Source organism: Cornus florida, unplaced genomic scaffold (assembly GCF_030987335.1).
Source record: "Cornus florida cultivar Cherokee Brave unplaced genomic scaffold, ASM3098733v1 CherokeeBrave_3.0.0_Hap2_Chr10, whole genome shotgun sequence".
In the NCBI taxonomy this organism is placed as follows: Eukaryota; Viridiplantae; Streptophyta; class Magnoliopsida; order Cornales; family Cornaceae; genus Cornus; species Cornus florida.
The window spans coordinates 76691284-76763372 of record NW_026775580.1 but is presented as its reverse complement, the minus strand read 5'-3'; the positions used below and the strand labels follow the sequence as shown (position 1 = coordinate 76763372).

General features: G+C 33.9%; 4 protein-coding genes across 7 annotated transcripts; all 4 read left to right on the top strand.

Moving 5' to 3' along the window:
• The first annotated feature begins 18536 nt into the window (after nt 1-18536).
• Nucleotides 18537-32681, top strand: LOC132276557 (WD repeat-containing protein DWA2). 3 transcript variants are annotated; one of them, XM_059778023.1, is made up of 14 exons: nt 18537-18755; nt 18862-18945; nt 19049-19181; nt 19682-19793; nt 22583-22682; nt 24139-24266; nt 27773-27842; nt 29795-29883; nt 30090-30135; nt 30235-30308; nt 30398-30471; nt 30544-30602; nt 31361-31422; nt 31497-32681. In XM_059778023.1, the coding sequence occupies exons 1-13, from the start codon at nt 18711-18713 to the stop codon at nt 31400-31402; spliced, it is 1056 nt and encodes a 351-aa protein (XP_059634006.1). In that variant the 5' UTR covers nt 18537-18710; the 3' UTR covers nt 31403-31422; nt 31497-32681. The 3 variants fall into 3 exon arrangements, with proteins under 3 accessions (XP_059634006.1, XP_059634005.1, XP_059634004.1); XM_059778022.1 differs by having other exon boundaries at nt 30395-30471; nt 31550-32681; XM_059778021.1 differs by having other exon boundaries at nt 30395-30471.
• A 4382-nt stretch (nt 32682-37063) lies between these two features.
• Nucleotides 37064-44652, top strand: LOC132276556 (protein EARLY STARVATION 1, chloroplastic). Of its 2 annotated transcripts, none has more exons than XM_059778019.1 (11): nt 37064-37695; nt 38324-38415; nt 38588-38781; nt 39855-39894; nt 41455-41536; nt 41690-41767; nt 41875-42000; nt 42257-42378; nt 43794-43851; nt 44058-44132; nt 44249-44652. In XM_059778019.1, exons 1-11 carry the CDS (start codon nt 37421-37423, stop codon nt 44424-44426), a joined length of 1320 nt encoding a protein of 439 aa, XP_059634002.1. In that variant the 5' UTR covers nt 37064-37420; the 3' UTR covers nt 44427-44652. The 2 variants fall into 2 exon arrangements, with proteins under 2 accessions (XP_059634002.1, XP_059634003.1); XM_059778020.1 differs by having other exon boundaries at nt 37065-37695; nt 43794-43833.
• Nucleotides 44653-51202: 6550 nt separating this feature from the next.
• LOC132279348 (uncharacterized) lies at nt 51203-53331 on the top strand. The gene is made up of 2 exons (XM_059781309.1): nt 51203-52120; nt 52353-53331. The coding sequence occupies exons 1-2, from the start codon at nt 51476-51478 to the stop codon at nt 53124-53126; spliced, it is 1419 nt and encodes a 472-aa protein (XP_059637292.1). The 5' UTR covers nt 51203-51475; the 3' UTR covers nt 53127-53331.
• Nucleotides 53332-67361: 14030 nt separating this feature from the next.
• LOC132280097 (uncharacterized) lies at nt 67362-68291 on the top strand. Its single transcript, XM_059782222.1, has one exon. It carries the CDS (start codon nt 67368-67370, stop codon nt 68256-68258), a length of 891 nt encoding a protein of 296 aa, XP_059638205.1. The 5' UTR covers nt 67362-67367; the 3' UTR covers nt 68259-68291.
• Nucleotides 68292-72089: the final 3798 nt, after the last annotated feature.

Below are 72089 nucleotides of genomic sequence, written 5' to 3'. Positions count from 1 at the left end.
CTGAGAACGAAAAAAAAAAAAAAATTTAGCAAGGAGCCGGCTCCCTAATCAAGGGAGCCATCTCCTAAAGCCTTGGAGCCGGCTCCCACTCCTTGGGAGCCGCCTCCCACTTTATAGGAGCTGGCTCTCTTCAAGGGAGAGCCGGTTCTCTCCCTCCTCTACCTCATTTTCCCTTTTTCCCGGCGTCTTCCAAACCTTCGGTACTTTATTGCTAAGGTTTTTAGCAATCGTAACTAAGTCCTAGTATGTTCCAACCGGTGTTTAAGTCCTTATTGCATTACTAACATTGATTTAAACAGAGAACCATGCAAGAAATTTCAAGTTCAAACAGTTTAAAAAAATATAAACCACATACTGTTACGATTAAATTTTAAACATGAAAACAGATAACATTTTAACATTCAATTCATCCTAAACTATTTAGTTATGTAATAAACATGAAGCCTAAAGGGGAGAGTTAAGGATAGAACTTGCCTGTGAGATTTCGGTTCAAAATCTCAGCGTCGTTTTCCTAAGTGTTTCCGACGAATTCCAATTACAGTAAACCTTCCTCTGTTCTCTCTTTGCCTCCACTGTCGTAAATAGGGTTCTCAAACCCTAGGCAGAACCTAATACATATATTTATAGGCTACCCTAAACCTAAGTCGAATTATATTAAAAGATGGAGAACTAAGTCGGCTAACCATAAATTTCATAAAAAGCAAACCTAATCTATACGACATATAATTTATAAACAAAATAAGTCCACCTAAGCATATATAAAATTAAAACAAATAAATCAAACACTTAAATAAAACTAAATAAACAATTAACACTTAAATAAAATAAGTTAACAATTAACAATTAATAATTAAATAAAATAAATAACTTAAAACAAATATTTTAAGTTTAAAACCAATAAGCACATAAACAAATAATCAACTAAAATGAACTAAAATAATAATTAAAAATGCCGAGACTATCCTTTTAAAATTAGGGGTATTATAGGGCTCATGCTCAAAGCGGACAATGTCATACCATATGGTGGAGTGGGTCATTACAAATGGTATCAGACCTTAACCCAGCCGGAAGTGTGCCGATGGGGACGTCGAGCCTCCAAGGGGAGTGGATTGTGATGACCCTATGGGCGGGTGTGTTGTGGGTGGGTGCAAGACACTGGCAGGCTACCACACTGGTAAGCTACGGGTGCACAATCCCGCATCACCTTGGAAAGGGAAAGGTGAAGTGCTTATATGTAGGTGTGTCACTCCAATTGGTATGAGGTTTTTTGGGGTAAAGCCCAAGAGCAAAATTGTGCGAGCTCAGGCCCAAAGCGGACAATGTCATACCATATGGTGGAGTGGGTCGTTACAGATGTAACTTTTAGTTTTACAATATCTAATTTCCCATGTTATTAAACAGCAATCATAATCCTTCACCTCACAGTTACAAAGCCTCTTAGCTCTATCAAATGGTCATGATCAGAATGATTGGTCACCAAATGCCTCAAAAGACTTTTCACACAGCCTCACAATGAAATATTTTACGCCTTCATCCATCCTATTTCCTTGGACGCACCTCATTTGGTTCAAATACCACATTCCAAAGCATAACTATATTGTTTGGCTTACACTTGAGGAAAGACTCTCCACTTTGGATTCCAAACCAATGCTTGCCAAGCATTACACTAATGCATGTTACCTCTATCACACTGATTGGGAGTCTCTCGATCACTTGTTCTTCAAATGCAAATTCGGTGGTGTCATTTGGGAGTTTGATTAGCACTCTGTAGGTTTTTACATCTTACTAAACAATTGAAGGAACCTTATCAATTGGTGTTCAACCATTTGGAATAATGGCAGCTTCATAACACACAAACTCATTCTCTTAGCAATTATTTACTTCATATGGTAGGTGAGGAATTTAAGGGCGTTTAGGAACAAATCCTCTTCAGTACGACACATTATTCACCTCATTAAGAATTGTATCAAAGCAAGGTTTGACTCACTAAAACTAAAGCATGGTGCAGACTTAAGGTTGCTGAGTTCTGTTGAGGACATGCGTCAGCTCTAGCTTATTGCAAGGTTGTTCAATTGCTAATGGACAATCCTGGTTCCTACTTTAATTTAAGTGGAAATTCTTTCACTGGACGCATTTTGGTTGAGCAAGATAAACTTATCCACTCTTGGTTGAAGTAAGTAATTTGGTGGTCACACTCTTCTAGAGCTTTGAAGTAAGTCTGGTTTACCTTCTGTCATGGTAATTGCATTGTATAGAGTTGTTCTCCATTGGGGTATGCCCCTTTGGCTTTGGTGGTACACTTTGTTTAGTACTCTGCATGCTTGCCTTTGGAGTATGTTCCTTGGGCTTGTTGTGTTCAATTGCAATTTATATTAAATAAATACTATTGTTTATAATTGCAATTGTGATTTTAATTGGTCATTTATTATGGCATGCCAAATATTAATTTGCAAGGTTTTGGTGCACTAAACATAGTCTTAGATAAATCCTCGTCGAGGACTGCTAATTGCAGTTGCGGCTGGACTGTTCTTTGACAATTGCAGTTGTGATTTGTTAAAAAAACAACTATAATTAATACATTGATCTTATTTTTATGGAGTATTAAAATCTAATTTTGTAAGACGAAATTTCTCTCTTCTCCTTCCATCGCGTGTCTATTTATGTAATATATATATATATATATATATATATATATATATATATATATATAGCTAACTTCTGTCAATGCATTATTTCCTTCTTCTTTTTTTTCTTTTTTTTTTAATTAATTTTTTTATTATTTTTTATTTTTTATTTTTTTACCATTGATGGATTCTGTACATATTAAATATTATTTATTTATACTTTAGATGTGAATTTTTAAGATTGTAAATTTTAATTGAAGTAAATTATAGAATTGAATTTTCGTTGAAGTAAAATTGTATAATTGAGTTAATTTATTTATAAAAGATAGAAGTAAATGATTTAGTAAAGACGGAGGGAGAGAGAAGTATAATGGTGATGGGATAATCGCACTTATTGAATTTTAGTTGAAGTAAAATTGTATAATTGAGTTTTTATTAGTTGTAAATGATAAAAGTGAATGATTTAGTAAAGACCAAGAGAAAAGTAAAGAATAAATTATTGATGATAGTTAGACTTTAGAGATAAGATGGCTTGATGATAACATAAAATAAATGATTGATTTTGACCAAAAAAAAGAAAAAGAAAAAAAAAGAAAAAAGAAAAAGAATGAATTAGTTTAAAAACAAAATTTTTTTAAAAAAAAAAAGTAAAAAAAAAAAGAAAGATATATTTATATATATATACACACACACAAACACACTGGGAGAACGAGAGAATAAAATTCAAGAAAGGGCGTAATGTTATCTTAGAAAATTATATTTTAACTTTTCATAAAAATAAGAAAAGTGTATTAATTATAAGGGTTAAGTGCAAAAAAACCCCCTGATATATAGGGTTTGTGCAGAACTAGTCCCTATTTTTTAAAATGTGTATGTTAGTCCATAAAATTCAAAAAAGGTGCAAATAAGCCCCTCTGACAACTTTTTGACAAAAACTAAATATGAAAACCCTATTTTACCCTTTTGATTCCCATTTTGCCCTTCACCCATATGTACATCTAAGCCCTCCATACCCATTTCCTCCACACCATTTGGGCATACCCATATCTAATGGGTTAACCCGTTTTTATTTGGTATTCCTTCACTCAGCTTCATTCCATTTAGGAACCTTAAAATCTCTGTGTCAACTACCATTCAAACAAAATAAAAACCTAATTCCAATACAAAAAAATAAAAAATCCAATCCTAAAAATTTTGTGAAATAAGAACCTTGGATTGTGATGGGGGATTTCAATGTTCTACTGCATGTTAATGATTCTTTTGGTGGGGTATTAAGATGGACAGCAGGAATGTATGAATTCAGAGATTGTTTGGAAAGAAATGGTTTGGAGGACTTGAGGTATACAGGGGTTTTTCATACTTGGTCCAATGGGAGCTATGGCTGTGCTAACATATCAAGGAAATTGGATAAGGTTCTGGTGAATTACTCATGGATGACACTATTTCCATAGGCTGAATGTGAATTCATGCCACATGGCATATCGGATCACTCTCCAATGGTTATTAGGTTTGGTAATCTCACCCCAAAGAGAAACATTCCCTTTAGATTTTTCAATTCTGGACTCTTGACCCTGTATTCCTCCACATTGTCTCTTATGAATGGCTGAGAAATTTCCATGGTTCTAGGATATTTATTCTTGTTCAGAAGTTGAGATCAATTAAGAAACGTCTCAAACAGCTCAACAAAACAACCTATAGTAATATTTCAGCAAGAGTTGCTGCTTGTAGAGTTGAGCTTTCTCTCTGTTAAAAAACCCTTGACCTGAATCCAATGGATGATTCCTTAAGATTAAATAAGAAAGAGTTGGCTTCCAAGTTCTCACAACTCTCACTTGCTGAAGAGATGTTCTTTAAACAAAAGGTACAGGTTCATTGACTCAAGAAGGGGGATCAAAATAATGCATTCTTCATGAGGAGTTTTAGCTCCAAAACTAATAGAAGAAAAGGTTTGTCCATCACTGATCCAAATGGTCTTTAACTGAATGGTGAAGATATAAAGCATGAATTTCTAAATCATTTCAAACCCATACTTGGCCAAAGCTACCAACAATACACAGGTATGACATCTTTTGCACCTCATCTCCAAGCATGTTCCAAACCACTGTATACCATCACTTACCTCAATCCCCACTGACTTGGAAATCCAGTCTGCCATCCTCTCTTTTCAGCCCTTTAAAAGTCTTGGACCAAATGGATTTAATTCATCTTTCTTCTCTCATTCTTGGCCTATCATTCGTCAGGATGTTATTGCTGCAATTAGAGATTTCTTTATCTCTGGAAAAATGCTCACTGTGATTAATTGTCCATTTATAGTATTGGTACCAAAGGTCCTTAAACCCTTAGTTGTCAGTGATTTTCGACCTATTTCTTGCTGTAATTTGATTTATAAAGCCATTTTCAAGCTTCTAGCACTGAAATTGGGCCCTATTCTCTCACTCCTTATAAGCCCTTATCAAAATGCTTTTGTTAAAGGAAGACACATCTCAGATAATGTCATTTTAGCCCATGAACTCTTGAATGGTTACAATAAATCAAACCACCCTCCAAATTGTGCTCTCAAGATTGATTTAATGAAGGTATTCGATTCAATTCATTGGCAGTTCATTATAGATGCCCTTCACTTATTTGGTTTTCCTGCAACATTTGTTAATTGGATATCTCAGTGTATTACCACACCAACATACTCTATTTCCCTCAAAGGAGAACTCTTTGATTTTTTTAAGGGTAAAAGAGGGATTAGGCAGGGGGATCCTATTTCACCAATGCTTTTTGTTCTTGCAATGGAGGTCCTTACTCTTTCAATTAACCACAAATTCAGGTCTAACCCTTGTTTTAAGTTCCATTGGAGGTGCAAGAAGCTATCTATTACACACCTCACATTTGCTAATGATATACTTGTCTTCTCCCATGCTAACCTTAATTCTGTCCAAACCATATTGGAAGCTTTCAATTTGTTTTGCTCATTCTCTGGACTACAAATGAATCCTTCAAAATGCAAGGCATTTTTCTCAAGGGTTGATTCACAGACCAAAGCCAACATTCTTGCACTCTTGCAATTTGAAGTTGGGACTCTTCCAACCACATTCTTGGGCTTACCACTGTCTGCCACAGCAATTAAAGTAAGGGACTGTCAAACTTTGGTTGAAAAAATTACTAGAAGAGTTGGGAGTTGGACATCTAAGTTCTTATCTTATGCTGGGAGAGTTGTCCTCATTAAATATGTGCTGCATGCAATCCAATCTTACTGGTCTCAAGTCTTTCACTTCCAAATTAAGAAGGTGTTGGATGATATCAACCAAATCCTAAGGAGGTTTTTTTAGTCTGGAACAGATTTGAAAAAAAGTGGAGCTAAGGTTGCTTGGGTTGCAGTTTGTAGGCCTAAAATTTATGGAGGTTTGGGATTTCCAGACCTTGAAATGTCAAATAGAGTTGCATTATTGAAGCATATTTGGAAGTTGTGCCAGAGGAAGGAGAGCTTGTGGGTGGCTTGGACCAATTGTTATCTCATCAAAGGAAGAAGCTTTTGGAGCATTAAACCCACTACTTTGTGTTCTAGTTTTTGGAGAGGCATCCTTAAGATGAGGGAGATAGCAAGAGGCATCATAAAGTACAGAGTGGGGTGTGGGAAGGATACAAGACTTAGGTTTGATTATTAGCTCCCAAATGGCCCCATTATTAAACAATTGGGTCTCAATGAATTGAAAATTCTTCAACTGGACACTAGGGGAACAGTTGATAACCTAATTTCCAATAATCATTAGGTGGTTCCTATTTCATTAGCATACTCTTAATATTTTCAGTCAATCTACTTCATATCCCAGTATACTCCCTCCCTTCTTCCTCGGATCAGCAAGCCAACACCGTGTGGATGCCTAGTCCTTTAGGTATCTTCTCATTTTCACACACCACAACATATTTTTCACCTCCTTCTCCAATCTTCAACTGAAACAATCTAATTTGGTTCAAGCATCACATTCTGAAACACAGCTGTATTGCTTGGCTAGCAGTCAGAAGTAAGCTTTTTACATTAGACTCCAAACCATTGCTTCATAAGCACTATGTAAATAGGTGCTACTTATATCATTCTAAGAGTGAGTCTATGGATAAATGTAGCTTCAGCTCACAGATATGGAGGTTCATACAAGATATTGCAGGTTTACACATCTTACCTTGTGGTTGGAATGACTTGATTTAGTGATGTACAATTCATTGGACTGCACCAGAAAGCTTAATACATAAGCTTTTACTGTCAGCAGCCATCTACTATATATGGATAGAGAGAAATGGCAGAGCCTTCAGAAATTTTTCTACTCCACCTCACCATATTGTTTCTCAGATCAAGACTTGCATCAGGTTAAGACTTGCAACAATCAAACTTAAGAAGAATACTGATTTGAAGCTAATCACAACTGAAAAGGATCTTCTTGAAATGTTTATGCAAACCTATTCTATTTCATGTATCCATTCTTGGTTAGTCTGATATGATTTAATTGTTCTAGTACAATGTTGGGTTAGCATTGATGCACCAGTGTTGTAGTTGTTTACTTTGGGATTTCATTTTATTATTTTGATATTGGGTTACTTTTTGGTGCAGTTTGTATGTTGTTTCCCTTTTTTGGGCCCCATGTACATTCTCCTTTCTTATATACAAGCTTACCATTAACCAAAAAAAAAAAAAAAAAAAAAAAAACCATTTTCTTGTTTAATCAAATGGCAGTTTGTTGTTTAAAAAAAAAAATTTATTCTATTAGATGGTCTAAGAACTTAAATATGCTTGTTTTGTGCCTAATATTCGTTATTTGTTGACAGATGCTTGACTGATCATCAGTGTTAATGGCAAGTTCCGCTTAGATGCTTAACTGAAAAAAAAAAAAAAAAAAGGTTGGATTTAACTGTCGTCGTCATCTTCGACATATGCATCGTTCTTGTTCACTTTGTGTTGAATGATTTGTGGTTCTTTTTTCATAGATTTTTCACCTCTTTGCCTTGTTCATTTATCTTCTTCTTCAAGTCCTGTCATTGCCAGAGTTGGAGGTAGACCATGGAGAGGGAAAAAGAGAGAGGAAGCCGGATTGGAGAGGTCGTCGTAAGTGGCAGAAGTGGTTTAGGGGGAGAAGAATCTTTGAAGAGGGGGTGATGCATTGATGGTGACTGCCATGGATGAATATTAGGGTGGTTAGTGAAGGTGGCGGCCATGGTGGGGTGGACGCAACATAGTGATGTTGGGAATTTTTATTTATTTTTTGGATAAATAGTGTTACAGTGTGTTAGTAGGGGACTGTTTGGTTTCAGATTTTATTATATCCAGTTTTAGGTTTCTCTGATTTAGCTTATCCCAATTTTATACAAATTGAAGTTTATTTTATTCTAATCCCAAACAAACACAATTTTACACAAATTGAACAAAAGTGTCATTTTACATGACTTGTATTTATAGTTATTAATTTATTCAACTGAAGTAAGGGTATTATCGTCATTTTATACCACACAGGGACCTATTTGCACCAAATTGATAGTATAAGGGGGTTTTATACCACACAGAGACCTTTTTGCACTATATCGATAGTAGAGAGGTTTTTTTTTACACTTAACCCTAATTATAATTATTTTTGTAACCAATCACAGATGCAACAACTGCAATTAGCAGTCCTCATAATCAAATGTGCACAAAGTTGGCCACTTATTATGGGTAGGCCAAGATCCTTGTCTTTAGTTAAAATTAGTATTTATGCTTATCTAGAAAAGACTGAAATATTCTACATATATTTACTTTGTAATTTGCATATCAATCGAATTATAAAATTAGCATATATGCTTGTATTTTTTTATCTATAAAAATTACCTTTACCAAAAGTTAAAAAAAGTTATTTGCATGATTAATGAGTCCATTAATAGTTGTGAATGGATATTTATATTATGAAAAATGATATTATTGACGATTTTAATATTCAACATAAAAAAAAAAAAAATAGGGCAATAATTCTTGCACCGAATAGTTACAGTAAATTGTTAAATCAACTTTTTTAATTGATCAATTATGCAACAAATAAAGAAGTGGAGTCCTCCACTTATTTGTATTAGGTATAAATAACCAATTAAAAATTATTCGGTTAAACAGTTCACTGTAAGTGTTCGGTGTGAGTGTCAGTACTACTTAAATAATATGACGTGGTTATTTTAAAATTTCAACTTTAATACGCAACATTACTACTCTTGTTTGTTTCCATAAAATACTTCCTTTTTTTTTTTCTTTTTTTTTTTCAATAGCCATAGCATTTTCTTTTTCGTTTTTACAGCAAGTTTTATGGTATTCAAATTTAATAATTTGATTTGTACAAAATCTAGCGCAAAAACGACACAATTTGAAGTATCTTAATAGATAATAGTCCTTACAGATATGCAATTTGAAATATAAAACAAAGAACAAATAGACATATAGATAGTGGTTTAATCGCCAACAAAGATACTAGATTAATATAAATCTAGAAAAAATTATTACAACTTTTCAAATAACCGATTACGTTATATTTTAAAATGGGTCACATTATATTTGATATATGAATAACTCGGTGAAATATTAGGTTTTTATTTGTGGGGTCAAATAACACTACTCTTATAAAAGAGAAAGTACTATGATCCAAACTCCCACTGGATTCGTCATTCTCAATAAATTTTGCATGACTTGTCTCAACAATCTCCATAGGTCTAGAGGGACAATAAAATCTGTAACCAAATGATCTCTCAAGATACCGAATGAAATGACAAGTAACCGTGCTAGGATCAAGCTTCTTAATATCAAGATTGTACAACTTTGCCTCTGCAAGACATCCCCACACATGCAAATGTCAAAGACTAGGTATACGACCTGTCCAAAGCTTGAAGGGTATTTTAGGAGCTGCTTTACATGGCACCCTATTAAGAATATAAATTGCCGTTTTAAGAGCTTTTCCCCAAAAGTTCTCAGGTAGTGAAGAATGACTCATCATACTGCGAACAGCATCTTGATAGGTGCGGTTTCTCCTCTCTGCAACTCCATTTTGTTCAGAAGAACCAAGTGTGGTATACTATGGCATTATACCTTGCTCCTTGAAGTACTTGACGAATGGACCATATTTCACACCCTCCTGGTCCATTCTCCCATAATACTCACCACCTCGGTCCAATCTTACAATTTTAATCCTTTTGCCTAACTGTTTTTCAACTTCAATCTGATAGATCTTAAACATGTTAAATGCATCGAACTTTTGGTGTATTAGGTATAAATAAGCATACCTTTAGAAATCATCAATAAAGGTAATAAAATACCTTTGTCCTCCTCGAGAAACGGTAGGAAACGAACCACAAATATCTGTGTGAATAAGGTCCAAAAGGCTAGATGACCGACTAGCCTCAAAATTGCGTTTCTTCTGTATCTTCCCTGGTGTGTGCCGTACCGATTCACCAAAAGTTTGCAAAATGATATGAACTAAGAGTGTGAGTGTGCAATGTGGCCATGTTTTAAATTTGTAAAAGCCGCTACTACCTCTAACTAAAAATATAGCTAGGGTGAGTAGGGATCGTCCCAAGGGATTGTGGGTGCTTTTATAATGGAAACAATATATAGGGTTAGTAGGTCGAGTGATCAAAGATTGGTTGGATTGATTAATTAAGCTATTATGCAAATGAAATTAAAGTAAACAAAATTCAATGATTAATAAAGTAGAGAAAGATATAGAGGTGAGGACTTGGGGTTCTAGAGCTCACCACTAAGCTTGATTTCACTAGACACTAGCAATTGTATATTAATGGAGAAATTGACTTGTAACTTCTGTGTGTGTGTGTGTGTGTGTGTGTGTGACATTAATTGAAACTAGGCATGGATGGCAAATAAACATATATTGTCAAGCCAAATCAAATGGAAAGCACAACCTATCAAATGAGACCAAAATTTATTCAATGAAATCGCAATTTATGCACACACAACTATCTAAAAACATACACCTAATGCATTCATAAGTATGAAACACCAAGGAACAAGAATAGATTGTCCACCTATCTATGAATTTAAAGCAACTACACTACATCTACACTAAAGACATGAAATTAAACTAAGTAAGCTAAGGGTGTGGTACAATCTATCAAGAAACAAGTGTGAACCATCAAATAAATTGCAAGAGAGTTCAATTAAGCTCTATGTTTTGACAATTTCTAGATTAACTTCATCCATACACATAGACATGCATAAATTCCACTAAATCTAGAGAAAAACACATGAATCATCCATTCTAGTATACATAGACATATGGTTAGAAGAAGATAATCAATTGAAAGCATTAATCCATACACATCAAGTAGAAACCACAAGATATATATATATAAATCCAAGATCAAAATATTGTTACAAAGAAATCCCCAAAAATATACAAAGAACTAAGTCTGGGAAGCAAACTTAGGGGCTACTCTAGCCCCAAGTAGATGTTTAGCCACTCATTAAAGTAGTCATCCAACCCTCAAGGGTTATCTCCATGGTAGGAATAACCTCTTTCTTGATGAAAACCCTAGAAGAATGGAAGAACTCCCAAACTGTATAAAATTCTCTAATCTCTAGCCTCCTCTCCAAGATATGAGATATATGAATTATAAATAACAACTCTACTCTAAAAATGGCTATCAATCCTTATATAGGTAGGTCAAATGTCACACCAATGGTCTGGGCTCGTACACCAAGGTCCCTCCAATGATTGCACCATGAGCCAACTTTTAATGAGCTGGAATCTATTTTTTTTTTCGGACTTGAGGAAGTTTGATCAATCGAACTGTGTTAAGATCGATCGAATATGGCTGAGATCCATCGAATGCTGCAGAGATCGATCATCCTTGGCGGCGCCTTTTTGAATAAAGACAAATCTCTGAGATATTTTTGGGAAGAAGACAAAAGTGGTAGGTGGGTGGTAGGTGTGGATAAGATCGAATCATTTCGATCGATTTGGAAAATGTTGGATCGATCGAACTTGCTGGATTCTTTTGGATAAGAACAAGGGCTTGGATCTATCTTGAATTGTTTAGATCAATGAACTTTCGATCGATCGAAGAAATACTGAGATCGATCGAACATGCTGAATTTCCACACTTTGCTTTATTTTGCTCCTACTTTGCTCATTTATTCCATTCAGCTTGAGTTAACTTCTTTAATGCTTTTATTTGGCTGAATTGACTTATTTTTTAGATAATCACTTGAAAAGAGCAATAACACAAAATTAGAATAAAACGGGGAAATAAGATAGATAAAGGTCCTAAAATACCTTAGCTTAAGGGGTTTAAATATGCACTTTTCAGCACTCATCATTCCCCTTGACACAGTCAACACATAAATCAAAATATAAAAAATTTAGTGGTCTTATAATCTCATCCTTGACTAAGCATTCAAGTCTCTTTCGAGAGACATACCCCAATCTCTTATGCTATAACATAGATGAATCATCTCTAATAAAAGCACGTTTTGATCCGGAAGGTATCGAATCCATAGAAAAATAAGAAGCAGGTATATGAGAATCATCTACCAATAACTGATATAAACCATCAACTAAATAACCATGTCCAACTATATTATTACCATAATGAATAGTAACTGATCCATCACCAAAAGAAAACCGAAAATCTAAAACATTAAGTCTTGAAACTAAAAGTAAATTACGCCTAATAGTAGGAACATAAAAAACATACTGAAGCTCTAAAGAAAAACCAGTGTGTAATACTAGCGAAATTGTCCAAACAGCAGCAACATGAATCGCATCAACATTACCCAACATCAATTTCTCCTCAGCCCTTGGTTTTCTCTAACTTCGAAGTTCCTATGATGAACAAGAGATATGAATGAATGCACCTATATCAATCCACCATGTATGATTAGGCACATTTACTAAGTTGGATTTAAATATTACCATAGCAACTCCCATACCTGCTTTGTTTTTCTTTAACCAATTTTTATAGTTGTACCAGTCTTTCTTTTGATGTCCTTTTTTCTTACAAAACCAACATCCATCATTCGCATTTGCATACTCAATGCCTTTTCCTTTGTTGTCATGCTTTCCATTTTTCTGAATTGCCTGATTCCCTTTATTGCCGCCTTTCCACTTGAAGTTATTCCTGCTTTTACTGCTTACGGCAAGATGGGCTGACTCAAATTTAGCACCCTTGAGCCGCTCTTCCTCGGTCACACAAAGTGCCAATAGCTGATTAATGTCCCATTTTGTCTCTTGTGAATTATAATTTACCCTGAAAGCATCAAAAGATCTAGGCACAGAATAGATCACCATGTGGACCAATAACTCATCATCAAATGTGATTCCCTGCTCCCTGAGACCATTAATCAGCTTGTATATCTTATAAGATGTGCTCCCTCACTGAACCATTGCCATCATAATTGGTTGACATAAGTTGTGTCAAATAATAATACTGAAGTTACTTTTTGGTACCCATAAACTGCTTATTAATTAAATCAAGAAGCGCATTGGCAATATCAAATATAGGAATACCACCACGAATAATCTCACCAATAGAAGCACGGATCAACTTGATAGCCAAGGTATTAGCCTTAGTCCACTTAGCATGCAACAACTTTACTGCTCCAGAAGACTCTTCAGTGATTGTAGCGGGTTTCTCCTCATAAAGTACGAACTCATAGTCCAAGAAACCTAACATAATATCAACACTTGTCCTTCAAGTACTATAGTTCGAACCATTCAATGGTTCAATCCCTGTGAGTTGTATTTGAATAGCAAAAGCGTCCATAACTGTAATACATGTTATATCAAATAACATAAATAAAAAAAAAAAAAAAAAAGAACATATAAAATAATATGTCACAACTTTAGGGATTATTACTTTAATTCGTGCTTGGGGTTTTAAGCCAAATTTCTCATGATGTTTTACTATATGCAAAAATCATCCACCCTGCGGGAATATATAAAATGTCATCTAAAAATCACCTTTTGGTAAAATTTTAGAGTTTATTTTACCCCCAAACTTGCGATCAAATCACATATAGACCTATTTGATTATATTTGAAGAAGGTTATTTAGTGATAATCCAAGCACTCTCAAATATTCTACTCACTTATCCCACACTAATACATTGATTACTTTTTGGTAGAACAAATGCTCTCATGTAAGTAAGTGGACTATGAGACCTCAATAAGACCAATGCCTTAAAATTTTAAAAAATAATAACCTCCATGAGCGTGTCACTTTTTAGCAAGCATCACTCACTTTGACTATTATTTTTTGAAACGGTCACTTTACCGGTCCTCATAAACCCTAATGAAAGACCTTTTCTTTAGAAGTTCCATTTTAATCAGGTTTAAATTTATTTATTTAGTGTGCATAAACTAAACCAAAATATGGAACAAATACCATAAATTAATTATAAAGTATTGGATAGCACCATTAAAATTATATGTATAGCACACTCATAAGGTCATGCAATTTCATCACCATTCTATGGGATTTTTATCAATTAGTCAGTGAGCAATTTGATACATAATATATGAAATTACTACCTCACATATATAGAATAATTTAAAGAAGTAATTAAATATTCAAACATATATCTCTATCTATATATTATACACAGTATGATTTTCACATAACAAATTCATTGCTTAAAAAACCTCTTTCGGCGTGCACAATAACATATAAAACAAACTGATGCATTAAACAAATTCATACTTAAATCTCGTAATATATGAATCAATTGCATATTAAAGTAAAACAACATCGTTCAGCGTGCACAGCATAACAACATATAAAACAAACTGATCCATTAAACAAATTCATGCTTAAATCTCGTTCAGCGTGCATGCAATTTGATCAGAAGATAAGCTGATAACAACTTCGTGCTAAAAACTAATAACAAATTCATGCTTAAAAAACCTTGTTTGGCGTGTATGCAATTTGTTATATAAAGTATTTTTTCAAACAGAAGAATTAATTACTCATCCATGAAAATATGAATCAATTTTTACTATTTTGATTTCTACAAACCCTAACTTGGCTCTAATACCAATTGTTGAGTTTAAATAATAAATAACACGTAGAAATCAAAATTAATCATGAATTAAAGAGAGGTTTTGATATTATACCTGATTAGAAGATTAAACTTTAGATACCTTTTGAGAATTCCTCAGTGCCCTTAAGAGATCTGAAAAATTAGAGCGTTTTATCCCCTTTTAAGAGTTGTCGATACGATAGGTCTAAATAAATTAAAACCCTTATATATAACAACAATACGGGGGGACGGTTTCTCTACAAACAAGTATATCTAAGTCTCCCTTCCTATCATGGAAACTTATATATCAATGCTTAGAAATAAATCACACCAAATAAGTTGAAAAACCACAATCCAACGGTATAAAACCATACTCCCAATTAGACCACCAAATTAGAAAGTACAAACCCAATCCATCAAGTATCAATAATCACATTGCAATCCTACTTTAGAAAACATAGCGCATAAAACCATAAAATAATTTTTATTATATATATATATATAAATTCCAACAGATCTACCCCGTTAAGCCAGAAACAAGCCTAACAGGAGCAGATCTAACAAAACAATAACAAAACGACGTAAAAACCCACCCACCGAGTGACTAATTACAACACGCTGAGTTTATTAAGCGGTGGTAGGTGAGGATTGACAACTCCCCATCCCCATGGGAGGGGTGGGGAGCAAACAGAGGGAGAGAACGAAAGGGGCGGCTGAGGGTTAGAGAGAGGCGAGAGAAAAAGTAGAGAGAGAAAGAAGGCAATCCTTGAAGGCCATTTTTTTACAATCACAGTTTGTGTCTCCTCGGTGACTGTCGATCTAATATATATATATATATATATATATATATATATATATATAAAGAGAGAGAGAGAGAGATAGAGAGAGAGACAATGTTGCTCTGTTTTGTAAAGAAGTTGCAGTAGCTTGCCTGAGAATGAATATAGAAGGTCCGGCCTGTTCATGTTATATTAGTTTGTAAAGTAAAATTATTATTGTGAGTTCATTATTTTAGTAGCTTAATTTTGTGTTAAGTTACTACCTCTTCTGTAAAAGCTGTTGCGTTTGGAAAATTGTGATTATGAGTCACAGTTCTCTAAACATGACATCCTTTTTGGAACAGAGAAAGTACTATTTTACCTTCAATTTATTGTATAAATATATATTAATTTGGTACGGGATATCCGTTTGCTAGAACAAAACCCACTTTAGGTTCGAATGGGGTATGAGTTTGCTTTACATTTGAAAAAAAAATGGGGCGCGGCGAATTGCAAAAAACTCCTTTTGACTATTACTCACTTGCAAAAAACTTCCCTTATGAATACTTTTAGCAAGAAACCCCTCTCAACTATACTGAGGGAGGTATTTTAACTTAACACCGTGCAATGATTTTTTGAGATAGTTTTTTGGACCAAATTACCCTTAAAAAATACTATTCATATTCTCCTTCGCATCTTTAAAAAAAAAAATCCTGCAAACCTAACCTTTTTCTCCCTTTACTGTTACACCCAAACAAAGAAAACTAAGGATGATGGATCATCCCCACCTACCAAACAAGGAATACTATTGGCGTCAATTTGGAACCCTATTAGACCCCCCCCCCCCCCCCCACACACACACTATTCATCTTCTTATTTACATTCTTCTGATTAATAATAATAATAATAATAAATAAATAAATCCTTAATTCTTTCTTAAGCATCATTGGAGCCTAAGTATATCTCGACAAGTATTTTCCTTAATAAAATACAACTATAAGGTAGAAACCTAATTAATTTGGAATACGAGACATTATTCCAGCAGAAATGTTCTTGGATTGATTCTTGCAGCATTTCATGCAATTCTTTACTTGTTAATAGTTACTGAACATGTTTTTTGTTTTTAATTTTAAATTCCGTGTTACAATAAAGGCAAAGAAAGAAAAAAAATGGGGAATGTAAAAACTACAATTTTTTCTCATAAAGTTCTTATATGGGATGTCATGAAAGATCAGTTTGGGCGAGAAGCAAAGGGAGGCCAAATTTTTTTATAAGCGCACAAGAGGAAAACTTGATTGGCTTGGTGAAAACCTTCTGTTTTCGAGAAATAAAGGTTAGGTCGGGCAAGATTATTATTATTTTTTTTATCAGAAGGATGCAAAGAAGAAGATGAATAGTATTTTTATTTGTGTATATATATGTGTGTGTGGGGGAGTTCTATGGGGTTCCAAGTTGACACCAGCAGTATTCGTTGTTGGGTAGGTGGGGATGATCCATCATCCTAGTTTTCTTTGTTTAGGTGTAACAGTAAAGGGTTTTTTTTTTAGAAAATGTGAAGAAGAAGATGAATAGTGTTTTTGAGGGGTAATATGGTCCAAAAAATTATCTCAAAAAATCATTATACAGTGTTAAGTTAAAATACCCCCCTCAGTATAGTTGAGGGGGGCTTGTTGCAAAAAGTATTCATAAGGGAGGTATTTTGCAAGTGAATAATAGTCAAGGGGGTTTTTTGGAATTCGCTAAAAAAAAAAAATCATATTTTATTTCTAAATCAGAATAGCCCTCAAATGACGCCGTTAAAATCACTTTTCATTACCCTCATGAGTCGCACAACCAACATTTGTAATTCCAATAGAACCACTGTTGGACCTTGATAGTAGATCTGCAGGCATGCTCTCAGCGGGTTCCGAATCCGATACTCAAATGCTGATATAATCATTTACACAAGGGTATTTTAGCAGACTGCAAAACGAATACGCGTTTTAGCTTCTGGGATCGGACGGTATTGGGCGCCGCTTTGTTTGGAATGCTGGATTTGATGGGACTTGGATTTGAAGACAGGATTTCCTTTGTTTGGAACCACAGAATTACAAATGGGATTTGATAATTATAGGATTTCAAATCCTTTTTTAATTGCGTTTCAAATCCAGCCTAAAACGCTAGGATTTCACGGGATAAATATTCATTAATTATATATTTGTTTAATTAACTCTCCAACCCTTCTTCTTATTAAACCCTATCCTATTAAATATCTACTACCATATCTCAACCTCTAATGTTTCGCTCCTCTTCTCTTATTTAACTAAATCCATGCTATTACTTGGTCGTTCTCTATATAATAATACCATTGTTTTAACATATCTATTTTTTTTTGGTATGCCTCATTATGGATTTATCAAAATTACCAAAAGTTTGTGTTTAACAGATTGATCCATCACCACTTTTGTATTCTTGTAATTGAAAAATTTACAATACAGAATTTTATAACCAAAAGTCATACTCCAATCCTCCATAATTAACACCAATTTTTTTATTTTTTATTTGGTATACTCCAGTATTATAATACATAATTGCTGCAATCCTCCATAATTTACACCATTTTTTTTGTTATTAGATCTACCATAATACAATTGTATAACCAAAAGTCTGCGTTTACCAAATTGATCCACCACCTTTAAATTTTTTTACTTATGACCAAAAGTTATGGAATCCAATACTTTAGTATTTGTGTAATTAAAAATTTAAACGAATAGAGTAGAATTTTATAACTAAAAGTAATATTATCCAATTCGTTAGAATTCACAGATAAGTCATTTATATATATATATATATATATATATATATATATATAAATATATATTTTATAATAAAATAAATATTTCATTTATTATTTAAACAAGGGAAAAAATGATATTATATATTTTTTTATTCAAAATCTCATTTTAAATTTAATTTGTTCCAAACATATAAATAGAATTTCATTTTAATTCCAATAAATTCAGATTCTTTTTACAAATCCTAAAATAATTGACTCCAAACAAAACGTTTATTTGTAAATCAAAATAGCCCTCAAACGACGCCGTTAAAGCCACTTTTCATTACCCTCATGAGTCGCACAACCAACATTTGTAATTCCAATAGAACCACTATTGGACCTTGATAGTAGATCTGCAGGCATGCTCTCAGCGGGCTCCGAATCCGATACTCAAATGCTGATATAATCATTTAGACGGGTATTTTAGCAGACTGCAAAACGAATGCGCGTTTTAGCTTCTGGGATCGGACGGTATTAGGCGGTGCAACTATGCAAGGAGGATCAACTGGCATCGGTTATGGTCTCAAATACCAGGTCAAACCTAATTTTGTTTCTTGAAATTTCTTCAAAATCTTTCACATCTTTTACGATATGTACTCCGAAACCCTAATCCTGAGTCGTAATTACTTCTCTCTCACAGGCTAGATGCATTGCAGACGTCAAAGCCGACACCGATCACACTAGTTTCATTACTGGCACTCTCAGTCTCAAAGAAGAAAATGAGGTTCTGATTTTCTTTTATTTTTGTAAAAAATTTCTCAGCTCATATATAACACAGTGGAGTTGTAATTTGACCTGAATCTGAATGAATTGAGAATCTATGTCAGGTGCATTTGATTAGGCTTTCATCAGGAGGAACTGAACTCGTATGCGAGGGTTTGTTTTCGCACCCGGACGAGATATGGGACCTCGCTTCTTGCCCATTTGATCAGCGCATCTTCTCCACCGTCTTCTCTTCGGGTAACAGATCGACTCCATTTTGTGATTTCTTTAAAGTTGTGATTTTTATTGGATGCGAAAAACGCAATGTCAATAATTACCTAGAAGATCCATAGACATGTCCAAGAAGTCATTGTAATGGGTTACTTTCCCGGGAATCGTTTGCCTCCAATTCGATTGCAGGCACATGAGATTAAGGAATTGTTTGTTACAGTTCATGAAAATTAAACTCTGATTAATTAGATTGATTCTAAGTATTACAAGCTTGACTTTCACAATGTATTAAGAATTTAAGAGTAATTAGTTCGATTCAAATATATTTGTTTTTCTTGCAATTTTAGTCAAAACAAGTGAAACCCAAAATCTGTAGCCCTTCACTGTCCTATATTGGCTCCTTAACTATTGATTATTTCAAGATTCTTTTTGAAGTACGTATTGCAGTCATTCATTCTCTAGAAGTTAAGTGATAGAAATAGTGAAGATAGATGATGGTAAATGGATACTGTGTTGTGTTATTGAAGGTGAATCGTATGGAGCAGCAATATGGCAGATCCCTGAGCTATATGGCCAGTTAAATTCTCCTCAGTTGGAACGTATTGGCTCTCTGGATGCTCATAATTCTAAGATTAAATGGTGAGTTCATTATCCATGTCAATTATGCTATTTAGTTAGGTAGACTAATAATACATGATATCAATTGGTAGATTAATGGTTCATTAGCCTTTTGTTGTTGTTGTTGTGGAGTTGGGCACCCTATAAGAAAGAATTTTATAGATTTCAAAGAAATGTAGAAAAGGAAGCATAATCAGATTCAAAACTTGGTTGGTCAATCTCAAGGAGCAAACTCCTTGCCACACCACAAGGCCTATATGAAAACAGAACAGAAAAACAGGTGTTGCTTTAATTAGCATATTACCTATGATAAAAGGCCAATCCACCAACTTTGTGCGTCTCATAATTATTAAATTATAGGAGTTCATATCAAGGGCTCTAAAAATCTTCATTAAAAATATAATTATAGGATGTATTGGTATCTGAACACTCTTGAGAGCAACGAATCTCCCTTGCTCTCTTCTAAATGCTAATCAGAGTTAAAGAATCTTTTGGACCTTCTTGATTCAGTTCTAGAAAATAATTTTTCAAGGACTTTGAAAACAGAAAACAGTTTTACGAGAATTATAAAAGACTTATCTCTGAAGTTCAGGCCTTTTCCTTACTCAATTTGCAGAGAATGGTTTTAAATTATTATTTTTTTAACTAAATGAATTGTTAAACTATTTTTCTTTTCCATTTCTCCGAGAATAGAAACAATTTTCAGAAAACTGACATAAGTAGGTCCTTAGGTTATGGAGGAAGGTTGTTTCTTGTCGGTTTGGAGAGGAGAGGGGGGGTTGGTCGGCTAGACCGATTAGGTCGCCTGTCGGTGTGGGGTGTTGGAAATCCATTGGGAGAGGTTGGGACGATTTTTCAAAACACATTAGATTCAGAGTCCGGAAAGGAAGGGATGTCCGGTTTTGGGAGGATGCTTGGTGCGAGGACCGTCCTTTGTCTCATTTGTACCCGAGGTTGTTCAGGATTGCTGTTGATAGACATGTTATGGTTGCTGACTACTATCGCCTTGATAGTGGTAGGTTGACGTGGGATGTTCGGTTCCGGCGCTCCTTTCAGGATTGGGAGGTGGATGATGTCATTGGTTTGTTGGACCTTCTGTATAGACAGGAGATGGATGGCACCGGGTCGGACTCTCTAATTTGGGTGCCCTCTCCTCAGGGGAAGTTCCAAGTCCGGTCCTATTTTTACCAGCTTTCAGATCTTCGCGAATCCACCTTCCCGTGGAAAACGGTCTGGCGCTCGATGGCTCCTCTTAGGGTGGCTTTCTTCGTGTAGACTGCTGTTTGGGGCAAAATCTTGACTCTTGACAACTTGAGGAAGAGACGACATGTTATCGTTAACCGGTGTTGTATGTGCGCGAATGATAGAGAGTCTGTGGATCATCTTCTCTTGCACTGTCCTGTTGCTCACGACTGCTGGAGCCTTTCTGGGGGGTGGGAGTGCGCGTTCGTCATTTCTGGAGGGTGATTCCTTTTTGCATATGGTGTAGTTTGTGGAACGAACGCAATCGAAGATCTTTTGATGGGGAGGGGATTTCCATTGGAGCGTTGAAGTTCGCTATTCTTTGCTCTCTTTTTTGTTGGGGCATGGGGAGAGATTGTATTTCCTTGGATGAGATCATGGACTTTGTGGGGTCATTGGGTTCATAGATCTCATCTTCTTCTCTTTTTTTCAGTCTTGTACTGTCCTTGGGACGCGTTCCCCTTTTGAACACATTTTATTACAATTTACTTATAAAAAAAAAAAATTTCTTTCTTTTCTTTTTCCTTGATATTTGTATAATATTCAGAATCTATATATTGATAGTTTCTGTTAATTAGTAAGTTCTATTTTGTTTTTAATTATATTTAAAACAATAGTGAACTGTCTAAAACTTTGGCCCCCCCCCCCCCCCCCCCCCCCCCCGGGCCCAACCCACACAGCCACCACCACCACAACAAACAACACACACAGTAATTCTCACTGTAAATAACTGTTAGGAAATCTGCTTGCGTGCTGATATTAGAAACCTAGCAGGGGTGCATATTCCCTAGAAAACCCAAGGGTATTCAACCATGTGCATTTTCTTGATTCCTTAGGAGGGGTGTCAAACGATCTGGGTTGATCCTGGCGCCCGTTCTTCTAAAAATTAGCTGCATCATCCCATAGTTGTTAAAGGCTCAAGGCGCACTAAGATGCCAAATGCCTTCTGGAGCTTAAGCGCAAGGCACAGTATGAAGCGCGAGCCTAATCGAAGTAAGGCGTGTGTGTATAATAATGCATATTTAAACATATATTATTATATATATTCATAATCAAACAGCAATTGCGGTTAATGTAAGTAGTGAACCATAAATTTATGAACTTTGTCAAATATTTTAGAAGGTTAAACAATAAGATATATGATATAGAACCTTTTAATTTACTAGTCATCAAATAAAAAAGAAAATGATATAATTAAATGATTAAAAAATACAAGGCACGTCCTTTTTTTTGCCTGGAGCCTACAAAAAAGTGTGAGCCCGAGAGCTTTATGTGAGCCTGATTGAAGGGGCCTGGCTCGTAGTAGGTTGAGGCGCTTTAGCTGAGCCTTGACGAGTCTGGGGCTTTTTGGAGCCTAGGCGCGCCTTTAACAACTATGCACCATCCCAAACTTGATCCAAATTCTTATTTATCCTCTTTAAAGAGCTTCATTTCTTCTTTGTTTTTTTCATTTTTTAACTTTTGGTCCTCAATGAAGAAATTTTATATTTCATGTAGAACCTTTTATTCCTTGATTCCCCCACTCCTCTCCTCACGTGACCACTAAATCTATTGTACATACTTGACAGTACACTCTGGTGGCCATCTGGAAGGCATGACAAGTTGATCAGTATTGATGAGCAGAACCTCTTTTTGTGGAGCTTAGATTCTGCAAGAAAGACTGCACAGGTATGGTTTAGAATTCTCGGAGTCATCTCATGTCTATATATTATCATTTTATAGGAAAAGTGTCGAAGCTTTGTCGTAGCTCTATCTGGGTTGTTAAGTTTCCTCTGATTTTTATGATGCATTGCTGATTATCTCTATGCATTTCTGCTAGTAAGTACCTTAGATCTTCTATTGCTTTTGATTGCATTAGGTTCCAAGTTTCCTAGTAACTTCCTCATGAACACACATCTTCCTTTGTTATTTGGATTCTTGAAGAATGGTTTGGTTTCATATGACCATCTTGGTATCATTACTAAGATTTTGAGAGAATTCAAACAGAGAAAACAAAAATCAAACAAGACAAAAAACTAATTAATTGATAAGTGGGAAATTCTAATCTGTAGTTGGACAAGATGCTGTTCTTTTTCAAATGGAGTGGAAAACTGTAAGGAGATGACGAATGAAGGTCATTGCCAGTAAAAAGCTTCATGCTTTGGAAGAGAGCTTATATCATTGGCAATGCAGGAAATTTCAATTACCTGTGAAGATAGTAAGAAGTGCCATGGGAAGAGGGAGATGATATTTTAGTAAATTGGACATTTTTTATTATAGTTTGGGAAAATAGGATTTTCAGGTCAACGTATATTGATCAAAATTGAACAAATTAGCTATTTCTTTCTTTCCTTCTTAAATGTATTTATTTGCAGTTGCAACCAAATGAGATCTCACAAAAGGAAGACTTACTACCTGTGGTGTCATTATTTTTCAAAATCTTATCTATCCGAGGAATCTTTTGGATATGTCTCATTTCGAACGCTTTTTAAAACTGGTGAAGATTTTTTTATTTTTCCTATATTTATTTATTTAGTCTTAACACATCGTATTGCAAGAATTATTAAGAATGTTTCATGAAAAAATTCCCCAGATTACCTAGTCGTGTTTCCCATGGTTCCATGTTACGTTTTCTCCATTTGGTCTTTTCTTTTCCCTTTAAATTTACTCTCCACTCTTTCTCATGTTCCTGTGTCCCCAGTTTCACCCCCACTGCCTTCCAACATACTAATCGACAAATGGGGATAATTGTTTTCAAGTCATTTCTCATCCCATCTTATTGATTGCCTAGAGGTCTAGTATTTTCTTGCTCTTTGGAAATTCAACTCTCTTTTAATGTGGGGACAAATTCTTTTGAAGATTTCTGCTTGATCTAGTTTTTATTATTAACTTTGTTAGAATGAAGAAATTATTGCATCCTGTATAATTCTATATTAGTAGTCATATCTCTATATATCCTTGTTTTATATCGGTAGTTTGTGGTTTTATTTATTTATTTTTTGGGTAATTCATCTTGGCATATTCTAAATGCCATATTTTTTGTAGCAATTGCTAGAGACTAGAGAGATCCTAACATCAAAGTGATAGTCATGTTGCTTTTGAATTGTTGGGCTGATTCTTATTCACGTCTTGCTGTGAAATGTAGGTACAATCACAGGAGTCATCTGGCATGCTTCATTACCTATCTGGTGGAGCATGGGATCCACATGATTTGAATGCTGTTGCAGCAACATGTGAATCGTCAATCCAATTTTGGGATCTGCGGACAATGAAGTATGCTTTTTTTTTCTTTTTTTTTCACCCACCCCACATGATCACACGCGTTCTCATCTTCTTAGTTGAGCTTTTATGAAAAGCATGTAGAGGTGACTATCAGATTCATTGAACAAGCTGCATTCACTGCATGCTTGACGACAATTAACATAGTAAAAATTTGGGGTATTTATAACTAATTTAACTTCAATGAAATTGTTAGGATGGCATAATTGCGACCAAGGAAAACATTTTCTTAGTTTGCACTATTTGTATAGATAATTTCTTATCAAATTACTAAATCACTGATTGGCAAAGAATCAATAAAGTATCTTCAATTGTAACTAAATCACTGATTGGCAAAGAATCAATAAAGTATCTTCAATTCTAACTAAAGTTTACCAATGTGGAACTGCCAGTGGTGTCAATATTTTTCTGTGTTACGAATTAAATCGGCAGAAATTTCTTGTGTGTACACCAATAATCCTTCTTGCTGTTATAAATTCCTTGTTTACAATAGAATAGAATTTAGATCACCAACCCTTGTGACAGAGTAGCATTTTTAGTGTGCCTATAAATTAAATCATTCTTTAGCAATTATAAATTTAAATCATACTTGAAGATATTTGAAATGTATCTGTGTGCACTCTTCCTTTCTGACCATGTGTTGCATGTGTTTATGACATCATTGTACATCAACTGTGGTTAAAGCTCATCTTTACATTGTTTTGGAGAGTAAATGAAAAGCAATTAATTTTGCTTTAGACTCCTTAATTTTTTCCGCCCTGTTGTATTGTTTACATCAACTTTTTTCCTCAATAATTTGAACAAATTTTGGATGTCAACTGGGCGGCGGGTATGGGACCCGCCCGCCTAATACATCGACAGACCTGTCCCGCACCGCCCGCCCGCATGACATAGTGTCCCATCCCTAAACTTGTATATACTTGATGCGCCCGTCCCCGCCCTGTCTCGCCCCAGTTGCAATGGAATAACCCATTCAGGAGTAATTGAATTGAAATTTCAATGGTGGGAGGTAGGGTTTTAGCGTGTATATGTGTGTATGTGAAGAGAAAAAGAGAGTGGAATAGGGTTTAAATATATACAAGTTAATTTTTAGAGAGAGAAGACACTTCAACCAAGTCATTGAATATTGGGAAAACTACACTTAAGTAGATTTAGGAGCCTTAAATAACAAATCAGTCTATTTTTAAAGTTAATTTTTCAATTTGGTCGAGTTAGGTAAAATAATTACATATGCATTAAAAACTATTATTTAGGTCCAAAAAACCCTCTAAATTTTTATTTCAAAATACCAAAATATCCTTCCTAAATCAAATATTTCTTTCATTCATAAAATTTAGAAAAACAAGATTTTTGAGTTGACTTTCAACTTGGCATTTTTGCATATGGCGTGTATATTACCAAAATAAATAAAATAAAAACAACATATATATATATATTATAAATTTTGTGCAAAAAACTTTTAACGATATCTCCTAATCCATATGGTTCAAACCTGCAAATATCAATTTAGAAATATACAAATAATTTAGTGAAAATTCATTATGTATAGATTTTTTTTTTTCACTAAGTGGAAATTCATCCTATATACATATATATATTTATATAATTTTATTTGCACATAACTTTAATCATATCTCCTAATTCATACCAATATAAACCTACAAATGTGAAAGTTTTCCTATGAATATATATATACACACACACATACAGTACGCACGCACAAGAGAGGGAGATCATGAAAAAACTAAATGGTTGCTTTAGTAAATGGTGCACTAGCAATCAATTTTTTGTTTTTGTTTTATAAAACAAGTGTAATTAATTGAGCCAAAAAATTGATGATAATTTCAAGGCATGCAGCACAACAAAGACGATTTATATATTCTTGAGTTTAATTATATTTTTCCTTTTGGGGACTAATCTTTGATTGCCCCTTTTTTACTATATTGAATCTTTTTTATTATTTGTATAAGTTATCGTGTTTGTATATATGAAAGTTGTAGCAATATGGTTCAAAGTTAAAGGAAAGAAATTATTTAAAGAAAGTACTTGATTTTAGGGGAATAATTTTTAGTATTTTGGAATAAGTGTTTGGAGGGCATTTTGGACCTAAACAATAGTTATTGATGCATATGTAATTATTTTATTTAATTCAATCAAAGTGAAAAATGAACTTTTAAAATAGACCATTTTGTTATTTAAGGCTCCTAACTCTATATAAATGTAGTTTTCCCTTGAATATTCAAGTAAGTTAAGTAACTCACAGATCATGAACATCTAAGATATTAAAACCCACTCAAACTATAGAACTTATTGAGTTTGATTTGAAACAATTACCAGAAAAATTACAGCTCAACAAGAAGATGCACATGGAGCGAAAAATATGTTACAACAATGGCGGTGAAATCACAAAAATTGGGACAGCACTACCGTGATCCCCTTTCATTGTCTCTTTCAATCTCCCAACTGTAGTCCTTGGAGCCAAAATGAGAGGAGATTGTTTGGAGAGTGTAGAACAAACTGAGAGAAGAAGAGGCAAGACTGCGATGGAAGTAAATGTAAGAGGTTTTAACCCTAAAGAACATAATTTGTATATATATTATATACAAAGAGATATTTGGGGAATAGTAAAAGTCTATTGCAGATATACAAAGAGATGTTTGGGGAATAGTAAAAGTGTAGTACAAATGTATTTGGTCATCTTTGGGGAATAGTAGACGTCTACTACAGATAATATATATATATATACAGGCGTAAGATGTTTGGGAAATAGTAAAAATATTAAAGAAGGTAAGAATATTAAATGTACCTCTGCATATATAATCGGGGCGGGGTGGGGTTTTTTCTACTAAACCCAACCCCCTAACCCGCTTCGGGTTTACTTTTGCAGAGCCAAACCCACCCTATCCTATTTTTTAACATCCCATACCCATCCCATCAGGGGCGGGGCGAGGACCTGATGGGGCAGGTAAAATTGACGTCCCTATACTAGGTAAATTCACTTATAATTGGAGCCCCCAGCGCATCCCCTTCCCTTTGCTCCTGTTATTCAGAGTGGGGCAACGCCATAACGGTTGTGCTTCCAACCTGTTTTAGTTGAAGTCAAATTTATTATTTCTGTTTTTACTCCTTTATTCATTTTTCCATTTCATTAAGAGTCATCTCTTATGTTCCAGGATTTTGTGGCTAGCCCCAACATTCTAGACCTTCATAGCTTTGGTGGTTTATTTCTTATTAGTGGGCTCTCTTCAGCTTTAGTCCTTTTCATATGCTTGATTAGGCGTGTCGAAAAACTATATTAGATATCTGTTTCTGCAGGTAAAATTGGTTTTCATGTTAAAGTGCCTCTTCACTGTAAATACACAAGTTTATCCTTTGCTTAACCTCAAGATATTGTTTTTGTGGGTTGGAACTGCTAAATATGAACTTCTTTGCCTTCAATGGATATTAGTTTATTATTTGAGACTTTATTCATGCTATTAACACCACAGTCATATTTACAGGAAAACAAATTCAATTGAGCACGCTCATGTCCGTAACGTAGATTATGACACCAAGAAGAAGTATATACTCGTATGTATTCATGAATTCACTCAAGCAGACTTTTCTATTTAATTATTTTGCAAATTTTCATAGTACTGATATCTCATTCTGATTCACGAATGAATAGATACTTACATGTTAACTATCACATCATATTGTGTTCCCTGCATGTATAAATTATGTATGTGTAGATTACACAGTTATAATATGGTGTCACTTTCGGCTGGGGAAAAAAAAAATGTAGTGTTACTTTCATGTGGTTGTTGGATTATGTACAGTAGGATAATTAAAAATAATAGGAGCTGGTGAGATTATTTATTTTTAGAGTTTTATTTTCTCTCAATGGCCTCATCCTTTTACAAATATACTTTTTGTGTTTGTTCCAATTTAAAGGACGGGCGTTTCCATTCATTTGCTGTTATAATGTATAGAATCATTTCATTGTTGTGGAATCTCCAAAGGCATTCTTTACATGTTGGTCGACCTTCTCACTTAAAAAGAAAAAAAAGGATGAAAGACATCAAAAGCCACCAAAGATACACTAATATCATACATGGATATTTAGAATAATATCAAAAGGCAGGCACTCAAGCAAGACCTGTCAAAGAAATGGCAACAAAAAAAAATCCCTCTTTCTCCTTCAAAATGACAAGTCCTAGCCACTTGCACTGGTCTAAGACTGTTGCAGTGGGCTCTATGATCTTGGTGCGTGGCTGCAATGTGATGCATTACCCCATGTTATAGTTCTGCATCCCAAAAGCATTCTCTCAACCTATCTGCCATGACTAAAGTGTGGCCTTGGCTTGCAGTGTAGCCAAGGACTGTGCCATAGATCGATGTCCCAAAAGCAATTTTCTTAACCGGGCTGCCACACTATGGTGTGGCCATGGCCTGCTGTGTAGGGGAGCATTGTGATATTCCTTAGAAATCTTGTAGTGCATTTTGCTTGCCATGTTTATGTCGTACAGTGTAGCATCATAATCCCTCGACTGTATGGCCCTACTCCAAGGTGCATTACGGCCATGTGAGTCTTATATGAGAACTCTTGTTCTACAATCCTGCAATTATGATGTATTGCTATCCGCAGTATGATCGTGTCACAACATTAGGGTGTACTGCATGTTATCTTTCTCATGGGTGAATGATTGTAATTTATATGCAAAACAGTGTGGTCCAATTAACTACAAGATAGTTCATGACATTGTGTAATTGTCATAGTGTGAGCAAGCACACGCCATAATCCTTGCAGTTATTATTTGTTCGAGGATGTGCTGTGAGATATCTCATATCAGGATAGTTGGGTTATCTTAACTTGGCGGCTTATCCACTTAAATTAGGAGCAAGTCAGATTGTATCTCAAGCTACCAATATCTTACCCATGGACCTGCATGGGCATGATGCATGTAATGCCTTGGATTGCACTCGACAAAGATACCTCAGAGAAGGACATGTGGCACTTAGGTTCATCTGGCAAAATATTCTAGCTAACTAGCATATACGGATTCTACTACAAGTACAATTATTCTCCCAATACAATTGGGTGAAGAAGATTACTCGATGACTGCTAAAAGACACTTTCTAGACATTGCCTCATTCTCCAATCCTCCTCCTCCTCCTCTCTCTCTCTTCTGCCTTAATTTTCTCCTAACAACCACCTCCAAATGGACCCTTATATATTTATTTTACCTTAGAAATGCTTATTTTGGAGAAGAAAAGGGAAAGAATATGGGCAATTAAATGCAATTGCAAAATGCAATTGAATTGTTCTTTGCATCCATTGACCAGATGCCTCTTGTTTTCCCACCTTTTCATTAGTTCCACTTATAATATTAGTGGAGAAAGGAGGAACTAAAATCTCTCTTCAGAATTAACTGTTGTTGAGATCTGCACCTGGTTTCAAAATTTCTTTAATCAGATGAGTTTACTTTCATTTTCTAATTTTTGTCTGTTTAATATTTATAATACCGTACCCAATTTTACAGGTAACTGCAGAGGATGAATCTGGGATACACATATGGGATCTTAGAATGCTTAAGGTTCCTACTGTGGAGCTCCCTGGACATGCACACTGGTATCATTTTAACCTAATGCTACAAAGCTGCTCTTTTGCATGTTATAATGCTTTCCTAGATGTGGTTAAATATAATTATGGGTGTTAATCATGTAATATCTATGGAATTTTGATGTCTTTAATTGGTTAAGTTCTTCATTAAAACATGTTTCTCGTTTGCATGTGCTTGATGGTAGTCTAATGACTCTTTTTGATCTTCTTGGCAGGACATGGGCTGTTAGATGTAATCCTGAATATGAAGGGCTGATCTTGGTTCTCTCTCTCTCTCTCGTCTACCCCACAAACAGGCATACATAAAAGTACTAATCTGTTTATTTACCTATAAATTAAACGACATTTAAAATTTTGCAGAGTGCTGGGACAGACTCTGCTGTCAACTTGTGGTTGGCTTCTCCTCCTAGCACTGATGATTTGACTTCTGAAAGGTCATTTTCCTATTCTGGAAGTTTGAAATTTCTCAATTTTCATTCATTAATTTTTTTGACGAGTTTACTCGTGTTTGTGATTCTAGCAGCTTGGTTGAGTCACCTACTAAGCGGGTGGATCCATTGCTTAATTCATACAGTGACTATGAAGACAGTGTTTATGGTAACTCAATATTCTGGTTTATTGCCTAGGTTGATGCCTAAACTTGGCATGACTCTTTTCCTGAAATTGCAGGCCTTGCTTGGAGCTCCCGGGAGCCTTGGACTTTTGCATCATTGTCCTACGATGGAAGGGTAAGAACATTTCTGTTGTACAGTTGGGATAAAAATGGGAAGAGAGTCTATCCGTTGCTTAATTAAATTTTCTTATAGAAGAATACGAAATTCTAGCTCTTACACAGTAAAAGGCTCTACACCATTATAAAATGGTGAGCTTTTTATGAGGTTGGACATCCTAATACTTTCAGCTAGTTTTCTTGTAAGATTAGTGCGGTTATGCTTTGTGTGTGTAGAGATTGCCTTTACAGTATGTGTGGAGATAACTTCCAGCTTGTTTTTTATGAGGTTGAGCTTTCTCTAACACGTTTCTGTTAATCTTGCATTTATAGTATGTGTACCCAAAAAAAAATGTTAGTGTGGTTATTCTGTCTGTGTTTAGAGATTGCTCATGCAGCAATGTGCGCCTTTATCTAAGTGGTATAAGTAAAAAAAATCCGACTGTAATTTGTACAGTTTTACTGTAGTATGTTTCTGGTTAAAATAGTAATAATCATAAACAGGGAAACCAGATGTTTATAATTAGCTGAAATTGTGTTTGGTCATATGTTGACAATAGGAAAACTAATAGTACAACGCAATTGTACATCACTTCAGAATGTTGGACACAATTTTAGGTGCAGATAGTAGTTATAAATTGGACATCATCCAGCCCAATCAAAATTAAGGAACATAAATTAGATCAAGAAATCCTTTTGACAGTTGAATCTAGAATCCTTTTTAATGAGTTTGAAATGATGCTTAGATTTTCAAATTTATTTTCTTTTTCTAAACAGGTGGTTGTAGAATCAATAAAGCCACATCTACGTAAAAGATGAAGTCAAACCGCGCATATTTTGTAAGTCTTAAAACCCTCATTATCCATGTCACTTTCTTTTATGTATACTTAACACTTCTTTGCTTAAACTGCAGAATATTACTCCACATCTATGACCTTGATATCCACAGAAATCTAATGCTTTCAGTGTTGTGGACCACCTGCTATGCCGACAAGAGGTTTTTGGTTGGAGTTGGAGACTTGTTGCAAGGCATTATATTTGCCTAATCTGGTATGATGTTTCTTCCCTATATGAAGGTTCTTATCTTCGTGTGGCAGTTTTCTATGTGTTTCGATATGTCGTTGTGGCCTTTGAAATTATAGGGTAGTTGAATTGATTATACATAGGTGTGGCTCGTGGACATTGAAATTGTTTTGTCGTTTAAGCGTTACATGTATTTATATAGTAATTGAGAGGGAAAAAGGGTAAAGGAGGCCTGGCCCCCGGGGAAGCCATTCTGTTTGGTGAACGAGTGCCGTTTAACTTTGTATAATTGTCAAGTTCTTCCGACTGAAAATTGCTAGAGGGAAGCCATTCTTTTTAACATTTTTACCCATTTTCTTGATGATCATGATTTCTGAAATGAAAATTTTTATTGACCTGCCAATATATATATATATATATATATATATATATATATATATTTGGAGATTGAATTATTCAGACTTTCTTTTTTAATTTTTGGGTAAATTGCACTGACACCTCTAAAGTTTTGGTCAATGCTTCTCAGTGGACGGTCAATGGCTTTTTTTGCATTGACACCCCTGAGGTTTCAAAAAATGTACATTGACACTCTCTAGATCTCTGAAATCATATGAAATTACTTTTTAATCCTTTGACTTGTCAACAGCTTCATTTAAATCATGAAATAACAAATTTAACCTACTAACTAAATTTAATGGACCAAATTAACTTCTTTCATCTCTTTTATATATATAGATATAGTTTATATATAATAATACGTATACCACCATAATCACCTCAACAACATAAAAAAAAAAAATAATTAATTTTTTTAAATAGTCGATAATTGTACATAACTATAACCACAGCCACAACCGCTACATCCAAACATCACCAGAACCACCACCACCACACCCAAACACTACCACTACCAGAACCATTACCACTATGCCCAAACACTACCAGAATCATTGCCACTACACCCAAACATCACAGTAGAAAAAAATAAAAATAAAAATAAAAACTAGTCAACTATACTTGTCCCAAACGCCACCAGAATAATACAGCACCACCACCGCAATAGAAAAAATAAAAATAAATTTTTTGAAAAACCCTAATAATCTAGACACCACCACCACTAGAGTAAAAAAAAAATAAAAAAAAAAAATAAAAAAAAAAAAAACAATCATGGCCAGCCTAGACCTACCACAACGCCGCGGCGGGGGGTGGGGGGGGATCGGGAAGAGAAGGAATGTTGATGGCTAGGTATTAAAAGGAGAGGGAATGTCGATGGCTAGGTATTAAAAGAAGAAGAAGAAGATTATGGTAGAGAAAGAGACTTAATGATGATGGTAGTTTCGTCCATTAACAAGGTTGATTTTGTAAATTAATAGAATTAAATAATCAGGGACAAATATGATTTTTGAAACCAAGTGGTATCAGAGTAACATTGACCGAAACCCTAGGAGGTGTCAATGTAATTTACCTTTAATTTTCTATGAGGTAACTGAGTCTCGTTTTACAAGATATGTATCTTAATATTACTTCATTTTGATTATGAGTTGGTGCATTTGTTGCATCGCTTTATAAACAAATACATATATGTCATGTTTGGAAAAACTGAATTGGGCGTCCTGGATTTGGATTTGGATTTGAAAAAATGAAAAAAGTTTTAGGTTATACTCCCTCCGTCTCAAAATAAGTGTCATACTTTTCTTTTTTGTCTGTTTCAAAATAAGTGTTCACTTTTATTTGTCAAATAATATATTTCACATCATTCCAAAATTGTCCTTTGAGTTTAAATTTTAAACTTCAATATTTAAAACTTAAAATTCAAAACTTAAAAGGGCAACTTAGTAATTTTTTAGACAAATAATACATGGTCCTACATGTCTCCTTAAAAATTACTACTCCCCATAAGTGACACTTATATTGGGGCGGAGGGAATATTTGGCTGCATGGAATTCGAGAGCCTTAGAATTGGAGAAAAATAACTCACAGAATTTAATTAATTTTTTTTCTAATTTCATTAATTTAAATTTTAAGATTTCAATTTAATCTAAAATCTTAGATTCAATGCTCTGGAAGAGAACATTGATTTGTGGCCAATTTGTTACGTCATTTTGTGATAGATGGTGTGTGATTTTGAGTTAATTGAGTGCACATAAAACTATGTTTATTAACATCTTCTAAACAGGGTTAAGTGCAAAAAATTCTCCTCTACTATTAATTTTAGTATAAAAAGGTCATGTATAATATAAAATATTCATATATTATCAATTTGGTGTAAATAGACTTTTGAAAAATTAAAATAACATAAAACCCTCAATTTGGTGCAAATAGGCCGCTGGGGGTTTCTTTCTCTTGCTGATATGCTCTATTTTTAGAGGCACGTATTTCTGAGGATGAGATCAGAGAGCACGGATTAGTGCGATGGCTTTTCACCAAGATAAAGCTCCAGGTCCTTGGATAAGGAATTGATTGCCAAGCAAGCTTAATCATTAGTATTTATTAGTAGATGCAAGGTTCATTACCACAGGAACTTTCTATTTTGTCTCTTGCGAAAGTTTGGTTTTGGTGAGGTTTGGAGTGTTTTGTGTGTATATATAATTATATATGTATATATATTATCAGTACGTATATATATTATATTTATACCATTCATCTACTTATCAGTTTTTATTATATTTTTTTTAATTTTTATTATACTTATCAGTTTTATTATATATATATTTTTTATTATGTTATCAAATTTTATATATATATATTTTTATATATTATCAGATTATTATATTTTTATTATACTTATCAGTTTTATTATATTTTTTTTATTATGTTATCAGATTTTATATATATTTTTATTATATTATCAGATTATTATATTTTTATTATATTATCAGTTTATTATATTATATATATATTTTTATATTATCAGTTTTATTATATTTTTTTAATATATTATCATATTATTATATATTTTTTATTATCTGTTTTTTATTATATTATCGGATTTATTATATTTTTTTATTATATTATCAATTTTATATTTTTGTTATAGTTTTTATTTTATTATCCGTTTTATTATATCTGTACTTATATATGTGTTTTTTTTTAAATATTTTTATTATACTTATCAGTTTTTATTATATATTTTTTATTAATTAATAAACAAATAATATGTAGATATGAAGAAAAGAGAGAAAAGAGAAACGAAATGGGTATTAAGGGTATATGCACATATGGGTGAGGGGTAAAATGGAAATTAAAAGGATAAAATAAGTTTTTCATATATATTTTTTGTCAAAAAGTGATCAGATATTTTATGAACTAATATACACATTTAAAAAAAATAAGAATTAATCCTGTACAAATTTTATATATTAAGAAATTTTTTGACCTAAACCCTTCTAAATATGACCCATCTAATCTAGGAAAATTGTGCGTGTAGTCCTTATCTCTCTATACTACATATATCAATGCGAAAGGACTAATTTTAATGTCATCAATTGCGTCTGACGTTGCATTCAGGAAACTAATTTCAACACAAACTAAAAAGATGATTCGACGAGAGAGATTGCATTTTTACGTTCAAAACCGAAATTCTAGTCCTAAAAAGATGGATGGATTCGACGAGAGAGATGCATTTTTACGTTCAAAACTGAAATTCTAGTCCTAGTTTAATGTGAATGAGACTTTATGCTTATCCAAAAGTACCATACAAAGCATGAGTCATACAAAATTGATTTTCGTATCCAGGTCCACGTCAGAATTGCACGTTTTTTCCGACTTCCTTGTAATTTTGAGTCCGCGTGGCACCCACTTTAACCATGAACGCCGTGTCATGCCATTGTGACACGTAAGCCACCACGTTTTCAGCTTATCCAAAAGTACACTGGCGAAACTTCAACATTTGTACATTGCCATGTCAGTTTCTAGCCAGGTGTGGTTGCAAAGGGAGGGGAAAAGTATAACTTGGATAAGGTAAAGCGATATTCGAGTCCTACCGTGCCGACTGTCACGTTATCACTTATCACTAACAAAACGGAGTTTTACAAATCTTTGGATAGCTATTTTCCGTTGGAATATTCAAGTTTTGAAAAGTTTAACGGAAAATAGGGCCACACAATACCAGAGTATCACTGTTTAACATTATACTACCTTTCGTCCTTTATTCATTTTGTAAATTGTGACTCCCACTAAATGAATAATTATATTGAGAATTTGAACCGAAAAGAATATATATTTAATAACATAAGTACGGTTATTTATATATATATACATATGCACTAATTGTGAAATAAATGAACTCGTTGATATTCGACCTTAGTTGTCGATGTTCTAGAAAGATGTGCAACTTTGTCGGGTAAACATGAGCCTGCACACTTCGTTGGCTAATAAGGATTCATATCAGTATTAATCATTAATCCACTAACATAAGTATTAATCACACGTGTTAGTTGTTACTAAAGTGCTTGTAGTTTTTTTTTTTTTTTTCATCAAATTGCCAACTGTGGTTTGGAAGCCCTCACCTCCATGGGATAGGGGAATGGAGATATTATGTTACAAAGGCTCTTGTCTCATGTCATATCTGAATAAAGAAATTAAATAGATATACTTCATCTGTCTCTTTTTTGTTATTGGCTTCGTATATTGTGACTCACAATTATGTGAGTTACAGTTTATAAAGCGGACAATAAAAAAGGGACGGTGGTATCATAATAAGACTAATTTTTTAATCTAGTATAATGCCAAGCCCTTGCTCCAGAGGGTTCAGAGTAAGCCTTCTCGAATAGATAGGGTGGTCCGATTGCAACAACGGTGTTAGTAATTCGAACAAAAATAAAAAAATGTTAGAAAGGGTCTTGTCCAATATTGAATTCGGAATTATGAGAGTAAAAACGTATAGGTAATGGCAAGGAGGTTTTTCAATAATAATTGGACTGTGAAATACATGAATTCTATTGAATTGCCTTCATTGTTGTGTATTAAGTAAAAAGATTAGAAGTTTAGAAACATTATTGATTTTTTTTTTTTTCGCGTGTGTTATTACTTTCCCAAAATTTTATATTTTCATAAAAATGGATAGAAAATTTCAAAGATGAATGAAAGAATTTTCTCACATATGCTATTGGGGGATGGCCTTATATTTGATCTCTAATTGTATTAAAAGGAAAGGAAAAAAAAAAAGAAAAAAAAAAGAAAGAAGAAGCTAAAAACAAAATAAAACTTGCAGAACTAAAAACATTTTGGCATGTTTTGAAGAGTCCCTGTCACCAATATCACACAATTTAGTTTTCAGATAAAATATTATACAAAATAACAATTATTATTAAGGCGTTGGTGAGTCACAATAAGCGCCCCAAAAGGACGGTTCAATGTTCGACAGGTGGCAACTCCTTGCTGGCACAGTGGATTCAAAAACGAAAAGTGGGTCCACTGTGCCTCACGTGTATGATTAACTCCCGGGATTCGAAGCCACACCGATCACTTACATCGCACACCACCGCTTCTCTCTCTCTCTCTCTCTCTCTCTCAAATTATCTCTCTCATCTTCTTCGGTCCCTCACCGTCAATGTTCCAGCATAAATATTCACCCTCTTTGAACTCCAAACCTCTCCGGATTTAACTCCTCTAATACTATTGGTTCTTAAACCCTTCTCTCTCTAAATTTGAATCTCCTCTCTCTATATCTATCGATCAATACATACATATATTATATACTTGTAAGTGTCCTTCTACATCAGGACTTCAAGTACACTAACACTGAATCTTCTAGAACCTAGGGTTTATCTTTCTCTTCGCCGATTCTCGTCAATGGCGTCGTCTTGGTAGAAAATGGCGGCGAGTTCAAGAGGTTTATCGACTCCTTTCAGTTTGAAACTGAGGAGAGTCGATGTGACTCCTCTGCATCACCAACGACTAGAGTTGAAGAAGAGGAAGAGGAGGTTTGGTGCAATTAGGTGTTGTTCGGACTCACTGGCTCCGATTCGGAGGACGACCGGGTCGGGGAAGAGTCCGGATAAGGTCGAAGAATGGCCGTTCGATTCAAAGAAGATCCCTCGGAGAGTTCGAATCCAAGCTACGCCGGCATTGCCCTTTGCTTCATCTCAGTAAGTTCCGATCCTCCAACATATCACATATGTACTCTATGCGCATGTGCTTGCAAATTCTTCTATTTTTTTTCCGAGGATTTTCTATTGCGATATTTACTGTTAATTGAGTTTGTTTGATGTAGGATAAAGCTTATTTTCTTCTGTAATGTTTCTTTTTACCTGAAAGGAAAAGGAAAAATAATTTTATTTATGAAGAGCTTAATGTTTCTTTCCTTGCGATTTTCTCAATTTTTTTAATCTGGGAGTAAGCATGTTACTGCCAGATCCAACCTCACACACTTATTATGTGAATTATGTTGCAGAAAGATTTTTTTTTTGGTTGATTTAATTAGCTGCATGTGCAACATTCTTTGTGATAAACGTAACCAAAGCCTAGCTTTTCCCTCAAAAATCGACTTCTTTATGGATGTTATGGTCTCATACTGACAAAGTGTAAGGAAAAAATTCATCTTGCCCTGATTTATCAAAAAATAAATAAAAAATTCATCTTGCCCTGAACATTGACATAATTATATTCAACTATCCAGCCACACTCCCTTGGCTAATAATATTAGACAAATTTTGTGTGAAGAAATAGTTATTCTGCTTTGTGTTATAATGTTTTTGCTTGCATTTCTTGCTTCAGATCCCGTTTTGTTTCCAAACAAGAGAAATTCTATCCCCGCTGTACACCAAGGAATTCAGGGCCCCAGTCCCGCGATACTCCACCTAAAAGAGGTAATTTATGATATCATCTCAATATTGACTTGTAATTATATCTGAGTCTGTCCAGCTAATCTTAAAACTGGTACAGGCATCCATAATTGAATGTTGTGATGATAGAATTTGGTTAGGAATTTATACTGGCACCTTATTCCGTGCCTGATGATATATGTTGTGTTCACTGCAGACACTGGTATTGCAAATGAGAAGGATTGGGGAATTAGTCTGTTAAATGAAAATGTCGTTGAGTCTGGCACTAATGAAGATGGAAGTTCTTGGTATCGAGAAAGTGGAGAGGACCTTGGGGAAAATGGATACAGATGTAGATGGACAAGAATGGGCGGTCAATGGCATGATGGCTCATCAGAATGGAAAGAAACGGTATAAATTATCTCATAAAGTAGTATTTTAATCTATGACTTATGTTGTACTATGAATATAATCTAAGGCAATAATGCTTTCTTCTTTAGTTCAGTTACTCATCGCATTCTTTGGATTATTGATTACAATGGAGATTAATAAGCATATCTTTTCAACATATGACCACTAATATTAGTTCCCTCAACCATATCATTTTCTAATTTTTTCTAAAACTTTTCATATATACTAAATAGTTGTAGTTATAATAGAATACTGATTTATAGTCAAGGTTCAAACTAAAGCTGATTAAAGAGACTGCTCTTCATCTTATAGCCAAGTCCATCGTCTCATTATATGCATAAGCAATATAAGTTTCTTGTTTTGTAAACTTTTCTGAATAATATTTGTACATGATATAGTATAAAATATGCTACATTCTTTTCCTTTGGAAATCTTTTAGCGCCTTTGATGCTTGTTTAATAGAACATGTTCTTGGGTCTGTCCGCATATTCCTTTTTTTTTTAAGGTAAATATTCACGCACCCACAAATGCCCACCCTACGGCAAGAATCCCTCACCTCTCTTGGGGGGGGGTTTTTTTTTTTGGGGGGGGGGGGGGGGGGGGGGGTGTAGGAGAGGATATACGGTATACCAATTGGGCTAATGGCCCAGTGGTTTGTGCACTTATTCCTTCAAGCCACCTTTTTGGTGAAAATCTCCCAAGTACCCAAGTGAGTTTTGGATCTCCTTGTAACAATACCACATAATGCAGATCATTTATCTTAATCAATGCATGTTTTTTATGTTAAATTTTGTTTTTCTTAAAATGCCTTGAGCAGAAAACTGCCAAGTTCAGGTATAAAACCTGGTAGAAGCAGTGTAGGAGCAGCAAAACAGGAAATACACTGCCAAATCTTTTTAACCTTATTAAGTATCATCCCACAACTATGCTACATTGCTATAAGGTCAAAACCTCCATTCATTGCTGCTCATATGTCATTTACACAACTATGCTACATTGACATTGTTTTCATAACCTTATTAAGTATCATCCCAGGTGGATGCATTAATTGGATTTGTTGATCTCCTTGACAGTGGTGGGAGAAAAGTGACTGGACCGGGTACAAAGAGCTAGGTATATTCCTTACCTTCCATTTTCTAGAGTTGCTGGTTAAAAGTATGGATCTGTATAAGATAGTTTCCAATGTTTTTCACCATCCATTTATTCTGAAATTTTTTAATGGCTGTTCGCCATGTGGCAGAGCTTAATATTTATTGACTCTAAGGAAAACATATGTATTTAAGTTATTGGAGAACAGATGTTAACTTTGCCTGAATGAGAAAAAGTACTTTTTGTTTTAGTTCATTTTTTCCCCCCTTGTTGAGATCCACCTAAGTTCTAATGAAGTGTAGTGCGCCTAGTTTGTGGTCATCTCTATTCTGTCATGAGTGCTCTATCGAATTTATTTGCTACAGGCAGTGATTGGTTACATTGACTAAAGACGCAGTGGCTGAAGGGGCCATGAACTGAGCCAAAACATACTTTGGGGAAGGGTCAATATTTCTTATATGACATACTTTTGGCTTTTGTCAAAATCAGACAAGTTCTTGCATATATTTTAGACTGGGAAATTTATTTGTTGCCAAAAACAATCAAGTCTTCCATACTTGTTGAAGGAGTTGCTGATGAAACTTAATTATTGTGTTTACCCTTCATGTGAATTTGCAAAAAGTTGGGTTCTTTTATGATGATATTTTAATGTTAATTTTCTTTTTATTAAATCTGGGAGGAACAACAAAAAGATTTGACTTTATTTTTGATGTAGTATAAGTGCCAGCATGTTAGAGGATTAAAAGTATGTCCATGTCTCTGTATTCTCACTGCTTTTATCGCATGAAGTCACATATCTGTAAATGCTATACATGGTAATGTAGTGCTTTTTTAATGTGTCAACATCTATCCACATGATATCAAATGGGATAAGCAATTACATTGATCCTTCTCCACTTCACCAAGTAAATTTCTTTGGCTGATGTACCGCATTCTTTTTCAGTTTTAATTTTTAATCTCATTTCATTATCACTTGTTTTAGCCTCTCATACTGCATGCTTGCTGTGGTCTGTAGGTTAAATTGGCCCTATGGCAACTAATAAGTTAGAGATTCTTTGTTATGAGTTTGATTTTGTTTGGAATATTATTTAGGACACTTTTATGTTTGCATGCTGTGTTTATTTTATGAACTTGTCAACAGCAAATCCAAGACTCAGATGCACTTGATAATAACAATTACTTTTCTAAGGCCCTTGATCCTGAAGCATTTTTCATGGATTGACATGGTGCTGATTATGCGTAACGTATAAATAATATATGACAATATCTAGTATATAGTACTTGGCATGTGCTAGATACATGATATTTCATATGCTTGATGTTGATTTGTGTATGTTAGTTTCATACATCAGCATTAATAATATATTTTTTTCACAATAATTCTTTAATGAATTAATAGTACTTTTGCTTATATAAAACCTCTCAAATTAACATATATGGTTATTGTTGAGCACCCATTCATAAGCATTTCCATCAGGAAGATAAATTTTTGTTCACTTCATTTCTAAGAGAGTCCGTTGATGATGGTTAAGCATTCCAGACCCCTGTTGAAGTGCTTATCTTTCAAAGCGTTGGATTTTGTAGGCGTGGAGAAATCTGGAAGAAATGCCGAAGGGGATTCTTGGTGGGAAACATGGCAAGAAGTTCTTCACCAAGATGAATGGAGGTTTTGACCTTATCATTCTTCTTGTATAATAAGATACTATAGCTTTAATTTTGATCATGCAGCATGCTGCATTGACAACCTTAAAAATTTCAGTTTACCAACCGTACGATTCTTTTTCAACGGAATAATAATTGCTGCTTTTTAGAACTGCAGTAACTTAGCGAGGATAGAGAGAAGTGCACAGAAACAAGCAAAATCAGGCACAGAAAATGCTGGATGGTATGAAAAATGGTAAGTAATGTCAACATTTTTACTTGTCTGCATCAACTATTTATTTGAGCAGCACCAAGTAACTCGGCTGTGGTAAACATTGGGACGACACATGTATTTTAATATAGGTGGGAGAAATATGATGCTAAAGGCTGGACTGAGAAAGGGGCACATAAGTATGGCAGATTGAATGAACAGTCATGGTGGGAGAAGTGGGGAGAGCATTATGATGGAAGAGGATCTGTTCTAAAATGGTATTCTCTATATATACTCTTAAAACACAAAAATGTTCTTTGTGCAAAGTCATATCATACTGCACGTTAGACTTATCAAAAAAAAAAAAAAAATCATAATGGGCAAGTTAGATGTTGAAATCATCCTGTTGCTTGTAATTTGTACACACTCCTATGAATTTAGTTAATTTTCTGCAACCATTTGCAGCTAATATTGTCTAGTCCACTGAGCAACAGGTATCATTATGTATCCTTTGTTTATTTTATTTTTTCTCAGGACAGACAAATGGGCTGAGACCGAACTTGGAACCAAGTGGGGAGACAAGTGGGAAGAGAAGTTTTTTGCTGGCATAGGTTCACGTCAAGGGGAGACATGGCATGTTTCGCCCAGTGGTGATCGTACGTCTTGTCCTTCTTCCTTTTAAGTGATGATGTTTGACTCACCATACTCCATCTGTTCAAAGCATATAAGTATTGCAATGTTATAAGCCCATCAATAGTACATCAAAAATGTAGATTTATATAGCAATGTTCGCTTGGGTGGTGTCTCCTTCCCACAAGTGGGGTGCAGGGTTCAGTTTCATTGGAAATGGGTCTGTATGTGGAATTAAATAAACATAATTAGATAGGACAATAAATAAATGAATAACCCGGGTATTTTATCTTCTTTTGGTAAGTAAAACACACACCCACAATTGCTACTTATGAGGACTTGAATACTAATCTTTACTTGTTAAGTGGTGGAAATACTACTGGAGCTAAGCTCTTGGTATAACAACTATACTTCACTTGCATAATGATGTTTGGATTTGTATTTACCATCAAAGCTTTTAGGCAAACCCTTTAATATTATCCAGAAGATATATGATTAATTAAAGAAGATTTATCTCAAATAATTTCTTAAGGAAATATACATGCTTATGCATGTCTAGGGCTAATCATGAGACATGGATAAGTGCATGTGTCCCTTTATATGTATTCGAGAGTCGAGGAGTCCACGGGAATATCTGGAGACATATCTCACTGGAGTTCCTAGCTGTCAGATCTTACAATTACTTTAGACCAATAATCATGAGGTAGACTGGTATTTGGTGTTCAATTTCTAGGCTTTTCTAATACTTTAACCTTCCGTGTTCATCAATTGATAGTTGAGAATATATAATCAGAGATTTGAAGTTGTGACTTGTGCGACTTGTATATGCTGTATCTGGGCTCTTGCATTTACTTTGGTCACGAAATTTTATCTTGATTTCACCCTAATATGGCACTAGTTACTATTTATCAGAAAATTTGTAGCAACTTGATGCATTTTGCATAGCAAAGCTTCATTATTGCAAGTTAAAACATACACAAAATTGCATTCAGAAGTGGGGAGAAAAAAAAACTACAACATTAGTAAAATGTGATTTCTGCTATATTAATTGAATGAAAAAGATTTATTGAAAAGAAATGTGAATATGTGTTTTATGTCGGTAACCAAGGAATTGCTCTTCTGCATCTGAAGGGGAAGAAAATTAGTAAGAAACATGTTTTAGTATCGATGAATAATCACACAAGTTTCTATTCATTCGTGAATAGTCGCTAATTGTTGTTTGTACCAGCTCAGATATGGCCTATATCGGCGCAGTAAAGGAGTGTGTGCATGCTTGTGGAATTTCCTTGTCCTCTGCAGTGACTTCATATATTGAAAACACCTCTATTTATCTTTGAGACTTGAAGATTAAGAGCATATCTAGGATTGTTGTTCCACTGAATGATCTCTCTCTTGCTTGTGTTGTTTTGAATTAATACCGACCTTTTCCATCTATGTTTAGGTTGGTCAAGGACATGGGGAGAAGAACACTTTGGAAACGGGTATGCAACTAATTTCTGGTATCTATTCATTGATCAACACGCTTCTTACATTGTCTGTTAGTAGAATTTTGATTATTCCATAGGGTAAAGCCGTCTTCAATTTCAAATGTTTCATTTATACATTTAATGTTTATGGGGAATTCAAGTTCCAATTGTAAAGAATTATTGCTACACATGATTTGCATGATATATTGGAAATCATATGCCTTCTTTTTGTGTTTCAGTAAAGTGCATAAATACGGTAAGAGCACAACGGGTGAGAGCTGGGATATTGTCGTGGACGAGGAAACTTATTATGAGTAAGTCGTGCTTTCTTTTCTCTTATGATTTAAACATATCATGTATAATTTGCATTTTAGTTCTAGTCTTAAATTAAATTAAAAAAACTGACAAATTTTTAACTTTTGCTTTTAAGGGCTGATCCTCATTACGGATGGGCTGATGTTGTGGGGGATTCGAGTCAGTTGCTCTCCATCAAACCTCCGGAGCGGCCACCTGGTTTCTATCCAAATCTTGAATTTGGATCTTCTCCACCACCTCCAGATGACATGCCTTCACATCCACCACCAGCTCCGCCTCCACCTTCACAGTGAAAAGCTGATCTCTATGCTTCATATTTAATTATAGGTGGTTTGAAATATTATTTAAATCCAATTGTAATGGTTAAAGCTTTTGTAGCGGAATGTTACGGACCATTGTGCTTCAATTTATTCATTCTTTTGATTTTTTGACCTTCCATTAAATTTTGGACAATGTTCAACAGCCTGTTAGGTTTAACTTTTGCTATTTAGGTGCTGGTGATTTCCAGTTGTATGCAAATTTCTGGCCATGGTTGTAGTTTGGAGGGTGAAATACAAAGGTTGAGGAATGGGAAGTAGGCGACCTTTTTTTATTAAAGGTTTGAATTTCGTGGGCCAAATATATGTGAGCCGGACCTTTAACCTACGAGGCTACGATCACTTGGAATGTGGATCACAGCCTATTCGAAATCAGCATTTGTATTCTATGCATAATGTGGACCAACAGAATAGAAAACCTATAGAAATTCTTCTACGGTTGTTAATATAAAAATGTTAATTAAAATGAGAAATTTGTTATAGGAGGTATAAGGAACCTGATAGTGCACGACCTGCTTGCCGGCATCGAACTGGAACCCCCGGCAGCTCCAGCAGACGGGTGATAAAAAATGGGAATTGAAGACTCCAAACTCGGGTCTTTGCAGTGGGATGCGCGATCAACCCGTCGTAAAGCTGGTACATCTGCCCTAGATGATGACCGGACAGAAATTCTTGGCCAGCAACTAATAGTAAGATTGCTCTATTACGACTCGAAAGTCACAGATTTGAAACGAAAAACAGCCACTCTGAGCTTATAATTGTTACGAAACTTAAAGAGTATGTTTATATGAATTTAGGCTGTTGGAAGAATATATTGGAGAAGTTAGGAATTCTCCGTTTCTCCAACACATTTTTAAAACACACGAGTCTGTTTAACGAGATTAGAAGTTGAACGGGAGCAATCCAACTACTGGACTACGAAAAGTTGGTACATCTGCCCACATATGATGCCCGGGATAGAAATCCAGCAACCAGTAGTAAGGTTTTTCCATTGCGACTTGAAGGTCACATGTTTGAAATGAGAAACAGTCACTTCGAGTTTATAATTGTCACGAAATTCAAGAGTCTGTTTATATTTATTTAGGCTGATGGAAGAATATTTTGGAAAAGTTAGGAATTCCCGTTTCTCCACCACACTATTTTTAAAACACGATTTTTTTTAGGACAAGAATATTAGATTAGAAGTTAAATGGGAGCAACTCAACTACTGGACCACAAAGGTGTTCGCATTTAATAAAATTTCTGAAATACTAAACTCTCCTGATATTAAAAGAAATTTATTCAAAAATACAATTCTCAACAAACCCTTATTCTAAGTGTCAGAAAAAAAAAAAAAAAAAAAAAAAAAAAAAAAAAAAAAAAAAAAAAAAAAAAGACCAAAGCCATGGCAGAATGGTAGTGACATAAGGATTTTTTTTTCCCTTCAGTCAGTGACATATAAGGATAGCGAGGGTTTTATTGTCCCTATCAATGATTAGTTTATTCCTATGTGTGTGTGTGTGTGTGTGTTGAAAAGCAAAGTTGTTGACTTGAAAAACCTTGCTTAAACGTTAAACAATGTCCAGGCAGGTAAAAGAAAGAAGTTTTATCATTATTTATGTTATAATTAGGTAGGTCAACCAAATTAGGCCTTGTTTTACGTCTCAACATCCCAACGCCCCATGCTTTCGTCTTTCTATTTAGAGCATTATTAGTATAGTAATAATAATTAATCATTTGGAGGCTTTATGGTGTAAAAAAATGTAAGATATTCGTTTCGTTGTTCAATAAAAGATATTTACATATTGTACCATAAAATTTTTATGTGATTAACCCTAACTTTTCTTTGCTTTGACATTTTATTACAAGCAAAATTTGATTTCCAATTGTCCTACAAGTAAATATTGTTGAATTGCATTTGAATTTTATTTTATTGAAAGATTAAATACACACTCATTATGGAGTATATTTTTGCTTCCATTGTTGAGTATTTGAGTTTTCATGAAAATGAAAACACTCTAAAGGGAGGAGTTTATACCATATCCCTCCAAAGAGTATAATATCTAGGTTAGACCACATTGATAATTATTTGACTTAATTTTTTATATATAGAAAATTTTCATAAGATCTGCTACAGTAATCATGCCTAAGGGACAACAGTTTTTTTTTTTTTTTTTACTAAATCCGAAAAATTAGGAGGAGGGCGACTCAAATCCGGGTCATCTGTTTGAGAAGCCGGGTCATCTGTTTGAGAAGTGAGGAGTTCTACCAATTAGACCATTAGATGATGTCCTAAAAACATAATAATTTCACACTAAAATTCTTACTCAATTGTAATTTTATAATCTCAAACACCTTACACCGTAAAATTTACTGACGGGAACTTGGATTAATGCTCAAATTAGACACACCCAAATCCCACCCTTAATAATGATGATACAGAGTGTCACCTTTTTTCTTTTCTTTTTTTAATATATATATATATATATATATATATATATATATGGGTCGGTGCTCATATGTTTAAAATATACGTACACATGTTTAGTCTACAAATAAATAAAGAAAACAAAATTAAAAAAAGAGAAATAATAAAGCTATTATGAGATACATTTCATTACAGCTTTCACGATTCATGACATCTCCTATAAGTTGACACATTTTGTGTGTGAAAAATCATGGCATGGGATCACATTGTTCATATTATAATGCATTGTTTACGCACCTCTAAATCAAACTTTGTGGAAGTTAGAACAACCCAAATCCCACGCTTTAATGATGATGATACAAATGTCAACTTTTACCATCTATTTTCGAGTATGTTTCATGATGTCTACTCATGCTTACCTCCAAATAAATACACTAAATAAATAAGAAAGAGAGAGTAAATATTATTAGTTAGATTTCATGATAATTGTCACTATCTCTATCTTAATTGGAAGATTAATAATTATTGTATTATCTCTATCTTAATTGGAAAATTAATAATTATTGTGTGAATAAATTTAGACGTTAGGATGTACATCATTTTGACCGCTGATGTTGAATATGTCTTATTTTAATTATCAAATCAGGTAATTAATTTACCATTTATGATTTGGTAAGTAATTATGATTTGGTAATTAAAAAGAATATGTCTATATGTTATTGGTCCATATCACAAGTCATATAGTGTACATTCTAACCGGTGAGAACCAAAGTATTCCCTTGTTTCCATTCAAAATTTTCTAAGTAGAGATTAAACGTTTCCCTTTTTTTGTTTGGTTGGATGGAAGAGAATTAAAAAAACTGATACTTTAATTTGATTGGTAGGATAATAGGAAATATAATTTTTTAAGTTATTTTTACCATTAAACCTGTCTCTTACTTTATTTATAGGATTTATTAAATATTTATGAATGGTGATGTAGTAATTTAAAATTTTCTATAATAGGTTCACTTGTTTCTCTTCTATCTTTCGCCCATATTTGGAGCGGATGAAAATTTGTGAAGGAGGAAGAATGACCATCCTTCCTATTATCATTTCTTTCCTTATATCATCTCTACCGAACGAAGGGAATTTGTTCATTCCTTCCTATTTTTCTTCCACCCATTCTTTCTTTCCTACCGAACCTAGTATTAGGGTTTAAATATTATGTTACACATCTAAATATAATTATATATATTATTAAGTTGGCAAGGTTCCAAAAATTAAACAATGTCTTTGAGAAGAAGCAATATTCTTTTTTTAACTTTTCAAATTGAATAATAATTAATTTGGAACAACCACAGATGGAAAAGAAATAATTAATTTGGAACAACCACAAATGGAAAAAGAAATAATTAAATTGGAATGAAGGAAATAAATAATTAAATTGGAATGAAGGGAGTAGGGAATTTTGATACTAATAATCATATCCAAAAACAGAAAGTTCACGATTGGGGTGTGTGTGAGAATTTCTTTCTAATGGAAAATAAATAAATAAATACATGCCATTGAGGAAACGGCCTAGAGGAATATTTTTTATTTTTATTTTTTTTATAACAAATACAAATTTAAAACATTATAAAATTTAAATTATACATAAGTTTTATTACTTCTATTACTACTCAAAAGTTATGTTGTTTAATTAATTCATTTGAAATTCTTGTGAGTTGTTAACATTAATAAAAATAAGAAATAAAAAAATATATATCTAACTCAACTGACATTAGTAATCTAAATTTCTGAATTTACTCAATTTGCAGCAACAATGTTAGTATAATATTTTTTTTGGTACGGAAATATATTTTTTCTTGGTTAGGTGTTAGGATAATATTAGCACAAATTTTAATTACAACTTAAGAACAAAACTAATTCTATAAAGATCATATAGTGGTAATCAAATAATAGTTTCATGGATGTTGTCTTACTAGAAGATTGATGCCTTTTTTTTCATGAACACCATTGGACTCTAAAAATAAGCGATTTTTTTCAAATATCTTATTCTTCAATCTTAGTCAAATTTATCATTCTTAATATATATATATATATATATATATATATATATATATATATATATATATATCGGTAATTGAAGGTAAACAAAGGAGAACATAAATACAAGCAGCCCAAAGTGACTATCATTCTTAATGTCAAATACATGAAAATCTTGCATTGAATATTCTAGATATTTTTTTTTTGGGTAAGTTGAATATTCTAGATATTGACTTTCAACACTTGTGGCTTTAGTGTAAAATTCAATTAGTTTGGCATTCTTGAAATTTACTTACTTTTGCATCTAGAAGACGATGTTAAATAAAAGAAAAATATGCACTGATTAGATATTTGGTTTAAAATTCAATTAATTTGATTTTCATTTGAATCTCATGTAATTTGAGGAATTATATCCTAAGCGCATATAGGGATAAGATGTTGAATCAAAGAAAAGTATGCATTGATGATATGTTTGGTTTAAAATTCAATTGATTTGGTTTTGATTTCGATCTCATATGATTTCAGGAATTATTCTAAGCATCTATAAATGAGATGTTGACACAAAGTTTTATACGCCACTGATATGAAATGTATATATCACTATTTTGATGGCCTATGAAATGTGTGTATATATATATATATATATATATATCACTATTTTGACGGCCTATGAAATGTATTTGTCAATATTTTCACGGCCCAGAAGAAAGTAAGGTCCAAGTCATGTATATATCAGTATTTTGATGACCTATGAAATGTGTGCATACATATATATATATATATACCCAACTCGAAGAACATTTAGGCCAAGCCTTGCATGCATCTAGACATTTAATGAAGGTGCAAATTCTCCCAATATAATTTGAAATTTTCAAGAATAACATGACCATGTGACTTGGACCTTACTATCTTCTGGGCCATCAAAATAATGACATATACTTTTCATAGGCTGTCAAAATAGTGATATATATATATATATATATATATATATATATACCCAACTCGAAGAACATTTAGGCCAAGCCTTGCATGCATCTAGACATTTAATGAAGGTGCAAATTCTCCCAATATAATTTGAAATTTTCAAGAATAACATGACCATGTGACTTGGACCTTATTATCTTCTGGGCCATCAAAATAATGACATATACTTTTCATAGGCTGTCAAAATAGTGATATATATATATATATATATATATATATATATATATATATATATATATGGTCATGTTATTCTTGAAAATTTCAAATTATATTGGGAGAATTTGCACCTTCATTAAATGTCTAGATGCATGCAAGGCTTGTCCTAAATGTTCTTCGAGTTGGGTACATAGTCACAGACTCACAATACTGAAGTTTTATGCAAGCACCTTTCAATGTAATGCACGTGGCAAATATATATATATATATATATATATATATATATATATATATATATGTGGTGTCAGCACTCACACAAGGCACAGACCCACTATGGGTGCAGTGGGGCATCATTCGAGTATAGGGTGTCTTCGACGCATTGTGTATTGAATACATCTAAACCGTACTTACAATATTAACAACGGAGCCACTTCATAGTCAGCGGGGACAATTGCTCCCTACTGAATTTATTATTATCACTAATTTTTAATTATATACTATAAAATTTTCACCTTGCACCCCCTGAAAAAAAAAAAAAAAAAAAAAAGTTAAATTCACTTTTGCACCCCTCCAAAACCTTGTTGGATCCATCCATGTATATAACACTTACGGTTCGTATGAGTAGATGCACAACGCGATGCACGTCAAAAATATTTAATTATCTTTACTCCCTACTAAATTATTATTAGTATTATTATTATATATCTATATTTTTGTTAAATTTATAAGAATTCTTATTGTATATACATAACCGCCACTCAAGTTTTAGGTCATAAAAAAAATAATAATAATCTTTCCCATACCATGTCAATAGTAGAGCACATTCACTCGTGCATGTATATATATATTGTTATTTTAATTTTATATTTATATTGATTGTACTACTATAAAATTACTGTATAAACCCATGACATGACCCTTTGGCGTAAAAGTTGTTTGAGTTGGTACACAATAACAATATTTGAAGTTTTGTTGTCTAGAAGTTGTTCTGAGTTACACAGCAACTTCTTAAAAAGAAAAAAAGCTGGTACGCAGTAACAATATTCAAGTTTTGTGCAACAAGCTTTCCATGTGATCTACGTGGCAAATAAAGAATCATATCAAGCACAAACCCAAACGGTTTTTAAACTCACCAATCACTCTTTTCCCACAAAAATTAATACTAATAATTAGCCATTATTCACTCCTAATTCCCAAATAAATTCCTTCTCTTTTCCTAACACCATTAAAACCCTGCATACATACACACACACACACAATCCCATTACGGCATTACCAAAGCATACCAAATTTAGTTGAGATCAAGTTTGGTTGGTAAGCCACACACAATCAAGGCATTCAAACAATTTTTCTTCGGAGGCCCCATATATACACACACATATACGTATACGTATACATATACATATACATACACACACATATAAATGCAGTCATAATATTGAAATTCAGGATGGGCCATGAAGGAGAGTCCTGCACATGCATTAGGGTTTCTGCAATAACACAACGGGATCACAAAGAAGAGGAAGAGATCATGACGCTTCAAAGACCTAATTCAAAGATAGTCGTGCAGTTCACTAGATGGGTAACGGATCTGGACTGGCGTATCATCCTTCTCATCCTCCCTCCTCTCTCTCTCCTCCTCTTTCTCTCTCTAAACTCGCTCACCACAACCACCGCCTCCTTCCAACCCCTCTTCTCCTCCTCTTTTACCCCTTTCAGATCGTTCTTTCACAACCACCATTCCAACACGCAAAACGAATCATTCTTTCCCAACTTTAATCCTTCTGTGAATCAAACTCAAAACCGTCATGCCAATGAAACTGAGTTGACTCGGTCAAGAATCGCTGTGTGTTTGGTGGGCGGAGCAAGGCGGTTCGAACTCACTGGGCCGTCGATAGTCCACAACATTCTGGAACGCTACCCGAATTCCGATCTTTTTCTGCACAGCCCATTGGATCCGAACGCCTTCAAGCTCTCGCTCCTCAAAACCGCCCCGAGAATCGCTTCCATCCGGATCTTCCAGCCCAAACCCATTCCAGAAACCGAGTCACAACTCAGAGTCCTCTCTGCCCAGAACTCACCTAATGGCTTACAGGTAAATTATATATATAATTTGGTAATATGTGTTTTTCGTTTGGTAATCGGTTAGTTGCATACATCAAGTCTATCTCTCTCTCTCTCAGTTTTTCTCTCTCTATATCTATACACGCAATATACACACACTTGTGCTACACGTAAGGTAATATTGCGTGATTTTGGGCCCAAGATTTATCACTAAAGTTGAGGGTATTAATGTCATTTTCCTATTTGTGTTCATATGGTTGCAGGGTCTTCTGCAATATTTCAACTTGGTGGAGGGATGTTTGACGATGATCAGAGAATATCAGGAACGAAACAACTTCACATACGACTGGATAGTCCGGACCAGAGTTGACGGGTACTGGTCCGATCCGCTTGGTCCCGAAAGCTTCGTGCCGGGTATGTACGTGGTCCCACCCGGATCGTCCTACGGCGGGCTCAACGACCGGTTCGGGATAGGTGACCTGAACACCTCCACTGTGGCGCTATCGCGCCTCTCACTCGTCCCACAACTTGACTCGGCCGGGTTTCAGCAACTCAACTCGGAGGCCGCGTTCAAGGCCCAACTCACCACCATGAACGTGCCCTACGCCACCAAACGCCTCCCCTTCTGCGTGGTGACGGACCGGAGATACGATTTTCCACCGGCCAGGTACGGAGTGCCTGTGGCGGCAATGTCGAGCCCGGGCCCACTAAGTGGGGCCAAGTGCAGGCCGTGCACGGCAGCGTGTACCGGGTCGTGTGTGGCGGGGGTAATGCCCGGGCTGGACAGAGGGTGGAGCTGGACTCATTGGGACAATGGAACCCTAGAGCTATGTGACGCTCGCGGAGAGTGGGAAATGAGTTGGACGAAGGTGTTTGATAGAGTGGCCGGAAAGGGACTCGCTGCGGCGAGGAAGGAAGTTTCGGGGTTGAAGTTGAGGGAGTGTGTTGCTGATTTTGATGAGATGAGGAGGCGGACGGCGAAGTGGGACGCACCACCGGGGACAGAGATTTGTAGGCTTGGTCTGGTAACCGAATAGAGAGGAACAGTGTAAATAGGTAGTATAATGTGAAAAGGTGTATTAGCGCTTGTAGAATTTGATTTCTTTTTTATTTTGGATCCACTGGTAATTTGTAAATTATTTTTTTCTTTTTCTTTTTTTTTCTCTTTTGTTTTTTTTTTTTTTTTTTTTTGAGGCTAAAATGCAATTAAATAGATTTGAGGACTATATTTTTACATATGAAGACCTAGGAAATAGAACTCCACGCATCTCTCTCGTCACCTCCATGTATGTGAATCATAGGCTGTGTTGTTTAAGAACGAAGAGTAAAACCCCACATCATTAGCTGGATTTGGAAGTATATAAATGCTATTAAATATGTTCAATTGCAGTAAGGTAGGCCAAATGAAGAATATATATATACATATATATATAAAGTGTAATAGTAGATGTTATGGGTTGCCAGAATTTTGTGATTTTAGTTAAAGAGTAACGAGAGAGGGTTTAGAATGATATGATGCTACCAGTGTATTCATAGGCTAGGTATTTTTTATTTTTTTAAAATTTTTATGAGCAAAATAAAAAATAAAAAAATACAATCACAAGAATTTGAAATTTTAACCTTTGAATTTTTTTAATTATATATTTTTTTTAAAAATAATAAATACAAATAAATTATTCGGTAACTTAGACCAACCGAATCATCATAGGATCCTAACCAACTGTGGGCTTCCCACATAGTAAAGTATTTTATCACTTTTGATCTACTTTTCTTAATTTGTCACGTGGGGATCTGTGTGTGTGAATTTGTTGAAAAAAAATTTACATGTTTTTTTTTTTTTTTTACTTGATCCTCTCAATCTTTTGCGTCCTTTTTAATTTTATTTTTGAGTTTTTAATTGCACCGACATCGTTCATGGAAGAATGATTATAATAGAAAATTATAAATGACCTGGGGATTCGTATTTTTATTTTAACGTAAAACAAAATAAGTGATTTTTTTTTTAGAGTTTTTAAAATAATAATTAAAAACAAATTTGGTAACTTTAACACATGGGGTTGGCTTAGAGCATATATATATATATATATATATATATATATATATATTTGTAAATTTGATGTGTCATAATAAATGTACACAAAAAATTTGAATTTGAATTTTTTTTTTTAACTTTAGGTTTTATACCCTTTGTGTAAAAATATATCCACCAATAACATCCAACCATTGTCATGTTAGGTTGATTTGTTAATGAAATGAGAAAAAGGGAGTAGAAAGGAAATATACTGATGTAGCGGTATAAAAAGGTTATGTAAAATACAAAACAATTTTACACTAATATGATGTAGCAGTGTATCTTAACATACTACTAGAGATAATAAATAAATAAATAAATAATAAAATTTACACATCATAGGTGAGAGTGTATATTTGATACAAAACATTATTTTAACAGAACGCTGGAGTTGCTAACGAGTGAGAATTTGGACCTCATGAAGTATTAAGTCTAAGGGTTATAAAAATTTTAAAATCAAAAAATATAAAAACATGTTTAATAAAAAAGTGTTGCAACTTTTGAAACATGTAAAAATATCAAATTAATATTTCGTCTTACTGTACAAAATAAAATTTTTTTTTTACAAAATATATTTTCTACTGCTCACTACTACAATACTCAACAAAAAATAAAACCGCCAAAGACCAGCAGCTTTCCTCTCACCAGGTATCGAGGACCTCTTTACAGGTAACAAAGGACCTTTATCTTCAATGTAACAAAATCTTGTTAGGTCCAGCCCAGTTTATATGCCTTCCAATTATATAAGCCCATATTATTGGACCTATTTACAATGGTCAATTTCTCAAAAAGTGAGTTATACATTCTTAGAAAATCCAAATTTGAAGCTGGCCCAACCCAAATGATAAATGGACTTCTTGGATAGACCTTGTTAGGGTGAATTATATTCGGAAATACTATGAATTTTCAAGGCTATTATGCTAAGCAAATAAACATAGACCATCAATGGGGCATTAGATGGTACAATCTCTTCTCTTCAAAGTAGAAGTTGAGTATTCAAGTATTGATTGGGCAAATATTGTAAGTGTGTATCTTTGGAACACCAAAAAAAAAAAAAAAAAAAAAAAAAAATTCCAAATAAGCCTCTAAATGAGTTTCTAGCTTTCTTTTTGAATCTAGTTTGCTATAAAGTATTCGACCATGTTTCACAATAGCAGCCCAAAATCTTTTACTGTGACGAGGCCACGCTTGAAGACTTTGACTATATATATATATATTTTAAGGGTAAAACAATATTGCAATGCTCAAAGCGTCAAACATTTGTCAATAACATTGAGCAGTACAGTTTTGCTCTTGAATTTTATCTCAAAATGGTTTATACCAATTGAAGATAGTACTATTACATATAAACACTCTACTTTTCTCTTACCTAGTCGATGTGAGACTGTGCACCTACAAATCGCTCAATGTGGTAGCCTTGCGCTCGCCCATTATTATCCTCTCTTGCATCCACCCACATAGGTGATCATAGTCCACCCCCTAGGAAACCCGACGTCCTTGTCGATACACTTCCAACTGGGTCAGACTCTAATGCCCATTTTAGTTTTCACTTGTTAAAGAATAAATTATATACCAGTTCTTCTATATTTCTCTATTTTGTTCCTAATAATCATTTTTACTAAAGCTTGTGAGATTTTGTATATTTAAAATGGTACAAATTTTTTTAATTAATATTTCATCAAGGTAATAATGACGTATCTTTCCCAAAGTGAAAATCAAAGTACTCAAATTTTATTTTTAAAAAAATTTGAAACAATTGCTAGAAATTTTTTTTTTTTTTACTTATCACTCCTCATTTTACATGTACCTTATTGTTTTATTTTCTCTATATCTTATTCTTTCTCATATCAATTTTCTATCTATATTATTTAGGATCATTTTTGTCGTATTTTTTTTTTTTATTATATTTTTCTCAACATATATATACTAAGAATTAAATTTTAATATATATATATATATATATATGTTACAATTTATTCTTAAAAATTATATAGTTGTAGTCCGCTAATTAAAAAAATCCTGACTCCGCCTGTGCAACAAAGGATTGTTGGTACTCATGATGAAAATCTCTCTTCTCGGCCATGTCTGTGCTGAATAAATTCCTAATTTGCTCATTGCAACTTGGCACGACCAATTAGTTGCTGACTAGCCAAAGCTATTGCTGAAGGTCAATAGTTCTCTAACTTCTCTCGCGATGTCTTTTGGTCTATCTTTATAAAAGAATCGAATCTATTGTTTCTACAAAAATTAGGACTAGCTCAAGGTCAAGGGTCACCACCATGGCTCATCCAAAAAGGTACTTTGATAAAATAATTAGTTTGCGTGAATATAATAGGCATGAGTAATCACGCTTCCTATAAGAGGCCTGTTTAATTTTGAAGTGATTGTATTTATATTTTAATATAATATTTTATAATATCTTATTTTTATTTATATGAATATTTAATTAGGATATTGGAAAAAATTAAAATAAATCTTTTGAAAATTCTGACTTTGAACCTCTACCACTCCATTAAAAAACTGAAGTGTTGTGAAATTAGAAAGAGATTGGCCGAATGTTTATATCATATAAATTCGTAGAAATACATTGAGAGTTTAGACTAAATATTCTTTAGCAAGTTAATAGAAAATCTAAATGTTTTTGTATGTCAAAATAGAAATAATTGGAGAAAAAATCCATATATTACATAACATCTAAAATGGTAAATTTTACTTCATTTTTTTGAACTTTTGCTAACGATTTTTCAAATAAATTTTAAAAAAAATGTAATCACCAAAGAAATTTCTTCACCTGCAGCTTTGGTTTAAATATTTTGTGATACACAAACTGAATTGTTTGGTTGTTTCAATATATAAAAACATGAGACTTACGAGAAAGTCTATAATACACAAACAGAATTGTTTTGTCTATATCTATGAATAAATAAATGATTATAATTCAAAAGTATCCAAAACTTACAAGTCACTCGATAATTCAATTCAATTAAAAATAGTATCAAATATTTTTTTGTTTGGGCCTAAAGGCGATAATGTTACGTCGCTTTGTCCTCTGCTATACTCCCATGTCCCACCTACCAAAATTCTGTACAAAGGCTAATGAGACCAACAACTTTAGGTCAAGCCCAATATAAGTGCCTTCCAATTGTATAAGCACCTATTTGCAAGGATCAATCTCTCAAAAAGTTTTCTATCACATCCAAATTTGAATCTGGCCCAATCCAAATGATAAATGGGCTTTTTGGGTAGACCTAGGTGTGGTCGATATAAGGGTGAATTGTATTAGGAAATATGAATTTTCAAGGCTGTTATTATGCTAAGCAAATAAACAAAGACCAGCAATGGGCATTAGATTGTATGATTTCTCCTTTCAAAGAGAAAGTTGAGTGTTCAAGTGCCAACATTGTCGGTGTGTGCACGAGCTTTTGGGGAAAAAAATATATCTATTTTGTTATAATTTTTTGCTTTTTGTGAATATATTTAACGTCATATCAAACGTACTCTCTTTTAAAGACTGAAATGCATGATATTTTGATAAAATAATTAGTTTGCCTAAATACAATAAGCATGAAGCAATCATGCCTCATCTCCGTGTAGATAGTCTATTGAGAAGACGTTTGCTTAATTTTGAAATGAAAATATTAGGATAAAAAACCATGAATTTATAATATAATATTTTATAATATTGTATTTTTATTTTCATGAATTTATATACCATTCTAATCACATGATTGGGATATCGGAAGAAACTAAATATGTATGGGTAAGAAAAATCTCCCAAAATTTTGAATTTGATGGTTTACCCAATCCTAGAACACGATTTTCGTTATGAGAGTTACATTTGTTGAATGTTTATCTAGAGGAAAATTTTGATTTAAAGAAAATAATTCATGGTTTTATATTAGGAGATTTACAGATTTATATTATTTAAAAAGAATAAATGAGAGATCCAACAGAAATGAACATGATCAAATATATATACATATTTCATTACTGAATTTGCTGTAGAATTTGTTTTGAATGTGCTAGGAATGCAACCATTACTAATGGTTAAGTGGTTTTTGGATGGGATATTATGTGCTCCAAATCGAACATACCTCCTATGCCCACATGTGATGACTCGTGCACTATCACTTCTCAATCTAGCCTACACAAAGCAAATTTATAGAACTCTCATAAATATTTTGAGTTAAATGCATGCATTACATATGCCACCAGCATTTTGCCAACAAAATGCATAAATCTCTCTGGAAACTGTTTTTTTTTTTTAAACTTCACAATTAGTTAATGACCCGAGACAATTCCAGCTAGCCTATCTGTCGTGTTTGGTAATGGCCTCTGTATCTGTGATATTCCCTAGAGAGAAGATGAATTACGACGTACATGATCATCTTGAGCACATGGAGCTTTGGTCAATAGTCACGCCACCTCAAGTCTTCAACATTCTTACACATATTTGGAGGACCTAATATCCCCAAACCTGTTATTATTATTATTCAATGTTATGTTATGTTTGGTTTAATTGGTAGAATTGAAAGAAAAAAAAATAATAAGAAAATTAAATGAATTTTTTTTCAATTCTAAGATTACAATTTCATGCAACTAAACACACCCTTAATATATTTGGACCACCACTTTTATTGTCACCGTCTTAATTTTGGAAATAAATTGACCTGTTTATATAGTATTATATTATTATATATACATTCATTTATATATTATACATAGTGACAGTGCACACATCAAATTAACTTTTGTCATTCAATTAAGTCAAATTATTCACCAATATTTGAATTTTTATTAAAAGTACTCTCCATTGGTTTGACAGTTACAATCTTCATTTTCTCCATTTATGAATTGAATCCTCGCTGGTTGCAAGATTTAATGCGTAACAATTATAATCATCACGATGACATGGAGAACCTTTAACTCAATATTCAAATTTTAGATCTCTGTCTCTCCAAGATATAAAAGGACCTCTCTTCATGTAACAAAAGGACCTTTTTAGCTCACTGGTAACGAAATCTTGATAAGTACAGGCCAAAATACGTGCCTTCCAATTATATAAGCCCATATTATTGGACCTGTTTGCGAGGATCAATGTTCCTTAGAAAGCGACCTATAGTTCACAATTCATGCAAATGGCAAATGACTGAGCTGCCTTATCTAGGTTGTTCAAATTTCATTTCATAAAATAATTAGTTTGTATGAATGCAATAGGCATGCTAGAAGGCAATCACAACGCTTCTATGCGTAGATACTATATTAAAGAAAAAAATTGTTTAATTTTGATATAACATTTTATAGTATTGTGCTTTTATTTTAAAAAATGAATTTGATATACCATTCTAATTAAATGACTGCGATATTGGAAGATACTAAGATACTGTGCAAGAAAAAACCTGACAAATTTCTTGCCCCACCAGGAGAGATTGGTGAATTTTGTAAAAGATGAAATTTTAGAATACTCCACTATCTCATTTTTCTCATTTTTCTTTATAAGATTTTGTACACCCCTCATTTGTCAAGCATACGCTTTAGGCCTTTTGGGAGAGGCTTACCTTACATGAAGAAAAACCTGATATTAATAATGTAGTAAGTAACTTTATTTCATGAGAACTGAAAGTAGGTCATGTTAAACTGGATTTTTAAAGTAATAAATTCAAAAAATCATAGTTAGTATTTAATGAGTTAGGCAATTCTTATTTAAGAGAGGGAGTTTCACTTCAAATTATTAAAAAAATAAAAGTTAATATTATTGAATTATATTGGGATTTGAATTCTATAAGTATTTTGTTATTTTTTTCTCTATCCTATATCATATTTGAATTTTGGATTTGAATTCCAGTCTCTGTATCTATGATATACCCTAGAGAGAAGTTGAATTACAACGATCATCTTGGGCACATGAAGCTTTCGTCAATAGTCACGCCACCTCAAGTGTTCAGCATTCTTACACATATTTGGAGTATCTAATCCCGAAACCTATTATTGTTATTGTTATTGTTATGTTTGGCTGAATGGGTAGAATTGACAAAAAAAAATAATTAAGAAAATTGAATTAAATTTTTTTCAAATTGTATCAAAGACTTCAATTCCATGTAATCAAATACACTTTTGATGTAGTTGGAACGCTACTATTATTGTCACAGTTCTGATTTTGGAAATCACACTCCATACGAGCAAAAAACCTAGAAAGTTTCAATTTAATGCAAATAGGTCCATTTGACAAATTTAAACCCTAAGTTGACTAAATTACCCTTACGAACCATTTTATAAAATATACATTCATTTATATATTATACATAGTAACAGTGCACACATCGAATTATTTTTTGTCATTCAATTATGCTAAATTATTCACCAATATTTGAATTTTTATTAAAAGTACTCTCGCCCATTGGTTTGACAGTTGCAATCTTTATTTTCTCCATTTATCAATTGAACGCTCACTGGTGGCATGATTTAATGTCAATTATAATCATCACGATGGTACAGAGAACCTTTAACTCAATATTCAAACTTTAGATCTCGTCTCACCAAGATATAAAAGGACCTCTCTTCGCGTAACAAAAAGACCTTTTTTAGCATTGATAACGAAATCTTGGTAGCTACAGCCCAAAATAACGAGCCTTCCAATTATATAACCCCATGTTATTGGACCTGTTTGCGGGGATCAATGTTCCTTAGAAAGCGACTATAGTTCACACGCAAATGGCAAATGGCAAATGGCAAATAAGTTGAATAACTGAGCTGCCATATCTAGGTTGTTCAAATTTCATGCAAATTTCATTTGATAAAATAATTAGTTTGTATGAATGCAATAAGCATTCTAGAAGGCAATCACAACGCTTATATGCGTAGATACTATATTAAAGAAAAGATTTTGTTTAATTTTGATATAATATTTTATAGTATTGTGTTTTTATTTTAAAAAATGAATTTGATATACCATTCTAATCAAATGATTGGGATATTGGAAGATACTAAATACACCGTATTGAGAAAAAATCTCTTGAGAATTTTCAATTTGACTAAAACAATTTGAAATTTGGTAAAGAGCACATTTGATTCAACATATTTTTCAACATATTTTTTGATCCAAACATTCCACCTTTGAAGTTTGAAGTTTGATGTTATTTAAACATATTTTTCAGTGTTAGAATCTGATTCAATAAAGTTAATTTCATAGACTGTTGAAATAAAAAGAGAATGACAACACTTGAGAGAATTCAAATGTCTTGTTGAGAGATGATGTTAAAGGACCAAGCATATAAAGATACATCAAGATATCAAAAGAGAGAGGAAAAGGATATGATAACATGCGCTAAGAAAATAAATTAGTGAGGCAAATTGTCAAATTGTACCAGTAAATCTAAATTTATGTATATATATATTTTTTTGGGTAAGTGCCAGTAGATCTAAGTTAACATTCATATACAGTTCATGTTATGACAAGTTACTTGACTTTGCATTTTTTTTCTTTCAAGCACGACATAGATGAGTGGAACAATAAATGACGTGAACCTGAAAGTCTAATAATGATGCAACACACTTTGGATCTAATTTTGAAGCAATCAACTGTCATACAAAACTCCTAATTTGTCTTTCCTTTTAGCATGACCTGGTCAATTAATATAATTGATATTGCTCGTCTTAGCAACAAAATGGTGAAGACAACCCGTTCATAAGAATTTTAAATTTGACTCTCCATTACTGCGCAAGAAGAAAGCTGACAAATTTCTTGCCCCCCTATGATAGATTGGTGCAATGTTTGCTTGAATAAAAATTTTAGAAAACATGGTTGCAATGTTTGCTTGACCAAAGTGGAAGCTTAGAATACTCCACGATTTTAGGGAGCGAGCTTAAAATTCAAACAAAAAAATAATAATAAGAGGGTATTTAATGTGTATTCTGAGAAAAAATTATGATTTGAATTTGGCTCAATTCGTTGTAAAATACAAACCCCTCACCCTTTGGAGTTGTTTTAAATGGGGCTACGAATAGGAACATATACCTATTCTTCGATTTTTAGACTATATAGAAGGGTTTGGATGGATTTGGAGAATAATGTATCCTAAAAAGTCAAATTTTCTAAAACGTCCTCCAACCCTAACATTCACCTCATATTTGTGTTGATAAACACTGTCTACCAAACTACAAAGAATTGAGAACTTAGGCCTAGTTTATCAGAAATACGTTTTTATTTTTTTGGTATTTGGTTGTCGTAAAATATTTATAAAGAAAAAAAAATATTAAAATTTAACAAAAAATAACTTATCCATCAATTTTTGAAAAGTTATTTTACATGTCCGGCCTGATAGACTCGACCTCAACTTCGACCTAGACCTTTGTCAAATACCAAAAAAATAAAAAATTTAAAAATATTTTATTTGAAAAAAAATATTTCACGTAGAAATAAACAAAACCTTAATCTCCCATGTCTTATCATCATTTTGCCAACAAAACATGTAAATGTCTGTGTCACTTAATTAGAAACAGTTTTTTAAAGTTCTGGAGACTTTAATGACCCCAAGGCAACTCCAGGGTAGCCCCTGTCATGCTGAGAAAGATGAACTACAAGGTACATGTACGTGATCATATTGAGAACATGGGGCTTTGGCACCTCGAGTCTTCACCATACACATATTTGGAGTAGCACCTAATACGAAAACATTTTTTTTTATTTTTTTATTTTCAATTGGCACGTTCAGTTTTATTGTTTTTGGACTACCACTAGGTCCACTATTGTCACAGTCCGGGTTCCGAGTCTTGATTTTGGAAATAAATTGACCGTCTTATATATTGTATTATAGTGACATTACACCAATCAAATTAAATTTTGTCAATGAATTAAATCAAGTGATTCAGCAATATTTGAATTCTTATTAAAAATACTCTCCAATTCATTTGACAGTTGCCATCTTTATATTTCCCATTTTCCAATTGAATCCCTCTTGGTGGCAAAATTTAATGTAAAACTAATCATGGTCAGGTGAATTTTAACTCGATACTTACATATGCTATAAAGTTAGCTTGTTAGACAGACCGGTATTGGTGCAACTTATACACAAGTAAAGTGTAAAAAAAAAAAAAAGACCTGTACTATTTTCTCTCACAAAAACATCTGAGCTATTTTTTTGTTACAGTTATTATACTTTTGAATTATTATATATATATATATATATATATATATATTTGCAAAATCCCACAAATCATTACTGTTCCGTTCACGCAATAATGGAAAATCAACCAATTTTTTAAAAATAACAGTATTACCCTTTAAATAGTTAAGGCATGCCCATATCTAATAGAGGATTGCGTTTAGTAACGGAAACGTTTTCTTTTTTCTGTTGTCAGTCCTAAAAAGACAAAACAAAAACAACAAACATGTATAGTAATATGTTTTTGTTTTTCTGTAACAAAAAACGTTTGTCTCTAATGTACTATGTTTTCCCACGGATCAAATCGAATTCGTAGATTCACTAATTATTTGTTTACTCCTAATATATATAATATGTTTTCCCACGAATCGAATTAGATTTGTAGATTCAGGAATTATTTGTTCACCCCTAATATATATATATATATATATATAATTGGGCCTAAAATCGATAATGTTGATGTTGTTTTGTCCCTCAGCCACTCTCCCAGCCACCAAAATTCTTTAACAATAGCTAAGAATAGCCACAAGGCTAGAGAGACGGCATCCTCCAAGAAGACCCAACAACCGGTATAAAGGACCTCTTTACAGGTATAACAAAGGACGTTTAAGAGATAAACGAAATCTTGGTAGGTCCAGCCCAATATACGTGCCTTCCAATTATATAAGCCCATATTATTGGACCTATTTGCAAGGATCAATGTTCCTTAAAATGTGTGCTACACAAAAGTTTTTTCCAGTGAATCCAAAGTTGAATCTGACCCAACCCAAATGATAAATGGGCTCTTGGATAGACCAAGTTGGCCAATAGGGTGAATTATGTTCGGGAAATACTATGAATTTTCAAGGCTATTAGCCGAAGTTGTCAATAGTTCTCTCGAAGAACTAAGTCTTTGTTTCCACAAAAATTAGAACGTAGCTGGATGGTCACTATGGTTGGTCCTAGATTTCAGCATGCTTCGCCGCATTTGATGAAGGTGAGAGATGCTAGATTAGCTATTAAATTAGAATTGACACGTGTAATTACCTTTTTTTTCTTTTTTTTTCTTCTTTTTCAAACGGGTTTTTTATTTTTTATTTTGGATATCTCATTAATGACACGTCAAAATCTCATCGACTGGAGCCACTGATAGTTCACAATTCATGCAAATGGCAAGTGATTGAGCCACATCTAGGTTCGTTCAAAATTCATGCAAATAGGATGATCATAAAAGGCAATCACACCTTATCTAGTATAGATAGTATATTAACAAAATATTTGCTTAATTTTGACATAACATTTTATATAATGTTCTTTATTTTAAGGATGTATTTAATATACTATTGTAATTAAATGATTGGGATATTGGAAGAAACTAAATACGTAATGATATGGCAGAGAAAAAAATAAATTAAAAGTCTGAATTTGATTATCAAAGAAATGGTTAAAACTGAGCTTTTATGATGAGAAAACTGATATTGAAGAATATAGAATCGTTGTCAATCAGAACGCACCAACACACACCGAGATTGGATTCAGCCACTCGAAGAGTGGACCTTTCCCAATTGACACGAGATACCGGTGGAATGTTACCGGGAAAATAGTGATTTAAAGGAGAAGATCTCAACGCTGTGACAAAAAAACAAAATTAATATGGCAAACTTTAGGATTTGAATGTTTACTTAAAAAAAAAATAAAAAATAATTCAAGAGTATTTAATATATATTTGAATATGTATAGAAAGAGAATAAAATGAATATTTCAATCATGAAAAGAAAAAAATGAAAATAATAATTAATATATAGGACAAACTAACAAATACTCGAAAGTCCAAACCTCTAAAAATCCTCAACCATATTTGGAACTTCCTTGCCAATATACAAGACTCACGAGTTGGTAAACATTGTCTACGCTGTCCACATGTGATGACTCGGTGCCACTGTGAATTCTTACTCCATTAACACACAACCAAAAATATAAAACTCTGAAAACATTTTTGAGTCAAATGCATGCATTACATATGCTACCAGAATTTTGCCAACAAAACACCATAAATATCTCGTGTCTTAATTGAACACCATAAATATCTCTTGACTAATTTGGAAACTGTTTTTCTGAAAGTTCACAACTAGTGTTATTGTGTTAATGACCCCGAGACAATTCCAGGCTAGCCTCTCTGTCATGTTTGGTAATGGCCGCTGTATCTGTGATATTCCCCCCAAGAGGGAAGATGAATTAGAACATAAATGATTATACTGAGCACATGGAACTTTGGTCAACAGTCACGCCACCTCAACTCTTTACCATTCTTACACATATTTGGAGTACCTAATCCCCAAACATTTTATTATTATTTATTTTTTCTTTCAATTTGCAGGTTGAGAGTTATTGATTTTGGACCACCACTATGGTCAAGTCTTGACCTGCTTATATATATTATAAATTGACCTGCTTATATATATTGTATTACAATATATATACAATATATATGGGTTAAGTGCAAAAAAAATCCTTGAATTATGGAAAAACTTGCAACTAATTTCCTAAACTTCCAAAAATGCAAGAAACCCTCTGAACCATGCAAAAAAGTTGCAAATCATCTCATTCAGCCAAGTTCCGGTGAATGTTGACCGTTAAAAATAGTTGACTTATTTTAAAAGACCATACTACCCTTGGACGGATGAAAGGACTAAAATTCCCTTAATTTGCATCATCCGAAGGCAAGCTCACCGATGCCATCACGCCACGAAGCACCCCATGGCAGCTGAGTCCTCTCCACAACTCACCGTCGCCGTCTCGCCCCCATTCGAGCACTGCCAAAGTTCATCCACAGCCCATATTGCCCACTTTCCTGTCAATCGCCGGCGTGCACAAGCCGCTGTCGCCAACACCGGATCTGTCGCCGCTGTGCCAGTCTCTGATTTGCACCGGAATCGCTACTTCTCTAGTCGTTGTTCTGCATCGCCGAACACTCCACCGGCCGAAATCTCCACAACCGTGCTCTACACCGCCAAGCTCTTTCTTCACCTCCCTCTCTCTCTCTCGCTCGATGATCGACACAATTTTCAGCGGCAGCAGCGTATGGTTTCCGATGACGAATTGCAAAGAGATCTCTCGATTTGCAAAGAGCGGCAACGAAGTTAGGGAGTTGGCGATGCCACTTTGACCAGGATTGGTGATGACAATGATGGGTGCTGATAGCGGCCCGTGGAGGATGGACAATTTACAATAAATTAAAAGTTCAAGGGGTTTCTTGTAGTTCCGGGGAGTTAGTTGCACAACCCCCAAGTTCAATGAGTTTTTTGCACTTAACCATATATATATATATATATATATATATATATATATTGACATTGCACACGTCAAATTAAATCCATTGATTCAACTATATTTAAATTCTTATTAAAAGTACTCACACATTGGTTTGACAGTTGCAATCTTTATTTTTTTCATTTTAATTTCAATTGAATCCTGGTGATTCAATGTGTAATACTGATAATTATCGCGATTTTTAACTCGTCATGTACACTAATTCACTAAGGGTTAAGTTGTTAGACGTGGTACCGTGTACTTTACAAGCCCAGAGTGTATATTTTAAAAAATAAAGCATTCTCTTCTAATACCTAAAGTGTATGTTTTATTTATTTATACATGTAATTAACATGTGAAGAAAATTGTTTACTTTCTAGATTCTTAAGAACTTAAGAGTGGTAAAAAGCAATGGAATAAGAAAATAAAAACAGCTATGTAGCTCAATAAAATAGCAAGGCCAGTGTGTCACATGCAAGTCGTGTGTGTCTGACTCCTCCAGAAGATAACCATCAACACCTCTCTTCATAAACAAACCTCCCCACACATCATTGGTAACAGCTCGATTTATTCGCGGATCCAGTCTCCTCCACCCCAAACCCCCTCGTGCGCCTCTCTCTCTCTATATACACACACATTCACACACAATATAGAAAAACATATATCTCTCTCCGCGTTGTCCACCCTTTATAAACCACATCACCATTCATTTCATACTCATCACCAAGCAGTTAGAGAGAGAAACACCAAACTCCAAGATGGTTGTAGGCAGTTTCCGACGCTCCCTTTCTTTCCCGAACAATCCTAACCGTCCATCAAAGCCCCGAAAGACCTTCCACGTGAGATCAACCAGTCTTCCCTGCAGATCACACCCCTTGATCTCTCAGCTCAAGGACGAGCTCACTGAGCTCAGAACCTGGGGATCCAACCCCAATAGCGCCCGAACCTCGGCTTGGCTCTGCGACGGCTTGAGCCGACTTCGGACCATCCACGAGTCCCTCGACGACATCCTCGGCCTCCCTCAAACTCATGACTCGCTCCGCCACCACTCCGACACAGTGGAGAAGCTTCTAGAAGACTTCCTCCGCTTCATCGACGTCTATGGAATGTTCCAAACATTAATCATGACATTACAGCAAGAACAAATGGCGGCCCAGGTAGCCACAAGGAGAAGAGATGATTCAAAGATAGCATTGTACGTGAAGGCTATGAAGAAAATGGCTAAAGAAATGAGCAAGCTCATGTCCACCGTCCGATCGATCGGACGGTGTCCGGTGCCCGTACCCATTGATGATACAGAGCTTGGTGAAGTTATAAGAGATGTTAATGAAGTGACAGTACTAGTTTCAGTCACGGTTTTTAATGGAATATCATCGTCGTTTACGTCGCAAAAATCGTCATGGATGGGATTGAAATTGGCAAAAAGGGCAAAGAAAGTGAAGGTTGAAGAGGGCATTGAAGAATTCCAACAAGTTGGTGTTGATAGCTTGTGGGGTTTGAGAAAGAAGGGTGATGAAGAAGTGAGGATGGTGTTGAAGAAAATGCATGAATTGGAGGATTGTATTTGTGGGATTGAAAGTGGTAGTGAGAAAGTGTTTAGGAGTTTAATCAACACTAGGGTTTCACTCCTCAATGTTCTTACACAGTAGAGGGTTATGGAATTTTTATTTTTCTTTTTAAAATTTGTTTTATGCCAATAATCAAAATGAAAACTAAAATATTATAAGCTAGAGATTGTCTAGATCATGCAAAGTGAGAGGTTGAACATTGTACAGATGCAATTTGTTGTAAATTGAACCTTGGATTATTTGGTATCCTTTTGCTTCTTATAACAAGATGTACATCATTGTTTTATCTTTATGTAATTTGTAATCAAAAGTTAAGTTTGTGTCCAATTGATCAACCCTTTTCACTCTTTTTGCATGTTCGACGACCATTTTTTGTTGAGTGCTTTTGTTGTCAAATCGATGAAAATGATAAAAGCATGTTTAGAAATATTTATTATATTTTGCACAATATCGCAACTGTTTCTAAAAAGAATCAAATCTTAAACTAAGAAAAAACGTTTTCACTTGTTTTTTATGCAAGCTATAGCTTAATAATAATGGGATTCTTTCATAAAAGCCAATATCATGTAAATATATATATTTTTTTACTCTAATCCAAACATCTTTTTTATAGTTGTTGCTTTAAAATATTGTGCAACGAATTTAATCAGTAAACATATTTTTGTTTAAGAAGAAATCACATCCATTACAAAAAAACACTACTTTTGTTCCGTATGAAGTCAAAAACATAAAATAAAAATAGTTGTCAAATGGGCCCTAATTAACGGAATCAATGTTTAACAATGACTTGTCTAATCAACTTTGTATTTTTCTTAGCTTACCTTTTAAAAAAAAAAAAAACTTTGTATTTTTCTTTTATATTTTTTTACATTATTGGATGTGTAATTAAGACAAAAATAATGATGATCAATAATTTTGATTCCGTAGTCTAAAAGTTCAAGAATCCATAGTGTAGCTTAGAGCCAACAAAGACTGCATTTTCATTTACCAATTTTTTTAATAAAAAAAATGCATTTTCAATTGTGAAGGATAAATATGTAATCAAATGTATTTTACACCCCAAAAATGGGGCGACAGAAGGTAAATAGTAAATAAATAAACAAAAAGAAAAAGAAAGGAAGAATGTGCAAGTTGTGGGAACATTAGCAACCAAAGTAGCCCGCACATGTTATGCCAAGTATAATTGAACTGTATAAACTGAAAAAAAAAAACATAGTGGTTTTGCTGGAAATCTCATAAGTAATCAATCATTAATCTTCAACTATAAAGGTTCCTTGCATTTGTATCATGATTGATAGTGCAGCCTTCAAAAAGTAATCAACATGAAACCTAATATATGCTTTCTTTAATGGCTTTGTTGGCTTTGATTGATAGCTCCACAACTTATTATAGGTTCTAGGGTTCCTTACTTCCACTGACAGCCCTTTCAGCTTTACCAATTGAGTTCAATAATAAAGGCCAAGACTATGTTTAGTACATGCAATGGTAGATATATATTAGTATTACTAAACTTGAAAATGCTGATTAAACTTAATCTGAAGAGATAATCATTTTGTGGAACTGATGTCAAAAGGTAGAATCTGTATGCAGTTTATCCCTTCTGTTTCCTATTTGTGTATGAAGAATTAAGAAAGTCTAGCGAGGTGATTAAGTATTGAGTGATACCATGTTATCAATATTTTCAGTAAATAAAAATATTGTATTTCTAAAATTAAAAAATTAAGGTCTTGTTTCGTTTGTTACTCACAAAATTATACAAAAATTCTATTCGGTTCAATTTTTAAAAAATTATTTAATAAAAGGCACATGTCTAAGAGATCTGGTGTACACACAAATTTTGTAAGTCTGCAATAGAAACAAAATATGGAGCAAATAGAATTTTATTAATTTATGAATATGGAGTACAGTACTTTGTAATATCTTTTACAAAAAAAGAATGGTCCTCTGATTCGATCTCCTTGTTTTTGGTTGGTTGGATCCAAGGGCTGCACGAGCTTGTTCTTGAATCACTGTGGAATTTGATGAAGAACGGCACGTTGTTGGATGTGCTTGATATTCTTCACTTTTGGGTTTCGATTCTGAATTTGTGTCTAAATTTTGAGTCTCTGGATTTCTGAGTCTCTGAACTTCTGAATTCTGAATTTGTGTCTGAATTTGTAAACTTCTGAATTCTGAATCCTCTCCCCTTTTTCTTCCTCCAAGCCTCTATTTATAGGCTTCTTGGATTAATAGGATGATGACACGTGTCATCTCCTGATAAGAAAAAAAACTATAACTGGGCCGGGCCGGTTATATTGTGATAATTATCCTTAAAGATAATTATTCAAAATATATTTTATTAGGAATAATTATCGTTTCATTTAATTATCTGGACTAGGCTAATTAAATAATTTAAGTGGACCAAGCCTGGTAAAATAATTTATTTAAACATTAGGCCTATATTTAATGGGTCCATTCGTTAAAACCAAAGCCCACTAAATTTTAGTGTCTACAAATTGCCCCCACTTCAAGTTCTACGCTTAACAGGACTTGTCTCCTTTTTCAAGTGGGACTTGAAGTATCCAACTTTTTTTTTTTTTATTGGATTTTTACTTTCCAATTTATACAAATCTCTTGCCTATATATACCACCCAAGTCATAGGGTTTGACATCAATTTCAATCAGTTCTGAAGAACTTGTAAGATTGCGGCCTCTGACGATTGTGTTGGATTGCAGCATCTGCATGAACACATAGGTATGAATGTTCTTTTTTTTTTTTTTTTTTTTTTTTTTTAACGCTTTCTAACTTCTGTTTTTTTTTTCACTATAGATTTTTTTTTCACGCTTTTTAACTTCTTCTTCTTCTTCTTCTTCTTCTTTTTTTTTCTCTTTTTTTTTTTTTTTTTTTTTTTAAAGGACTTGAGAAGGTATAGCAAATTGGTTTTGTCAGCCATAACAGAAATTGAAATCCTCTTTCTAAACAACATCGATCGAACTTTGGTATCCATCATGGTGGTGTTCAAGTGTTTCGCAAAGCAAAAGCTGACTATCTTAGAGAGCAAAAATAGTCAACGAGTCCAAGGAACGACATTAAGTGTATATGACTCACTTTTTGGTTGCAATGCTATTCAAGTGCCTGTTTCTAACAATAAACATTGTTCATCTCATTGGACATGCACGGCCACATGCGAACTCACCGACTTTGGTCCTGATCAGATTAATGAAGAAGAATCTATTGTCTCTAAAGCCTTGATACTAAATTCTTCACTTCATGAGAGAGTTGTTGAAGAAAACCAGTTTTCACTATTGGGTCTTAATGTTCAAGCGAAGGAAATATCATGGAGTATTCCCTATAAACTTCCTGCTGAATTGCTATACACCGAACTATATTGGGAGTGGTTAGAAGATGTCTTGGCGCGTTTCCACGACTTTCTATCAAAACAACAACTATATGGTGCTTTATTCGCCTCCCTATTTTCCTATGATCGTCATGAAGATGTATTCAAAGCATTCCTTGAATGTTGGTGCCCAGCCACTAATACACTTCATTGTTCTATTGGCGAGCTATCAATTTCTCTTCGAGATCTATATATACTAGGTGGTCTCCCTCACCAAGGAACAATTTATGATGAAGTTATTCCTTGTGTAGATGAACTATCAAGAGCTGGCAACAACAAAAATTCTATCCCTTTGAGTTGTCAACACCTATTTTTGGCCTTCCACAGACTTTCCAAGAAGTATAAAGGAGATCAGAATGTGAAGATATCTGACTGGATTAATTTCTGGTTTAAAGGTGCATCAAGACATGCCAAACCTTCAAAGAAATCAACAAAAAATAAAGTTCACCGCCCTATGAGAACTTAAAATCCGTCTGGTGTGATCCCTCCTATCCGGTCGATGTCCACCAAAGAGAAAGAAGTATTTATCAACCTT

Coding starts and splice junctions, on each gene's coding strand:
- LOC132276557 (XM_059778022.1), top strand. CDS start 18,711: ATGCAAGGAGGATCAACTGGCATCGGTTATGGTCTCAAATACCAG. Junction 18,756..18,861: donor GTTATGGTCTCAAATACCAG/GTCAAACCTAAT, acceptor TCTCTCTCACAG/GCTAGATGCATTGCAGACGT. Junction 19,794..22,582: donor CATAATTCTAAGATTAAATG/GTGAGTTCATTA, acceptor CATACTTGACAG/TACACTCTGGTGGCCATCTG.
- LOC132276556 (XM_059778019.1), top strand. CDS start 37,421: ATGGCGGCGAGTTCAAGAGGTTTATCGACTCCTTTCAGTTTGAAACTG. Junction 41,537..41,689: donor CTTCACCAAGATGAATGGAG/GTTTTGACCTTA, acceptor TTAGAACTGCAG/TAACTTAGCGAGGATAGAGA. Junction 44,133..44,248: donor GACGAGGAAACTTATTATGA/GTAAGTCGTGCT, acceptor TTTGCTTTTAAG/GGCTGATCCTCATTACGGAT.
- LOC132279348 (XM_059781309.1), top strand. CDS start 51,476: ATGGGCCATGAAGGAGAGTCCTGCACATGCATTAGGGTTTCTGCAATA. Junction 52,121..52,352: donor ACTCACCTAATGGCTTACAG/GTAAATTATATA, acceptor ATATGGTTGCAG/GGTCTTCTGCAATATTTCAA.
- LOC132280097 (XM_059782222.1), top strand. CDS start 67,368: ATGGTTGTAGGCAGTTTCCGACGCTCCCTTTCTTTCCCGAACAATCCT.